The 70,213-nt window shown below is 38.2% G+C and overlaps 8 protein-coding genes and 1 pseudogene across 9 annotated transcripts in view; 4 read left to right on the top strand and 5 right to left on the bottom strand.

The window, feature by feature from the left end:
* LOC146468681 (ATP-binding cassette sub-family D member 3-like) overlaps window positions 1-8,161 on the bottom strand; it is a 23,885-nt gene extending 15,724 nt beyond the window's left edge. Inside the window, exons 1-11 of the mRNA XM_085124435.1 lie at window positions 8,013-8,161; window positions 6,832-6,871; window positions 4,944-4,993; window positions 4,610-4,661; window positions 4,113-4,201; window positions 3,939-4,008; window positions 3,669-3,695; window positions 2,591-2,661; window positions 1,688-1,757; window positions 1,149-1,202; window positions 1-37 (exon numbers count right to left, since the gene is read on the bottom strand). The exon at window positions 1-37 is cut by the window's left edge and continues 20 nt beyond it. Coding sequence (XP_084980561.1) covers window positions 1-37; window positions 1,149-1,202; window positions 1,688-1,757; window positions 2,591-2,661; window positions 3,669-3,695; window positions 3,939-4,008; window positions 4,113-4,201; window positions 4,610-4,661; window positions 4,944-4,993; window positions 6,832-6,871; window positions 8,013-8,149 — 697 coding nt within the window. The 5' untranslated portion in view covers window positions 8,150-8,161. The remainder of the gene's footprint in view (window positions 38-1,148; window positions 1,203-1,687; window positions 1,758-2,590; window positions 2,662-3,668; window positions 3,696-3,938; window positions 4,009-4,112; window positions 4,202-4,609; window positions 4,662-4,943; window positions 4,994-6,831; window positions 6,872-8,012) is intronic.
* A 1,020-nt stretch (window positions 8,162-9,181) lies between these two features.
* LOC146468680 (uncharacterized) lies at window positions 9,182-10,010 on the top strand (annotated as a pseudogene).
* Window positions 10,011-11,287: 1,277 nt separating this feature from the next.
* On the bottom strand, window positions 11,288-14,414 carry LOC146468679 (cilia- and flagella-associated protein 144-like). Its single transcript, XM_085124480.1, has 4 exons — window positions 14,190-14,414; window positions 13,834-13,893; window positions 12,903-13,006; window positions 11,288-11,695 (listed from the first exon to the last, which is right to left on the bottom strand). Exons 1-4 carry the CDS (start codon window positions 14,317-14,319, stop codon window positions 11,582-11,584), a joined length of 408 nt encoding a protein of 135 aa, XP_084980606.1. The 5' UTR covers window positions 14,320-14,414; the 3' UTR covers window positions 11,288-11,581.
* Window positions 14,415-20,327: 5,913 nt separating this feature from the next.
* Window positions 20,328-28,173, bottom strand: LOC146468678 (uncharacterized). Of its 2 annotated transcripts, none has more exons than XM_085124336.1 (2): window positions 27,965-28,173; window positions 20,328-21,028 (listed from the first exon to the last, which is right to left on the bottom strand). In XM_085124336.1, the coding sequence occupies exons 1-2, from the start codon at window positions 28,032-28,034 to the stop codon at window positions 20,547-20,549; spliced, it is 552 nt and encodes a 183-aa protein (XP_084980462.1). In that variant the 5' UTR covers window positions 28,035-28,173; the 3' UTR covers window positions 20,328-20,546. The 2 variants fall into 2 exon arrangements, with proteins under 2 accessions (XP_084980462.1, XP_084980463.1); XM_085124337.1 differs by lacking the exon at window positions 20,328-21,028 and adding an exon at window positions 24,089-24,810.
* A 1,309-nt stretch (window positions 28,174-29,482) lies between these two features.
* LOC146468677 (thialysine N-epsilon-acetyltransferase-like) lies at window positions 29,483-33,844 on the top strand. The gene is made up of 6 exons (XM_085124206.1): window positions 29,483-29,515; window positions 30,708-30,759; window positions 31,449-31,568; window positions 32,199-32,348; window positions 32,957-32,997; window positions 33,656-33,844. Exons 1-6 carry the CDS (start codon window positions 29,483-29,485, stop codon window positions 33,842-33,844), a joined length of 585 nt encoding a protein of 194 aa, XP_084980332.1.
* An 8,485-nt stretch (window positions 33,845-42,329) lies between these two features.
* Window positions 42,330-43,394, top strand: LOC146468676 (adrenocorticotropic hormone receptor-like). The gene has a single exon (XM_085124194.1). It carries the CDS (start codon window positions 42,330-42,332, stop codon window positions 43,392-43,394), a length of 1,065 nt encoding a protein of 354 aa, XP_084980320.1.
* Window positions 43,395-51,479: 8,085 nt separating this feature from the next.
* LOC146468675 (uncharacterized) lies at window positions 51,480-55,719 on the bottom strand. The gene is made up of 2 exons (XM_085124193.1): window positions 55,455-55,719; window positions 51,480-53,436 (listed from the first exon to the last, which is right to left on the bottom strand). Exons 1-2 carry the CDS (start codon window positions 55,717-55,719, stop codon window positions 52,862-52,864), a joined length of 840 nt encoding a protein of 279 aa, XP_084980319.1. The 3' UTR covers window positions 51,480-52,861.
* Window positions 55,720-57,410: 1,691 nt separating this feature from the next.
* On the top strand, window positions 57,411-64,637 carry LOC146468674 (small integral membrane protein 7-like). The gene is made up of 5 exons (XM_085124481.1): window positions 57,411-57,502; window positions 58,897-58,938; window positions 59,899-59,954; window positions 60,155-60,245; window positions 63,105-64,637. The coding sequence occupies exons 1-5, from the start codon at window positions 57,471-57,473 to the stop codon at window positions 63,118-63,120; spliced, it is 237 nt and encodes a 78-aa protein (XP_084980607.1). The 5' UTR covers window positions 57,411-57,470; the 3' UTR covers window positions 63,121-64,637.
* A 270-nt stretch (window positions 64,638-64,907) lies between these two features.
* Window positions 64,908-68,279, bottom strand: LOC146468673 (uncharacterized). The gene is made up of 2 exons (XM_085124436.1): window positions 66,297-68,279; window positions 64,908-65,470 (listed from the first exon to the last, which is right to left on the bottom strand). The coding sequence occupies exon 1, from the start codon at window positions 68,270-68,272 to the stop codon at window positions 66,323-66,325; it is 1,950 nt and encodes a 649-aa protein (XP_084980562.1). The 5' UTR covers window positions 68,273-68,279; the 3' UTR covers window positions 64,908-65,470; window positions 66,297-66,322.
* Between the last annotated feature and the right edge of the window lie 1,934 nt (window positions 68,280-70,213).

The raw sequence follows: 70,213 nt of genomic DNA, 5'->3' as shown, positions 1-70,213 counted from the left end.
TCAACTTCTGAACATAAATTGCTATGTCAAGTAGTGGCTGGAAGTCAACAAAGCAAAGAAAAAAAATGAATGCAAATGGTTAACCCTCAAAGCAGTCACTATGGCGCTTTGCATGGATGTTTGCAGAGAGCACTGGACTTCAATGTGAAATATCCATACTCCCCCCACAGAAGGTATTTTTGTTTTGCATCCCTCCTCCCCCCAAGAACTTCCAGTTTAGCTTCATACTTTGCTTCTAAACTTTTGACTTTTAAGGCCCCCTTCGTTTTAGGAATTGCCAATGACCTTCCATGGGGTAGGTATGTTTTTTTTTCTGGAACTGCACAATATGATCCACAAAATATCTGTCCTGCCACAAGCAAATGTGAATGTTTTGGGTTCAATGGTCCCGGCATCAGTTTGATCTCCAACCCTGCACAAACTTACGTCACAATGGACGGGCTTATTGGATAAAGGAAGCAAATGACAATTTGGCTTCTGCCAGATCCCAAATTTCTCCAAATGTGCTTGCATTTGGCATACAGACATGTCTTCCCACCAGAGCTGGAGTTCTGTATTTATTTTGTAACCTGAATGTTTGAATTTGATAAAAACTTGTTAATATCATGAGAAAAGGGGTTGCCTGGTAGACAGTAGGAAAGCTCGTTGCTAAGAAGAGGTTTCAAATATTACAGTCAATCCACGTCACATGTGACTGGTATTTTTGAAATTTGAACGGAATTTTGAAAGTTACATGTCAGTTTTGACCATTGCCAACGAGATTTCAGAGTTCCTGTTAGAAATTTCCCTAGTTTATTCTCATTATAAAGCTTTGTTTCTTTACATTACAGCATTAACTATTTCAAGAATAACAATATTGTTATTTCCCAAGTATTTTGAATCTTTTTTTAATGCATCTTTTTTGGAAAGATTTCAGAGAAAATATTAATGTTCAACATTCCATTCAAATGCCGGACATTACAAAGAGGAATTTGAATGTTCATTTCATTCTCGGAAATACTGGTCATGCATGACGTGGATTGACTGTAACAGCAAATTGAGTAAAGAGCTCAATCCTTCTTGATGGACAAGCAGTTCTTTGAGTAGGATTGAGTGTACGGAGTTAAGAACAACGAATGGGTTCCAATTTATAAATTAACTCAACATACCTTGCTAATGTTGGAATAGAGTTCAGCAAGACTGTTGCAGAATTTATCCACATCCTGTATTGATCAAGAAAATAGTTTCAAGTTTCTTTTAATTATTTCCACATATTAATTTAACACAAAGAACAGGAATTAGGAAGAAAGGAATGTGGAGGTGTGAAAACGAAAACCCATGGGGTTTAAAAGTGTTTATACCCCTGATCTCTTACTTAACAAAAGGATATGACCGGCCATGTGCTTGCGAGCGGATCGAGCAAATAATCGATGATAATGGTTAATTCAGTTGTAGCTGCTGCTATGTTTAGCAGTTCATATTATATTACATTTCTCATTCAGACTAGAATAGCATGACCAGTAGACGTACAACATTAAGCGAAATAGCCACCTTCCCACAAAAGGAAGTGATTTCCTAGGGTGTTAATAAATATTGGTTCTTATAAATGTACAGTAGATGTGATCACTGTGGCTATCTCATAAATACATTTTCAGTGTTTTCAACTTACGTTGTATAAACTTAAGTTAAAATGTAACAGTTCTCACACCTGCGTAAGAAGTTGATCTGCATTTGCAATCCGGTTATCCAAGTTGCTCATTTTGTAGAAAGTGAAAGAGCTGAAAGAAACAGTTGTAGCAAACAATTAAATTTTAAAATGATTCATTGGATAACTGAATTTAGCTTTAGTATCACAAAAGGGTAGGATCACAGGGTTGTACCTCAGATTTTTTGTCTGGGGAGCAAACTCCGCACACCCCTTACAGGGGTCTCCCGTATACAAACAGGGTTTCTAATTGGACGTTTTGTTGTCACACCTACACGGAAAGCTGTCTCTAAGACCTTTTAAGAAAAGAAAAACACTGATGCTTTTTGTCTAAAATGTCATGACTCAACACTATGTTAGAAAAAAAGAAGAGTTTTCCTGGTGGGGGCAGCTGCCCCCCCTCTGCCCCCCCCCCCCCCCCCACACCCCGCTATGTATGCCCCTGGATCAGACTCTCAAGGGGTGGATACTCAGGTATACACATTCTGGCCCTCCCCACCCCCCTCAACTTTGTGTATTACACATGTAATTTCTGTGTGTTACAATCTTTTAACGGAGAAACAACAATAACAGGATATTAAATGTGAATTAGGGAGAAACGAAGACTTGGAAAAAAATCCGAGTCCCAGATGGGATTTGAACCCACGACCCTCCGTGATCTAGTCAGATGCCCTAACCACTGAGCTACTGGAGACTCTACGGTGAGCAAGGGTCAAATTGTGGGTATTGACTGGAACCACATCGCGCGGCTACACAGTCACGTACTGACTCATATGAACTCACTAACAGCATCTTTTGCCATACATTTGATTTTGCAAATTATATGCTGTGAGTTGTCATGATTCTTGAAATTTGAGCTAAGAAGCTACACACACAAAATTTTATATCTGCAATGAATTCACTTACTTTAGATACTGTTCATACAGGTGAAGAGTTAATCTTGTGCGAAACCGCAACTTGAGTTCATTCAATCCAAACTAAATAGTTAAAACAGAAACACACACATAACTATTTTGGTATGATTCCACTGTAAATCATTGGACTTAGTTTTGCAACTTACTGTGACTATCTTAGATGTACTTTAAGAACTGAATAATTTCCAAGGATAGAGGGCATCTAGTTTATTAGAAATTCTGTTATGTGTTACCCTCTTCAAATAAAGTTGTCACTTACTTACTGCTTACTTACAGTTACGATGTAGTGAAGCCCAATTTAGCCATAATATGTTATAATCTCATGTACAACAGGACTAAAAACAATTCTCTGATGTTCCCCTGACGTTTCACTGTCCACAAACCAATTTTCACTGAGTACCACCAATGACAAATCCTTTGGCAATAATACCAGCAATATTAAGCCACAGAAATCAACTCCTTTGCAGATAGATTCTGGAATGACATTACCTTTGCCAACGGAGAAACTCCTTTACAAACCTAACAGCCAGCCAAAGATAAATCTGCATGACTTTTCAATGACTTTGGGTTATGATTTTAACTAAGAATTTCCCTGAATTCATAGAAAATTCCCTAACTTTTCCCTGATTATGGAAACTCAAGACAAATACAGGCTGTATGTAGCAAGAGTGATTTGTTTAATAAACAATGACCACTATAGACAAAATTAGACAAGATACTACAACAAAAATAATTTGAGGGAAAAAGAGTAACAGGTAAAAAGCAAATTGACAGTTAAAAACTAACAATAAATATTATTGTTACCGCTGTCTTTTTAATTAAATTTTTTTTTTGAGATTCATAAAAACTTCTAGTGCAACAGCATGTGTCATTATACGCCATCCTGTGCAAGATTAGTCCTGAAAGCATGCAACATGCCCTTTCCCATTAAGTCTCAAATCATGGGTGATGATAGCCAACCAAATTCAAGAATTTTGCTAAATGATTAGTCATTATCAAATAACTGATATTAAAATATGTAATGCACTAACAACAACTAAAATTATTAATATGATGTTGTTTATACTTACCTTCATTAGTTGGTTTACTACAGCTAGCTGCCAATAGAAAATAAAATGAAGCAAATTTCATTTATTTATGAAAGTAAACTCTGACAAAAATATGCACTTATATAATGGTCACTTCACACCCATCTCTAAACATATGAGCCAGGGTCTGTAAAGAGGGAAGGGATATTCAATAACATTCTACATGTACTAAGTACATGTAAACTATATAAAAATGTAGTTTTTCAACAGCTGACTGTAAGATCATTCAGTAATTTATAATCATGTACTTACGAATGGCATGGCATAAACCAATTGAAGAAGGTTGTATTTGAATCCTGAGAAATTTCCACCAATAATGGACCTAGAAAAAATGACAGAAGTGTATCATTTTGTATGTAGTAAATTTGTATGAATTTGACAAACTTCGTTCACTCTAATCTGAGTCCTAATATAGAAGACACTCACCTCTCAATTGCTGTTCCATTGTGTATCATCCAGACATCACAATAGGTGCGTGCTATGAGGGACAAAGCAACAAGCCCCAAATAACCAGTCTGTAGAAAGTAAAATATGAAGATTGTATAGGTAAACCAACTAGCATAGAAGAAGTATTGTTAATAAATTAATTACTGAATTAGGTGAGGTAATGTCCTCTTGATATCTAGCTCTGATTTCAAAATGTAACATTTACTCACAGTAAAAGAATTACTGCACGAAGGCCTGATTTCACCCCCGGATGGGATGTCAGTCAATTGCAGGGTTACCAGCAGCATCTCGTAACAAAATGTAGGTTTTCATTGATAATGTTTGGCAGTTGCTCACTTGCACACGTGAGTGACAAATGTGGGGAGTAGGGAGGGGGCAGATTCAAAGAGAACTAAAGGCATGTGAAAAGGGAGCTTCATGTACATGTACATATAATTATTGAAAAGTGGTGATATATAATCAAATGTGAACATTACCTCTGGTGTCAACCATCCAGGAATGATTATTTTTAAGATCCTTAGAAGCTTCCTGTATTTAGAAAAAAGTGAAACGGTACTTTAATTTTAAAAGTAAAGTGATCAAGATATGGATTGATATAATAAATCCTTGTTTGAAAGTGGAACACAATTTAAATATCATAAGAGTAGCCATAACCTACAGATTCCTACCCCTCATTCTGTAAAGAGAGCACAAGCCAGGCAACTGTATATACAGCACACAACCATTATTTTAGGGTGAGGGGAACATTTACAGTCTGTGTACATGTAGGAATTCATTTGCACAGATTTAAAATAAATTTCAAGTTTTTACCTAAAAAATACTCCATCTACAGCAGCCTTTTCTTTCCTTGCAGCTTTCTCCTAAAAAAAACAAGTTCAAAAAATTGTACAAGACAACAGAAGAATTCATACCATTCTGAGAATACGTATATATCCATTTTTTAAGGATTTTTTTTCTTTACCATAATCCAGCTGTCACAGATTTTCTTTTTTGAGGTTTTGTGACCACAAATAAGTTTTCCAGATAATGTTGAGTTAGTGCATCTCCTCAGGTTTCATACTCCTCCTTTCTTCCCCTCCCACCCCCACCCCCCTTCTTTTCAATTTCTTTTATTTTTTTTTACCCCAACCAACCAACCCTCAATTTTGAAACCAGATCAATGGTAAACAGATAAAAAAGGGGGGGATGGCCTTTGCCACTTTGAGCCCCCCCCCCCCCCCCCACCAACCTGCTTCCTCTTATGCTTAAAAACCATAGAGAGCCACCTTATAGAGGACAGTTAGTTCAGTGACATTCATTGATTTCTCATTCAAAAGTTACAAATTTTGTGATCAACAAAACTATCATCAAGTTGTCATTACACCGGATGCCCTGGGGCTGACCACGTCAAGGTTTTGGTCACGTTCCTTTTTTTTCTTTGTCGTCGTCATATTTTTTTCCATCAGTCACAAATTGACATTTTAATATATTCATTAAACCTGGATTTAACCCTCTTCTGCCCTAGAAGGGATATCTTAAATTGTCTTCTATTATAATTATTCCAGTTGTCTGCAGCAAACATGGCTCAATCAGAGCCATTATCTGCACATATATTCATAGGTCTTAGTGAGACCTAGAAAGGATGGATTTTGTCCAGTGAAAGACTCCATCAGTCAGTCAGAATGGCAGCCACATGAGTAGATTTTCAAGACTCTAATATGCTGTTTACAGAAAGAAAACAAACCTTTTTGAAGTGGTAAATCAAAAGAATAATTTCTAAGAAGTACTGGACAGTTTAAATGATGGAAATTGGAGAGTTCAAGGTGAAGAAATTATGCTTTGAGGGACAGATTCCTTGGACAGATTGTGAAGCAAACCCAAAAGGTCATACGCTTAAATCATTCAACGAAATGGAAGGAGAAGATATAATGGAGAAATGTCTGAGGGTGTTTTGAGCTCATGTTGTTTTTGACTGTGCGATGTCATTGGGCTGTAAATGTCATTGTGTCATGGGCCCTGGATGGTTTGACACTATAAAGGAATGATTCAATAGTGAACATGAGTTAGGTCTGTATGTGTGTGGCCCGGTCATTACATTATCATGAGGCAATTTCCGGTATGATGTCAAGTAGCGTAAGGAAAGGTTAGCGAAACATCACACTATCTTTGTGACTCAAACTATTCAATTAGCTCAACCATGACTGGAGGATACAGTGCATGTTTCTGCCTGCACTTAGTGCTAAGTATATTCCAACTCATTCCATGTAAACGCCCAGGGATCTTACTGTTTTTGAATCCTCAGCTGAAAAATGGCCAGTGCATTGAGCAGAAAAAGAGCGATCTGGTTTGATTATTTATAAGTGGTTTGATTAAAACGTTTGGGATCAAATATATTTGTAGTATCAACAGATTGATTTCATCAAGATCTTTCATTTGAAAATATGCGTTTTTTAACCCAAAGCTATCTTGGAAAGAAAACAAAATATATCTGTAGCAGTACAGTAGCAATTTAATACAGTCGGACCTCTATTAAGCGGCCACCCTGGGGACTTTGAAAACTGGCCGCTTAATAGAGGTTGGCCGTTGAATAGAGGTATCGAATACAGCACTTTACTGACAAAATAATAATTCGGGACTTTGGAAAGTGGCCGCTTAATAGAGGTCCGGGACTGTATGCCCAAGTAAGTTCTAATACCACCAATTATGCTAATAATTTTACCTCTTCAAGAGAGATGTGCAAATCGCCCGTGGGATCCTTCCTGCAATTGACAAGAAAAAAGAAACTCTTAACTGTAAAATAATCCATCCATCCATAGCATTAACGCATTGGGTTTTAAAAAAACTTAAGCTTAAATCACCAAAAATTATTCTAAGAAAATTATGACGCAACAACGCAAACCCGGTGAATTGCAAACTAATGCACTTGTCATCGGCTTCCCCGAGGGGGGGGACCCCGGGCTGATGTGGGGGAATACGGGGACTTTATGGGGACTTTGCAACAAATTTCTTCCCTTGTGGTGGGGGAAATGTGGGGACTTAGATTTTTGAATGCCCTACTCTTGGGGAAAATATGGGGACTTCGCTTATGTTCAACTGAGAGGAGATTGGGGACAATTTTTGTTCGCTCGATCGATGGCAAGATGGCAGAGGAGAACAAGAACGTATGTTTTAAAATCCATTGTTTTTTGTCTATCAAACAGACCATCCGTCAAAAATTTGTACGTATTTGTAGGCATAGGCAACTTTAAAATTCCTCTGGGTATATATTATTGTTTATAGAGGTCACTGTTAAAGGCCAACAGGTCGTCTTTTGTTAGTGATATAATAGAAGCGGTCTGTTAAATTGTTAAGGATAGAAAAAGTTGATTTTTTTTAAATATTCACAAGAATGTTAATTTCTGAAGCATCACAGCAACTGTTCAGAGTACTCAGGAAACTTAAGGACGTTGTGTTTAGAAGCAGCAATGAACCATCATGAAAGTGTGTTTTCCCTTGTTCTTCATCAGTCCGGATAGATTGAAAACAGATTCTGGGGAATTCAGGACTGAATGAAATGTTGAAATTTTCACCATACTGCGCATGTACTGTAAGAGGAGTGATTTATAGCAACTTATGGAGTATTCGAGAAAAAATAATTAAAGTTCAGTTTTCATCAGAATGCAAAGTCCGAGTGTTTGCCGACTGTTTAAAGAACCCAAATAAAGTTCTGAAGTGCATCTTCAAATCCAGTTGGGTTCGCCAAACACTGGGGACTTTGCAAGAAACAAATCCCGCACGGGTGGGGAAATACAAGAACTTTGAAATACACAATTAGCAAAGTCCCCATATCAGCCCGGGGTCCCCCCCCTCGGGGAAGCCGATGACAAGTGCATAATGTTGGCATCAAACGCAAAGCAATACCTTTTTCTGCTGAGATCGTCGAGTTTCTTCTTCCATAGCACAAGAATTCCTGCAGCTACGGATGCAACAGCGATCCCAGTTGCTTTAGAATTCAGCCATTGAGCTGGTGGAGGAATCTTGCTCCAAATGGCCACCATTTTGGAATTCCAGCTCTCAGCTTAGTGACCAAGCCTTCGTGAACTGCTTTGCAAGGTGGCGATGGTGGGGGTTAGGGTGGGGGGGAAGGGAGCAAACCGCTTGACCGGCCTACCGTGAAGAGAGGGGTCAATCCAATGCAAAATGGTTTGATTTTCTTTGACTTTTCATTTCCGTTTTTATTTTTTCTATTCATTCCTTTTCTCCCCAAGGATAAGGAAAATAGCTGGGGTTTTTTCAGAAAATCAAAATGGAGGGAAGTTTTCCAAGAGGAGGGCTGGGAACCTACGAAAGCCGAAGAGGGACTTCCGACTTCGGACTTCCGACTTCCGAATTCCGACTTCTGACTTCCGACTTCCAACTTCCGACTTCCGATTTTTTTTTTTTTTCTTTTTCTTTTTACCTTTTTTATTTATTTATGTATTTTATTTATTTATTTATTTTTTTTTAATAAACTCTAGTGAGCAGCACACAGCAACAGATCTTGTCAACTTCTATATTATCTCCTACCGGTTGCGTCTGATAGCACAGACTTCGTCAAGCCGCCGTTACACGTTGAAACTTTTAGCTGAAACTTGTGTGCAACGGCGAACGAGACCAGTTTCACGAAGTGGTGTTACACGTTGAAACTCTTGTTTTTTCACCGCTGAGACCGTTGCAAGCCGTTGCAGAAGTAGAAAGCGGTTCTACTTTTCGTGAAACTTGTCTCGCAACGGAAGTTCGAAAAAGTTTCAGGAAACCGACCATGTTACACGGCGCAACGCTTGCTGAAACTTATTTCGCAGCGCCGTTGCACACAAGTTTCAGCTAAAAGTTTCAACGTGTAACGGCGGCTTCAGGGAGTTAATCATTGTAGTACAAATCACGTTCCAACAAGGGTGTGAACAGCGAAAAATCACCCAAAAAGGATTACGTGCAGGATATGACGGAAATCCTGCGTGACGCTGAAAATGCGCAATGTTTAATTTTGGGGCTCACGGTCTTAACGTTAAATCTTTAATGGAAAAAACTACCTCCAAAGACACGGGACTGCAATGGCTGCAAAGATGGCAGTATCCTTTGCCAATATTTTCATGGTAGAGATCGAATCAGAAATAATTGGCCGTAGTGCTACAAAACCGCTTACATGGAAGAGATACATCGATGATGTCTTCTCTCAATGGAACGTAAGCAAAAATGAAATCCAAACTTTATAGAGCTAGCCAACAACTATCATGGGACCATAAAATTCACGGCTGAAATTTCAGATATTGAAATCACTTTCCTTGACACATGTGTATACAAGGGCGAAAGATTCAAAGAAGAATCAAAAGTTGACGACCGCACGCACTTCAAACCGACAGAACCGTTCCAGTACACGCATTTTTCTTCCTGCCACCCTTCAGGCGTCAGGAAAGGCTTTATCAAATTAAAGGCGAAGCCTTAAGACTTCTCAGAACAAACTCTTCAAAAACAAAATTTGAAGAAAACATCACTCTATTCAAACACAGACTACGCAACAGAGGTTACCCCGATAACCTTATAGATAAAACTCTCTCAGAAGTCAATTTCAGCGAAAGAATGTCGGCACTACAAAACAAACAAAAAACGCGCAAAAACATTTTGCCGTTTGGTACGGAATATCGCCCATCCTTGCCTAACCTAAAAACCATTCTGATGAATAAATGGCATTTGATAGAAAACCAGCCTCTGCTAAGAGATATCTTCAAAGATCCTCCCCTACTTTCGTACAGAAGAGGGAGATCTTTGAAAGACGTACTCGTAAGAGCAAAGCTTGGAGGTCATGTACTTCTTATCTCGACCAATAGGAGTCGTGTTTGGCCTGTTTCCATTATTTTACCATCATTGTACTACAATGATTAGGTATAAAATATGTTCCCTCACTCCGTGACGAAGACTGTGTTATCAGACGAAACCGGTAGGACTGTGTGCTGCTCACTAGAGTTTATTTCAAAAAAAAAAAAATAAAAAAATTAATAAATAAATAAAATTAAAAAAAATTAAAAAAAAAAGTCGAAAGTCAGAAGTCGGAAGTCAGAAGTCCAAAGTCGGAAGTCGGAACTCCCTCCTCGGCTCTCGTAGGGAACCAACTGTTATCAGACTATTTCAGAAAATGTTAAACTTCCCACCTGAGATTGGCCGGAAATTCTAGTTGTCTTTTTTTTTCTGTTTATTTATCAGATTTTCAAGCTGCCTTCATCACGCCACTTTCATCAGCTCGTTGCATGGTATTGCTTTGGGTACGCCATTGATCACCCTAATTTCTTGGCCCTTCTACATCAGAAATTCCCTTGTCACTGGAAAGTTTAAATATCATACCAGCCATAGATCCAGGAAAAATGTCTATGTGAGTACCAAAGGCCCGAGGTGCTAATAGAAGGGGGTATGGGGACATGTTTCCCTGGGATATTTTGTAAAATATTTTAACTTCTGAAAGTGCCATTTCCTAGGTTTTGAAGTCACTCTGACAAGCATTTTCCACACTTGAAGCCTTTTTATCCTATTTATTGTCAAAACATCTGACTGTTTTTTCCACACAACAGTGGAAACCAGTCTGGATCCGTGCCCGCACCACATACCTTGATTTGGCCCGGTGAATATATTTATATCATAATTTTTCTGTGCTGAAATAATCAGAAAACGGAAAAAAAAAACCCATTTTCTTCATAAGCAGACAATTTTATTAGCTAAGTCAGGTATTTACAATGTTTGTCATTTTTGCTTGTCATTTGCGCGAATTATAGATTAATTTGTACATTTCAAAACAATAACATAAGTACATTTACATGCATATGAACACGAATAACATGTGACTTTACAGGCAAATCCAAAATGTTCTGAACTCAAAATGTTAAGATTAGAAATACATAAATACATAAAAGAGGTGTAGATCATTTACAGTTTTCCTGTTATTTAGTCCTGACAAAGATAGTGCCTGTATTAGCCATTATTTATAAACTATATTATTAAATAGAAATCTTTATATACCATAGGCAGCTTATCAACAAACTCAGTAGAGTTCATGTGAAAAAAAATTGAAGCAAGTAAGAATTCAGTGGCTCAGTCTACAAATTGCCATATTACATACACTCAAGTGTTCAGAACTAATTAAACTTAAATACAGCTTATTTTTTATTTAAAAAAAAAAGATCAAGACAAAACACCTGTAGTTTACTGCAGCCTTACTTCTATGGAAATAAAAAATATACTGACAAATATCTACTGAACATATCTGTTCTAGCAGGAAAGCTTAACATTGCAGCAACTACAATAAAATCCTGTTTTACAAAGGCATATTTGCACTGAAACCATTTTTGAAGACAATTAATGGATTGCAGTAACATACTAGTCCAGAAGTGATTAAAAAGTACCCACAAGAAATTGAAGTTTAAGCCAAAATAACTAATTCATTTTAAATACAAATACAAATATATTCAACTCTGGTTAATTTCTGTTTGTTCTTTAACCATCCATTTCTTATCCATAAACTTTGTGATTTCAGCATTTACTATTGGGTGCTCCAGTCGGTCTTTCCACAGCCTGTCAATCTGAAAACAAATTAAGCCAAAAATTATACCAGACCATGTCAGAGGCAGTGGACAATTATGGCCCAGGGGGAGGGGGTGGTAATCAATACAGTTTTCTATGGGGAGGCTCCAGCTCTAGATTCATTCTCTTACCATTTCACACAGGGACACCAGCTTGTACTGAAATGGTAATAAGCCTCTTTTGAAATATTAAAATTCAGCTTGATATCGAGGTCCAGAGGGTATAAATACATGTAACAACAGAAATGAATAAACATGATAATTTATTCAATTTCTTTTATTTGTGTCCTCTTGGCCTCATTTGTCAAGCTGAATTTTAATATATGGAAAGGAGCCTATTGTCCAGCCTTTCACTTAAAATAATCTTTAGTCTTAGCCAAATTGGGATGAATCATCAAATTGCCAGGAAATAGTGTCCTGGCAATTAGTTCTAATTAGATCTAGACTACTCGAAATAGTCATGTAAGGTCACTCAAAAAAAGTCATTTATCGGTCTCCAAATAACCTTTTGGTTGCTTCAGAGCAAATCATGATACATACAGAGCATTGTATGTGGCTCTGTATAATTTGCACTTATAAATTATTTACAGTCAATCCAGGTCACCCGTGAACAGTAATTCCAAGAATGAAATGAACATTTGAATTTCTCTTTGTAATGTCCGACGTGTGAATGAAATGTTGGACATCTCTCTGGTAATCGTTCCGAAAAAGACGCATTAACTGAAAAAAAGATTCAAAATACTTGGGAAACAATTGTTATTCTTGAAATATTCAATTTTGCAATGTAAAGAAAAATTCATAGCTTTATACTGTCAATAAGCTAGGGAAATTTATACGGGAACTCTGAAATCTCGTTGGCGATTTTGAAAACTGACATGTAAATTTCAAAACTCCATTCAAATTTCAAAAATATCATTCACGCGTGACCTGGGTTGACTGTAATATCAAATGGAGAATTGTCCAACAGGGGCGTCACAATGATGTAGGAGGAAGAACTTGCTCCTGCTGCGATGACAAACTTTGACAAACAGTATCAGACTGTCTAAATATCCTTGATCCCTTGATGACCACTCAGGGTGCCCTTGGCTGATTACAGTTTTCTTAATGCAGTACAAGATTTAATGATCCTATTAGTAGTTTTCAGCCAATCAGATTCCCATGTACTAACTGTGATCGCAACCTAAAAATATTAAAGCCATCAACTCACCAGTGGATCTGTATTCCATCCTATTTCCTGTGCTGATGTTTGAGGGAACTGAAATTTCTTGACTGGTGTTTCATTAGATTTCTTGATAACTTCTAAGAAAGTGTCTACATGACAAAGAATAATAAACTGTTTGAATTTTTTCAGTGGGGCAGAAAAACATACTAGTCAAAGACTGAATAACATTAAAACTCCCTTAATGACCACCTCTTGTAACTCTTAATTCCTACTACTAACTTACAATCTCTCCACATTTAAGTCTTCAGATGTAATTTCTACTGCATGTACATGTCATAGTTTGGAAAAACAAAGTTAGTGTTTAAATATTAAGGCAGTGAATTATTTTATTCTCATAGCCTATTCCAGGCTCTCAGTGTAAGTCTGCAGGAGACATGAAGGCACGAGCAAGAGAAATGATCTTGTTCCTCTTGCCTGCTCCTTCATGTCTCCAGTGGTATACTAAGAGCCTGAAACAGGCTATATTCTCATTGCCTTTATGTTTGATCAATAACCCATGTTTTAAGGAGAAATCAGAAGCTGCTGATTATTACATGTATATACATTTGGCTTTAAGGATATGTAAGCAAATAAATTTTGTTATTTTATTATGATGATGATTGCAGTGGTGGTGGTTGTGGCGATGACAATGACGATGATCATGCTGAAAATATATCATGCATTATTAATTCATTGTAAATTAAGTCACCATGTTAAAATAACCAAGTATTCTCAAAGTAAAATATTTACCTTTCTGGATAGAAAAAGCCAAGCCCTATTTGATGTAACCTTATATTTTAGTCTTTCATTATTCAAAAGGAAATTAACAGTAAACTGTGGTGCCATCAGCAGAATATTTAAGCTCGTACAGCTTAGCCCAAAGTCCACTTTAATCAATTCGTTTGATGTTTGAAGCTTATAATTAATATATACTTACCATCTTCTTCTCCATCCGCAGAATCGTGCAAAGAATTCGGTTTGCCAGTTAGAGTATACACTGTGAAAGGAGAAAATTCATACTTTTACAACACGCACCGATCGTATCTATACAGTCGACTCCCGATAACTCGAACCTTCAAGGGAAATTGAAAAAGGTTCGAGTTATCGGGAGTTCGAGTTATCGAGGGGAAAATTATATAGAAAATGACCTGAAAGGAAAAGAAAATTGGTTCGAGTTAGCCCGAGGTTCGAGTTAGCGAGGCTTCGAGTTATCGGGAGTCGACTGTACATTCAATTTCAATAAATAAAATGCCAGGGTTTTAACTAGTTTACACGATGCTTGTTGTAGCTTACTTTTCTTGAATGGGTTTATGCTGTAATTTGTGTAGAGCTTGTGATTTCGTTGCTCTTTCTTTATCGTTTCGCACAGAATAGCATTTTGGTGGACGTAATTCACTTCAGCGTTGCCTGCCTTAGTTGCCATAGTTAGCTTAAAATTGATAAGAAGTCCTTTCAATAACCGGAATCGAACGTGAGGCAAAATGGCCAAAAATCCAAAATGGCGTTTGAAATAAATGAAATGTAGTCATGGCAACATTAACCTGTTACCAGTCTCCTCATTCCAAGTGGAACTGTGGGCTGAAAAAAGGTCCCATTGCCTGATTTCATACCGTGGGGGTCTGGGTACGAGTCTGTGTATTATGGGTTATGGGACTCAAAACCCACATAGCCGGAAAGAGCACACCGCACTTTACAACATTTCCAAGTTTGGTGTTAATCAAGCTAATATTAGGAAAGATACAGCCATTCAAAAACTCCAAATTTTACTAAGAAATGTATGGAACGCCGGACGTGTGTCCGGCGTTCCATACATTTCTTAGTAAATTTTTAAGTTTTTGAATGGCTGTATCTCGCCTAATATTAGCTTGATTGACACCAAACTTGAGAGTGTTGTAAAGTTCGATTTGCTCTTTCCGGCTATGTGGGTGTTGAGTCCCATAACCCATAATACACAGACTCGTACCCAGACCCCCACGGTATGAAATCAGGCAACGAATAATATTCGATGGAATATGGATTCTTACCTCCGTAAAGACTGCTGAATGAACGACAAGGGGCTCAAAACGTAGAAGAACCTATCATCTCCCACCAGTTGGGATTCTTAACAAATGTTGTGTTCAGTTTGTATGTTTATTACACTGATTTATAGTTTCCCCAATTAGCGCTACTGTGCTAAATACTCCGACAGGCAAGTAAAGTCTTTTTTTTTTCTCAGCCCCAAAAACAAAGCGTGTGAATTTTCTTGTCATCTCCGTATTCCTTTGTGAAACGGGTTTGATTCCCCCGTTTAGTAGCCACAAGCCACCGGAAACACAAAATAGGCGGAGAGACGGAACTTAAAGGGAAAGTATCAAGAAAATATGATGTCATTTCAACACCCAAAAATGTTTGTCTGACAACAGAAACAAAAAATAATTGTCTAGTTTTGTTATAAATTATCACCGCATTGCAATAAAACTGTCGATTAGTGCCTCTGGCCAGAGACAGAGTAGGTCTTGAAAAATATTAGGCTAATGTTTTTCAAGTTTTGGAATTTTTGTTTCCAAAATGCGCTAGAGCAGAGTACGAGTTGTTCCTTTCAAGAATTGACTTGATTTCTCTCCTCTCGTTGTTCTAGAAATATGTTGTAGCTATGTGAACGTCTTATTTCACCATTTTTAACAAAAGAGTTCAAAATCCACATAATACTTCCCCTTTAACCTGGAGTGCTTTCTGTTTAGCGAAAATTTTTGGTTCATCCAGTTGAAACCACTCCACCCGGCTGGTACGGCATTGCATTCGAACCAAATTTCCATTCCATGATTTTGTTATGTTCTTGGGCGGTCATTGCGGTATTTAGCTTTGATCTGCCAGTGATATTACAAGTTTGGAACGAATGAAAAAAGCAGTTTTTCTCTTTGAGACGAAAGTTTTGGGAATTAACAACTGAAAATTTTGGCTAAATGGAAAGCGCCCTTGATCGTCTGCAATTTTTTGCTCGCGCGCACTGCAAAACTTCAAATTAAGCGAATCCATCAGCTGCGATTTTAACACGATTTTTGTTCAATTTTAGTGCCTGCAATAAACACAGTGCATGAAAATAACACATATAACGAGTCTATACACATAGTAGACTGCAAAACAGTCGGTTTTTTTGTCTTAAACCAACCGAAAAGCGGCGAAGCACCGAAAGCGTGGATCCTCGCGAGCGAAGGGCACGCGCCTCATAAGCGTGTGAATACACTCGCGCCAAACATTTTGTTTGAAGACCACTGGTGCGCATTCGTTGACATACCAACGCAAAAATACGACTCTTTTTCAGTCATAACACATAACGGATACGGTGAGAAATACTGACATATAAGGAACGCCGATGTATATGGACTGTGTAATGAACAGTGAGCGTTTGATTCCTGATAGTAATCCTTTTGTATAGGGAGTACTGATAGAAGTGTGTAGCATCTGTATATTTTCTTGGCATATCCTGATGCATAATCCTTATACGGGACTTTATACAGCATGCCACCTCCTTTTATTTTCCCTATTAAATTATAAGTGACTTTTGTTACTGCTTGCATACGAACTGAATGAGGAACCGTACTGACCAATGTCATGCCGAGTGATGGGTGCAATTTCCATGAAACCTCTTTAGTCATTAATTTTTAACAGTGGTTTAAAAAACTGCGTAATTTCTTCTGTAGTACTGATATACACTGGATATGCATAACATATACGTATTAAAGTCCTGAAAAATCGCCTTTTAAAACGTTTTACTAACATGATCGACATTGAAAGATTACTTGGCAAACTGATTTCCACTGTTGTAAGTAATCAACACGCATGCACTATGCGGGCCGTTCACCTTATCAAGATTCATGAGTGACAAACCCGACCTTACCAGTACAAGTGTATTTTCCTTTTAAAAAACACTGAAGGACTTTTCGACGACACTGTGAAAAGTCAGTGAGCGGTAGCTTAGTAGATTATCAGTCACAATTAACGATAAAAGGACCAGTTATATTCATTTAGTTACATAAAGATACCGCAATCCCATTAATCAAAGCAAATTCGAAGTGGTAAGTAAGCTTTATTACCAAGAGAAAAATTTAAAATCTTAATTTACAACATAATATACCAATACAAACTAGGTAAATTTACTCAGTATAACCAAAAATCTAATCGAGCTGAGTAAAGATATGTAGTGTTTACAAGAATGAAGTTGGTTGGCACTAATATATAAAGGTTGTAATTCTTACTGTACATTCTATACACTATATACATATTTGTAACTAAACTGTTAAAGTCAACTGAGACATCTCTATTATATCCCAGTTTCCTTTTGTCCTTTTTCCGAATCCTCTTTCACAATTTTCTCGTCTTGTACTTCAGTATTCTCCCTCCACAACATGGGGCTCTCAGGAAATTCATTCCACTGCGGAGTGAATCCTCTCAGCGGGGTCAACAAGATTCTTGGATGATCCACACTCATCAATGACCCCTCGGAACGGTCACCCCTCTTTGCCGAAAAAGCCGCCTCTTTTGATTTGGGTAGCTTTGCCGACTTTTTGTTTGCACTGCTACACGATTTTGTACTACTCGTTCGTTCCATTTTTGTCAGTTTGTAACACGGCTGCCTCGTTGCACTTGAACACATCTCTGAGTTCTTTTGAGGATCAGCGATCTTTGTCCTTGTCTTTCTTGCTTTTTCATGATCGCCAACAGTTGTGGAATGATGAGATAGATAAAGCTTTGGCAAAGAAAAGCTTTCACCAAGCTTGCCACTTGATTGGTGTTCTAGGTCTGTCTCGCTTGAAGAAACATTGCCATATTGGGGCCTTAAAGCTGGGGCTCTTTTATCAGCATTGCTCAGTTCCTTTTCCAAGAGAGCGCGTTCTTTTAATTTCAATCTCTTTTTAAGCCTTTTTAGATGTTCCGATTCCACTTCGCTCTCCATTTTATTGCCTTGTTGCCTTGACACCTGTTCAATTGTCCGTCGGCATTCTGAACAGAGGTTACAATCTCTTTTCAGTGCCGGCAATCTATAGCTAGAAACGTTTCTATCTAGATTAGAAGACAGTTTCATATTTACCTGCACTTTACCTACAGGCGGGAGTTGATGAAGACACCACGGATTTGATGGCATTTTAGAACTGACCATCAATACACCAGAAAGACAACCATTGTTGAGATTGTCAACACGGGGCATAGTATCATCAGAATACAATATCCTTCCTGGTTTTAGTAATCTCTGATTACCATGCTGTGTTGTATCCCCATCCTGTTGGCCTGATTGCGTTTCATTTCCATGTTTCTCGAATTCATTATGCCTTCCTTCGTTGCTTTCTTGTAGCAGTGACATAAGACGTGAGATGTTTCGATCAATTCGTCTTTCTCTCTCGGCATCCTGACTGCGAATTGGTTCAGCTGTACTTTTTACCACGTCATTTTCCCACGGTTTTACATTGACAGTATTCAGCGCCACTGTTTTTTCCAATTGGTTATCACTTTTTGTTGTCTCTGTCCCCAGCGAATTTTCTGGTTTGGCGTCTGACGTTGCTTCACACGAACAACGCAATTTTGTGGTATCCAGTTTCGCCACCGCAGTTCTCGCACAGCTTTGCACTCGTTTTGCACTCTCACAGCTTTGGGATACAAACTTTCGCGACAAGTTGTTCTCTCTTTGACCCAACCCAGAGCGTTCCTGCTTACAATTCGTAAATCTGCATGCCTTCTTCGTCGGAACTGTACTAATTGAATTTCTACCTTCTGCGTTGATCGTTGAGCGTTCCAAAGCCTTATCGAAGGACTTTTTTGCAGAAAGATATAAGGACGGCCGATGAATTTTTGCATTTCTCAGCGCTAAAGCTATCCGGGAGTTACTCTGTTTCAACTTTATCCTCTCCTCCACAAACTGCTCTGCAACTGTCCATGGCGTTGACTTTGTTCCTGTAACTGCGCCGGGCATTTTAATAAATTCTATCTGCACAAAGCTCTTCCAATGCTTCTCAGTCTACAAATTCATATATTGTACTCGTTCAAATGTAGACTTCCGTTTCATCTTCCCAAGCCCCCTGACGTACATTTAATGGTTGGTCCAGGGTTTAAGCATTTTTTAAGCATTAACGTTGATGCTCATGTTGCTATAAGAAACTAAAAAATCCGCCGGTGAAATTATGCTTTACAACAGAACAACAATAGCGTCGTTTATAATTCTCAAAGAAGCTATGTTAAAACAAAAGCATACGTGACTAAAACACCGCGCATTGTTATTGATGCGGCATTTTTAATAACAAACGTGGGGCAATTATTTAAAGTAAGTGTCCCCTGGAGACAGTGCTATTGCTTTAATAAGTATTTCAGTGCCTCTAATATCACTTCAACAACAATACGTCAATCATTTTGTCGTTCATCTTTTGAAAACAGGGTCTACTTAAGATCTTTTTCCAAAATAAGATAATTCTGGATGAGCTTAAAGACACGAACATGGCAATTCTAGTGCTCTGCTTTCCTCCAAAACACTTTCATATTTGCCGGATTACAATAGCGACTAAAAGTGATGTTCAAAAACACCTGAAAACTGAAGCGTTTCCTGGACAAATTGCATTATCCTTTTATTTACACACGTCATTTGGTTCTCTGGATTTACTTTGTTGTTCCGCAATTCACGAACCCTGTATTTACAGCTTAAAGCTTGTTCAAACCGGGTTATTAAGGACGGTGCGTCCTTTTGTTATTGCGCAGAAGTTCTGCGCATCTCGGGATGGTTCGAGAAACTTGGGTTTGCTATGGCGGCGCCTACTAAGGCTGCGTTTACATGAGACCCGGGTTGAGTTTCATCAACCTCGTTCCCAGGACGTGAAGAGGAGAGACTCTGGGAAGGAGGTTGGAGTTTCATCCCGGGATGAACTCATCCCGGAATGAAATTACAAAGATGTTTTGTGTGGTTTATAGTTATGAGGGGAAAGCAGATCTTAGCAACGGTGATTAATATCCAACAAGATAATTAGAAATAACCACTCATTTTTCACAGATAATTGAGGTTCAGTAAGTAAAGGTTTCGCAATACATAAGCAAGTGAAAAATAACGATATAAACGAACGACGTTTCGGAGCCGTTATAGTATCATTATGTGAATGTTCAGCGAACTATTTCTGACACTTAGTTTATTTTAATCATTTTGAACTTGAAAATGATGTCATGATGACTCCGTTAATTTATCGTTAATTTTCACTTGCTTAGAATTAAGGTTCAATTTGCACAAAAACGCCAGTGCTTTGCCAAACTTGGTAAAGTACACTAGGGCCCAGTCTCTTAATGAACTTCGGAACGGGTAATGTCTGGGTAGAATGTAGACACAAAAAACCTTCATTGTGATTTAGAAGAACCTTTTATTTGCTCCACTCATTTATCTCCAGGGATCCATTTCTCGAAAGTCCCGGTAACTTACCGGGCCCGATAAGTATATTTTTCAATGTTTTTTCGCCGATCACACAGTGATTACAGACATGGCCCTTGGCCAATGTTTTCATAGAATTAAAAAATTTTAAAATTTAGTATTCAAAGCTAACAAAAATTGACTTCTGTTAAGAAACATTTATCACCAAAGACACTAATCGGGCCCTGTATGTTACTGGGACTTTCCAGAAACGGCCCTTGCAGGAGCTGTCTCATTCACATAAGATGAGCCCAAACATCCACGCAAACGCTTCCTATATTATCACCGTTATTGTACTGCATCAAATCCTCTCCATACCAAATCCTTATGGGCGTGTACTTCGCAAGGTAAAACGGATTGGCGTAGTCTGTGAACACGAGTTCATTGGAGTGTCTGGCGTTAGCAAAGGGAAGATAATACCACATTCCGGTATTCATGATATACTTCTCCGCGGGATAGACCACATTGTTGTCTGAATCAGTCACCAGGACGTTGAGGGGGGATTTTAAATGATCGGGGTGGTGATAGCATCCCCAACGGCTCTTGTACGCTGGGTTTGGAGCGCAACGCACGGATCCTTGAATGAAGACTAGCTTCATCGCGACAACTAGGTTTCCATTTCCCATGAAGTGGAATGTGCCTGGTTTTTGACCGCGTGCATGGAAGCAGACTGGGATTTGGTTTATCTTAGCCCAAAAAGCACCTGGCTTATCTTTACCTGTCGGGTGCGTAAATGAAATAATAAAAAAATAAATTTAGTGGCAGTGTTTCAAACGTTAACACAGACACTTGAAAGTCACTTTTCTCTGGAACAGTATAAAATGATTGTTACATTTATTTTAGCGAAAATGCATCTTTGGATTCATGTAGCATTGTGTGTATCATCAGCTTACTGCCCGGCTCAGATTTTGGATCTTACTGATCAATTAGATGGCAAAGATTCAGAATATTGTGGCTTTGAAAACCCGAAACAGGAGAACCCTAGCATTATTTTTTAATTTCAGTAACATTTTTTCTTTAACTGTTGCTCTAAGTAAGAGGACTGGGTACTCTTTAAGAAACCTCATGTCCTTTACAAAAATTTTATTACTATTATGCGCATTACAATCGGATAAAAAATACAGCTAATAAACAGTTACAAACAGTTAACTTCTCCATTAGGTGGCTTGAGGGAGATAGTTTCAGCTTTTGTCTTATAGATTCTATTTTCTTGATCAAATTAAGTATGGAACCAGACATCCAAGGTATGGGATTCCGTCCCTTATGCCAGTCAGTATTTATACCGTCAGTGGCTATGATCGAAAAGAGGTTAATTGTACTCAGACCCCTAAAGTCACCTTTTGCATAATCGTAGACAAATCTCAGGGTTTTTTGTGGGGCTTTTATGAAAGCGTTAAACTGGAAAATAATGACGCTATGGTAAAAAAAAAAACCCGTATCTTTTAGAGATAATATGTCGGTTACATTGACACGGTTCGGCACGCTCGTGATTACAAGCTCAAGTATGCTGTTGCCACGAGTGGGTCTTTTATTGAGTTGTGTCAAGAGGTGGTCGTGAAGGGTTTCAATAAAGGCTAATTCGTTAACACCCAATGCGCTGTCAATTGAGTCCCAGAGGATGTCTGGCAAATTTAAGTCACCTGAAACTACCATATTGTCGAACTGGTCACAAACTTCATGCAGATAATTATCGAATACATCCAACCAATAAAATTCTTTGACCAGTAAGCGTAGTAATTTTGGCAAAAATGATCTCAAGCTGTTGTAGCTCGGCTTCCGATTCAGGTTTAAATTATTTGACAGCTTTGAAGGATGCTGTTCCGATTGCGATAAGAACTCCACCACCAACTCGATTGCGACGAGCTCTCCTTAATATTGTAAAGCCAGAATGTAATATTTTACAGTTGCCGATAGTTTGGTTCAACCACATCTCGTTGACGCATATAAAGTCAGAGTTTTCGGCGTACACCAAGCCCTGTAAGCGAAGGATGTTACACACGAGTTGCCAGTTTGTTGTGCTGTCTTTGTGATAATTTTTTAAGCTTCTGGCATTCTTCACGAGGCAATTGATCTTACCAGCAGTAGAAGCAGAAACCGGTCCAGTGTTAAGATTCATGTCACCAGACATCAAGAGGCGAAACCTAGCATCTGAATTGTTGTAGTAACAAACGTGGCGCATTTTCATTACATGGCACAGTAATAAGTGTTGACTTAATAGCCAGAAACAGAAAAATAACAACGGCTTTCACAGAGCTCTTCCAGTGACGACCTGATTCCCTTAACAATGTCACTGACAATCCATCGAAGGAGCAATCGTTTTCGGGAAAACGGCAATAAAAATTGTAAGAATGAAATAAGGTAAAAAGAGTCCAAGACTAGCGGTACCTCCAAGACTACAGGTCGTTTGACCACAAGTCATCCTTCTGTCAAAGTCATTATATCGTTTTAGCCCGTGCGCATGCTCAAACCTCAAAACGCACCACATGGAAGACAAAATGACAACATTGTCATATATATACCCGGCTGAATCTCAGTTTAAGTCAGTAAGGTGGAACTGAGGTGCCAACGAAAGGGATCTGTCTCATATGGTCTAGGGGCCGACTTTTCTCTCCCTCACTGTCTTGGCGGGGACAAAGTATCGGAACGCATCGCGGAACCATCTCCGGCTGGCATAAGCGAACCGCGGGCCGAAATCTCGTGGTGAATCGTCATGGTACAACGCTCCGGCAAGGCGTCCAGAGGTACCGCTGTCGGCTGTTTTTTTTTTTTCTTTCTTTCTTTCTTTTTTCTTTTTCTGCCCAAGCCGCCGATTTGTTATGATATGAAGTAGCTCTGTATTACTGCGTTTATATTGACAGCTGACATACACAGCGTGATATAAAGATAGAAAGAACAAAACATGACGGAAAACAGTGGAGCCGCCGTTATTTCCTGGCGCGCTACTTGCCTTCAAATTTCATTGGTAAAGAAGGTGATAGAGAGAAAAGTCAAGATACGAATTTTTACGAGCCTGACAGGCAGGAGAAACACACGAGACATTTTTTACCCAGCTAGAACCAGTGTTTTAATAAAAAAAAATCTCAGCAATACTAGCTATTTAGAAACTTTCCAGCCAGTTAACCGTCTAATGTATTCAGTTCCCAGCCAGCTCTATTCCCGCTTGCAGAGCGGGACGGCCCCATCAGGTACTCCTGTCGTATTGTGAGTTCGTGATATACTCGTGAAGGATGAATAAATGAATGTAAATATATGAAACATATATTTTGAACTTGTGGATAAAAGATCAAATAGAAGAAAGACCCTCGCAGTAAGTACGCAGCTTAAGCAGTTGCGAAGCGAATGCCTGAGTCGAAGGTTTCTTTGGCATAAGAGAGAAAATCCAGATAACTCGCAGCACTAGTCATTTATTGGCGACAAAACAACGTTTAACGTTATGCCATGAACGTTTTGCGGCAGTTTTGTTTTAAGGTTTGCAAGAAGTAATTTTTACAAAAAAATGCAAGCGAAAGTACAGTTTTGGAAAGAAAAAGCGAAGATCAGAGCGTGATTTATATCTGTAGTCTTTTGCAAACGACCTGGCAATGTTAAGCTACAAGCTTAAGAACTTACGGAAACCTATCGTAACCTTTTTCGTATCAATCCGGCTCTTGCGTACCTTTAGACTTCAACAGTCTTGTTTTAAAGTGAAAGATACATTTTTCATTAAAACAAATTAAGTAGACACAAACTAGACTGGAAAACGTGGGCGCAATGATCGCGCGGAACGTCTTGCCATAATTTTTCAATGTTGAATACCTTCAAGGACTTAGATTTACGGCGTCAAATCATTAAGTAAGACTCAATGGTTTAAAGATTTAATGTGGTGAGCACAGAAAAGGTTAATTAAACAGTTACGACATCGTTGTTCTTGATTCCATTCTTGGAGTAAAAGCAAACTTTATTCACAAATAAAACGTTACTTTGATTACACATTGAAAGTTCAAGTCATCTTAATTCTGCATGCACTAGCTTGGTAATTTACACAATTCACCGGTCACTGAAGATGAGCAAAAACATCGACGCACACCTCTCCGCCATTACCCGAAGTTTTCCAGTCCCGAAGATCTTCACCGTACCAGATCCTTATCATTGATCCCCTTGTTACATAGAAGGGGTTGTCGTAGTTGGCAAACACAAGCTCACTCGATTTAGAATCAGTGAAAGGAAGATAGTACCACAGGCCGTCATTTCTGATGTATTTCTCCGCTGGGTAGACAATGTTATCGTTTTGATCGGTGATAATGACATTCAGTGGGTGCTTCATGAAACTCTTATGATGATAACAGCCCCAGTGGCTGTTGTATGCCGTGTTTGCCTCGCAGCGTACATAGCCTCTACGGTGAACCAGCTTCATCGCAGCCACGAGTTTTCCTTGTTCGCCCAGGTAGTGGAAAACTCCAGGCCGCTTTCCATGCGTTTTAAAGCACACGTCGCCTAAATTGATCTGTTGCCAGATCTGGCCTGGGATTTAAGAGAAAAAGAACGCCATTTTAATGCAAGCAACCAACAAGCAATGCATGATTAGGACGAGAAATAAAGTATAGATGCAGTAAAAGAGATGTACAAGAAATGCATGCATCTCTTGCAATGAGATACCACGTCGATGATCAACTAGAATGAGATGGCAATGCACCGCGATAAAAGGGAGAAAAACGGTTATGCCATAATACAGATGCTCCAGCATCTCATGCAATAAATGAGGCGTCAAATGTTAGAAAGAATATTCTAGGATAGAGTAGCAAAGATATACAATTTACAATTGCAGCTTGGCCATGCAATCCTGGTTTTGTTCCTCATCCATTGAAACATGTAGGGACAAAGCAGTTACACTTGGCATGCATTTCAAAGGGTTTTCACTTAAAACTAGGAGCACAAAATGGCATGCAATAAGATTTCTTCATGCAATAATAAATGAACAACAGATTTCTCCGTGCATTAGTAACTGAATGAACAGCAGCGAGATCTAATGCTGTACTTGGCCCACTGGTAATATACAAGCATGTATACGGCCAACGCAATCTGAGATAACGAACGCGGAAAAAATGAGCATGCCAGAGATACGTTTGTGTATGTAAAGAATCAAGCACAAAAGAAAGATGAATGCGTACGACAAAAGGGCTCATTTAAATGAGATGCAATTTCAATTGGCGGGTAGGAAATTTTCCTCCAATTTTGCGCGGATAAACGAATTTCTTAGAGCACTACTCTCATAAAGTAACATAATTCGCTCTTACTTTTAATAAAAAAATCGCTTTTACTCATTTTTGTGTGAATTCCAAGCCTTCTTCTTACTACATTAGAACTTTGTCAAAAAAATCCCACACTGCCAAGACTGAAGGCGTCGCAAATGGTACAGGTTGCGCGCGCACCCAGTAAATGCGTATAAATCCTCGCTCAAAAGAGCTGTTTTCAATAGTAAGTAATATAACCTAAACCAATCATGTGTTACCAGCACAATGAACCAATCAGAACTTGAAGCAAGTACACGTAAATGGCGTCAAGCGCGGGAAAACGCGGGCGAACAAGTCACCATTGGTTCAGATTTTTGATTGGTTGACAAGATGACGTGAGGTTTTTCAAACCAATCACAGAACGCGGACAAGCAAAACGAGAGCAAAGGCTACTAAGTTACATTTAATAGTCTGGCGGTACGCCTGCAAGTTTTCTTTGAAAGGACTACATTTTACAAGTTTTATATTCTTGTGTTTCCGACAAAATTTGACAAGTTTTTCCTTGACAAGCATTTTTGCTCAATGAACGTCGTTCCACTTTTTAAACCTTTTCACTGAAAACTTTTTCACACTTTACTCACGAAGAAGTCAAAATTGCCGAGATACTTGTCAAGGTTAACATGCTCGTGTGCAACTACTAGTTTACTTTCCACACTCAATTGAAAACCGTTCTAAGCAAAGGAAATCTTCATCATCTAAGTGATATAACGATAGGACAGAATGCGTTTGTGTGACACCAAGTACCTAAGCTTCTTTACTGTAGATTAATGTTCACGGTCTTATCAAAAATAAACTATGTAAGAAAAAATGAAAACAAAAGGGAAAACTCACTCGAAATATCGAATATGGCAACTGGTACACGTTTCCGTTCAATAATGAGGTAACACACACGATTGAACTCAGTAAATGTGTTTGTTTCGAAATTCCGCCTGCGTTTCTAGATAAAACAGCAAGTGTTACCATTCAAATGAAAGCTTTTGAACAGCCATTTGAGCTGGGTAATTTTTTTAAAACCACAGGAGTGTTAAAGAACTTCAAGGTACGATAGGTAACACAAAATGGGTATACCTAAATTTGTTTTCGCAGATGCGGCCTCGACGCGATTTCATATAGATAATTTTTCCAGAGATATATTGATTTACGCGTTAAAAAATCAAATATTTAAGATCATTGCAGCACCTGAGTCAATCCGCAGCAATTTCATAAAATCGTTGAGCAGTGTAAAGTAATACATATTACTGGCGCCGACGTGTTAATCACATATCATCCTAGAATACCGCCATCTTTGTTTTGTGAGAGGCTGATTAAACTCATCGAACGCCCATTGGCTCAGGACCGTACATTTTACAATAAAAACTAATAAACTGGAAGCATGAAGCTTTCAAAGTGCGTCATGACATAGAGCTGTATCTACACCAAGTTAAATCTGTACAAACAAAACCGCTAAATTTCATAAGCGTCCAAACCTAACAACATTTTCATATTTCTTTTGTAAAATTCTGTGACAGTTTCCCTCCGGAAAAGGGAGGCGAACGCAAATACACCTCTCATAAAGTTCATTAAGTAGGTACACAGTGGTCCGCTAGAACTAATGTAGTCAAACATTATTATGTTACACAACCATGTCAAATTTGGGTTCAAACACGTTTGCAAAATTCACATGAAAATCGGGGTTTGAATTCCAGATTCCAATTCGAAATGACAAAAATCTAGTAATAGTTTTGGTGGTTTCTGCTACACTGATTTGAAAAACAAAGAGTTAATCCGAAGCGCGAGCAAATTAACTCAATCCTCGTCTTACACTTTCAGCTGACCACTTTGTTCGAATGCTTAGTGATTTAGCAGGTTCAATAGATACTCATTCAGTCGCAAAAGTGGTCAGAAAAAAGAGAAAGGTAGCCATAAAAAATAGGTGATCAAGTGCTCTGTTTTCAACCCTAACAGCTTTTTTCCATTATGCTATAATAGAAAAGAGCTGTTAGCGTTTAAAAAGCGGTTTAGTCTATATTTTACATTCCTAACCTCAGACAAAAGCTAAAACCTAAAATGCTAAATTCAGTGAAAGTTGTTTTTTGATTTTCTTCCTTCGTTACGTATGAACATTTTACAAAAATTACCTAACATCGAGATCATTATATACATTCATTTTTAATCCTGAAACTTTCTCTCTGTACTTAGCCTATCTCCTTCGTTTGAGCATAAACTTCAGTCGACTTGAAAGTAAGTTTTGGGGAAACAGAATAGTTTCAATTTACATTAACAAGCCTGAAAGCTACAATTTTGGAATGACGTCGTTTAAAATCATCCGCTCTTTATCTTTTCCAGTTTTCTTGATGTCAAGTTGAATGAACTCTTCCTATGAAGTATTTTATGTGAAAACTTACCATTAATTTGTTCTGGGATGAAAATCAAGGCACATATAGATGCTGCTAGCGCTGTGAAGAAAATCCCCATGATTTTGCTACCAGAACTGTAGCTAAGTGTTCTGTTCCGTTAGAGCAGAGCCGTTCTGTATGTCCTATTTATTACACTGTCAAGAAAATCTGGCTTTGTTTAATATCGCACGATTTGACGTCGTTGGTTTACAAATCAGTTGCTGTGAAAAGTTCGCCCAATAAATGAACCGGTATCATAATTAGGAAGAACATATGAAACTATTGAAATTATTATATTTTGCCAAGTTTGACAGGGAAAATATGACAATCTGCTTAAAGAATACAATCGACAACATTTGTGCAGGTGTATGTACAATTCGTATAGAGAGGAAACGGAAATGTCGCTTACAGTTTTGATATTAAAAATGAGTCTTGGTGACTGTACTAAGCTGAAATTAAATTAATGGTAACGTGTCAATCACAAGAAATCTAATAGGTCATTTCCGTGTTGCTTTGAACCTCGTGCATAATTTTTGTTATGAAAATTAGTTTTCATTCATATGCAAACAAAACCAATTTTCATATGAAAAGCTTTGCACTTAGCCTCGCTTTCGTAATGAGGTTCAAAGCAACTCGGAAATGGCCTATTCGTACAAGGAACCAATCAGAAATCGAGAAAATAAAAGATAAACTAGTGTCAACCAAAGGAAGCGATCTGCGATTTTTAAATGCAATGTCTTCCTGTATTGACCTGTACTATCCGCAGTCTCCCTTCTTACGCGGTATTTTACCCAACCGGAAGTGAAATTTGATTCTTTTGTACGCCTCAAACGCCGGGAAGAAAATCTGATAAGGTTTCTTTTTTTTTTTTTTTTTTTCAATTTTCATCCAAGAACAACATTAACGTTTGATCACGAAAATAAAAAATAAAAAATAAATAAAAAATCTGTCACATACACTTTAAAATCCGACAACGTTAATTGAAATAACTGTATATTAAAACAAGGTTTCGTCTCAGTGTCGGAATTGTAGTGTTATTTAAATTGTAACTGTTATCAGTTAATTATCAGTACAATCCCACGTAAACGGTACCTGTTGTGATATTGAATGATAGTTTTAATGTAGTGTAAAATGTAACTGTTTTCAACAACAAAACAACTCAAATAACAAAAGAACACCTTGTCCTTATGTTTACGTCCCACGTGTAAACTAACCATGAACACAACGCCTTCTATAAAACATGTCAGATACGAGGAGTCGCACTGCAAAATCATTCATCTTTTTTTCTTGAAGGACCGTGAAACACTGGGCACGAGAATGGACGCACGAAGTAAACATGTGCATAACACGTGATTGTAAAATACCATTGCGTCCTAACGCCATTAGGGCGGAGGAGTATTGTCGGTATAGGAAGTGAATAAAGTCCATAGGCCTTTTGAATTGCAAAGAATGGAGAAAGGAAAGAACTGTCAGTCCGTTGCTATCTCGTTAACAAATCCTCATTTTCAAACCCGAAGAGCTACAACGATGGACGTGCCCTCTATTGCTAAGATGATTAAGGTATGATTAATTGCTATGTCTTTTTCTTAGGAAAGCAACCTGTCGTAGTTTTTTTTAATTTTTCTGCGCCGGAACATCGGAGAGAGGATTACCTATTTTATTTTCCGAAAATACCTTTGCAGAAAACTAATTTTTATTCTTCAAATTTGCTGTTCATTTTTTGTTCTTTCTACCTTTCATTCAGTCAACCATGTTACAAAAAAGAGGAAATCACTATCCTTTAACAGTTTTGTACACGTTTATAGCGACATTTGAACATGTATTAATATACTACCTTAATTATTTTAACTCACCTTCAACAATTTAACGAATAATGGCCACTTTACAGTTCTGCTTTTTAATTTCGTCCCAGTATGTTATAGGAAAGCCAGGCAGGCTTTTGCATCGAAATGATTATTTGACTACGAATTCGTCTTTCACTTTGGTAACACAGTTCTATTCAATCAGTTTTTGAAGAATGGCGGCGATGCTTCAACCTGACTGCTTTGTAGACTTCCGTTACTTTAATTATTGTTATGATATCAACAAATATTTCTAATTGCCTTTTTCTTGTATTGACGATTTACTTGAGAATATCTTTAATTACGCGTATCTAAAAAGAATGATTCCTCATTTTAGTTACGTCAAATGTTTTCACACCGAAAAATAATCTACATGACGGCAGTCAACACACTTTCCTTATATCGAACATCAACCGAATGTAATAATCAGAATAATTCTGCTTCTCTATGACTCTGAAGTTTAAACTGATTATTTCTTAATTTAAAGTTGTTAATGAAATCAAATCCAAGATAGCGAGCTTATAAATCAAGGGTGATGTCAACTAACGTTTCAACCCTCGAGTAAAATTCGTTTAGCAAGATCTTTTTGTAGCATTTTCGTTTTTTTGCTACTTTGATTAATTGTTGGCCTATTACTACTTTGAAATTATGAGGAGTAATATTATTTTTTCATCAGGTTACAGTATAAAATAGCACATTACACGCCTTTCAAATATATTGCTTTCAGTCGCCTAAGAACAATATTTCTGTAATAATCATGTTTTGCGTGGGCCTTGTTACTACACGTCCCTTTTAGTTTCAAAAAATTATGAAACGTTTGCTGAAGGTAGCCATTCTAAAAACCATCAACCAAAGAATGTACCTAGAAATGGAGAGAGTGGGCAAATAAATTTTTATCCTTTTCTTTACAGGGTCTTGCGGAGTACCTAGGAAATGCCGAAAAGTTGAAGATTGGAGAAAAGGGTGAGTACGTAAAATTGGAAAGAATTTTGTTATTAGTCTGGCCATAGGTTAACGTTTATAACAATATAAGTAAATGCGACATTGTATTCATGGCAACCCATCCTTAACGTTGTTCTAGTGTCGGTAGACTGTAACTGTACAGTGGTGTAGTGGTGAGAGCACTCGCCTCTCACCAATGTGGCTTGGGTTCGATTCGTCATATGTGGCCTGAGTTTGTTGTTGGTTCTCGTTCTTGTTCCCAGAGGTTTTTCTCCGGGTATTCTGGTTTTCTCCTCTCCTCAAAAACCAACATTTCCAAACTCCAATTCGATCTGGATTATTTTTAAACACTTTTCCTGAGCCTCTGGCTGGCTTGAGAAATTGCGCAAGCACACCCCTTGTTATTGACAGTAAATGAATATTCCTTAACAGTGAAAACATTTATACAACTCAAAGGAAAAATGGTCAAAATACTCAACGAAGCATTTGCAAAAAAGACTAACCAAGTTGTGCTGTCTCTGTCCATTTCATTGCCTATATTTCTGAAGATGGTTTCATTAAATGGCTAACTATCGGCCGATAGTCTGTGGACAGAAATACGTCCCTATTTTTTTAAATAAACAGTGTCAATTATCCAACCAGATTTGCTTTTATTATAATATTATACGGAGTCGGTCTACTAACATTAATTACTGCTATCTTTTCAACAGAGCTTCTTCGTGACGGGTTCGGTAACAATCCCCTCTTTCACTGTGTCGTGGCCGAGGAGATTAACGAAGATCACGATAGTACCGAGCATGAAAAGAACAGTTTTCCAGAAGATGTGAAAGGTTATTGAATGTTCACATAGGATTTATTAATAACTAGTTGAATTCGTTGTTTTATCAGTTACTTAAACGCAAGTAAATGACCAAAACAGAGCAGTTTTCATTCAAATGTCATAAAACCGAAACCAAATAACTCTGGCCAATCACTTAGAGACGCTAACAGCGCGATGAACCAATCAGGACTCGAAGCAAATTCATGCAATCGGCGTCAAGCGCGGGAAAACGCGTGCGACCAAGTCACTATTGGTCTTGGTTTTGCTTCTCATTGGTTGAGAACGTGGTGTGAGTTCTGCTAGCCAATCAGAGAACGCAGTACAGCAAACATGACATTATGATTCTTCTATTGGGTTATTTTAGACTTTGTTTTCATTGTAAGAAGGTTTCGGGAAGGAACTGCTGGGATAGACTATAGCATCCCGCATTCAGAGTGGAGTAGCCCCTTACTGCCTCATCGCTAGCCCAGTTGTGCGTGGACACTAAATTGTAAAGATTCAACTATACACCTTTCAAATTCTGAAGTAAAATTCAGTATCAACTGAATTAAAAGTTGATTTCATATGTAATGAAAATTGAGACAAGTCAACCCTTGAATGAAATTATATTCGTCAGTAATGGGCTCCTGATTCGTTGCAGATGGATGTTCTCGCCCGCCAAAGAGAAGGAGAATGACAGAGACCAAGATTAACGATTTGTTAGGAGTTGGCATCTACTACTTCACTTACTCCACATGGGAGGGTCCTGTACTTTATGTAGAGGATCTTTTTGTCATTCCCTGTGCCCGAGGTGAGCAAAGACGAGAACGACAACAGCAACCCGTTTGAATGCTGTTGCGAGAACTCTTGTTTCTTTATTCTGAGTATGCCTGTGTCACTGAATAATACATCATTCTCAACAATGAATATATTTGAATATATTTATATAGATATTTGCGCCTTATAAGCTTTTTTTAAATAAAATTAAAATTAAATGATGATAACTAAGTCACTAGTGACCTACAACAATATGAAAAAATAGCATTGGTCATATTTGAATTTGGTATTAAAAGTATAACAACGTATCACTGACAGCAAGACACAGCTCAACAACACTTGTTCGGATGATTAAAATTGAGGATTTCATCCACAGACGCCAAATTTAGAACCACCTTGTAAACAGTACCACAGGAAAGTACAGCTCAGCGGCTTTCATTTGAGTCGTCACACTTTAGGATTTAATCCACAGACGCAAAAGTTAGATCGACTTTGTCAAGTATGGCATAATACTAGCTGGCTTTCATTCATTGAACGATCAAACGTTTGGATTTGATCCACAGTGAAATGTTTATGCCACGTATATTTACAATAACTTCAAGAATATAATTATTTTTGTTCAATTGCTATCTCATTACTTAGGTCAAGGGATTGGAAGTTCATTAATGGTTACTATGGCAAAGGTGAGCGATAAACTTACAACAATATCAACAAATAAATAAATAGAGATAAAATATTGATAACAAATAGCAGAAGTTTTACTTGACTTACTCTTTGTGACTGCCTTTTTTCTTATCTTACACGTCCTGCTAAAATGGAGAACAGATAAGAACTTTTTGTCTTGATAGAAGGCTCAAAGAAAAAGGATTTACGATTTTGGATGATATTATGGACCCTTCTGTGAATGCTTGTAGCTGGAACCATCTTGTAATCATCTTGTAGAAAGTTAACAGGGTTTCTATTCAATGATTTTATGATAAAGTAAAGAAACAATTAAGCGGGGGAGGAGGTAATAGGAAATTTCCGAGTTGCTGTAAACCTCATTATGAAAGCGAGGCTAAGTGCAAAGCTCTTCATGTGAAAATTAGTTTTGTTTGAATATGAATGAAAACTAATTTTCATATGAAAAGTTTTGCACTTATCCTCGCTTTCATAATGAGGTTAAAAGCAACTGCAAAATGGCCTATTTCATCCGATTCATAATAAGTAATCTTCTTTCATGACTACAACAAATGTTTATCGGTTGATGAGACTTTCCTACTAGCTATTTTGTCTCATAGTTTTCTCGTGTCATTTATACAATAAAGTGATTGCAGAGAAAAATCCCATCTTCTCCCTCAGATTGCCAAGTCACGTGATTGCTGTCGCATGCAGTGGGTTTCTCCTTTCTCGAAAAGAACCATGGGATTTTACAGGAAGCTAGGCGCCTCGAGCATGACGGACTGGACGTTGTTTCGTATGGAAAGGAACGGAATTGAAGAACTGTGTTCAAAGCAATACAAAAGAGAAAATGATGAAGACCTTGAATAGCACTGATTCGCCGACACCCAACGACAACAAAACAAAATTTAAATGTTGTCTTTGTATTGTTAGTTCTTTGCATGTGCCTCTTAAAAGGCAGGTTTATGTAAGCTCGCACAGCTTAACCTGTTCCGATTATTTAAGTTACAGAAAATTTTTAGGTTATGGGAACTTATGGCCAAAGTTTTCTAGCTCGAGATGTCATTTGGCTTGAGAAAAATTTTTTTTGTTTTTTCACAATTTCAACGGAATTTTTGAAGCGTCAAAGGCCTTCCACAAAGATATTCCTCCGAAACGAACCCTAGCATGTCATTTCCTGACTAATCAAAGTTTATATCGTAACCTATCGTATAATTTATGCGCGTCTTATTTCAATCGCTTCGATCGCGATCGTAATTCAAGCCCTAGAAAACCTGGCACTGAAAATCACAGAAAACTGTATACACTTAAGTTTGAGTGGTGGGTGGGATAAAATTCTTACATGCAGAGGGCAGGTGCAACTGGAATTGCATTTATTTGAGGCGACTAATATATAAAATATTATCAGACATTTATCCATTTGTATTTAACTTTTTCATTTTCAATTTTTATCTATAACATATTTATGAGTTTTTTAATATATAATCAGCTTGTAACATAAGATATGTATGTTTATCTTGTGATTAAATAAAGATATTTGATGGATTGGTTGATTGATTGATTGATTGATTGATTGATTGATTGATTGATTGAGGAATCAATTAAACCTTTTGAGTCTGTCACGGAATGAAATGAAAGCTACTGAATGTTATTGAACGTTACTTTTAATGCAGTGCTGTTTATATGCCGTCCAAGGTGAAAATTGCGGAGTCGGTGGGCAAAATCCTAAAGTCCAAAATCCAATTAAATGAAAGCTAGTGAGTAGTACTTTCTCGTGGCAACTTTTATATGCTGCTCACGTAACTTTATAATTGCATTTGACGGAGATAGAACGCACTCCTGATACAGATTGGAGTCGAGATTGTATGGGACAACGTCGATTGAATAAATGGATCTTGGGACGTGCATCTGGCATCCCCCGCGGATTTTGCTGGGGCGGATGACATCATCACCAACTTGGCAAAGTAGAGAGAGCCTTGTGACAACGAACGCATTGCCTAATCTTTGATTTATTACTAGTTATTATTTATAATAGCTTTTATGAGGAAGCCTAATATTATAAACCCTATGGCTTCCTCGCAATTTTTCTTTTCGGTGAGTTCAGTATTAGTATAAATCTTTCTATGATATTTTTGCGGTAAACTGAAATAATCTTGACTTGACTTGAATCCTTGAATCCGCTGTTGACGAATGGCGTATTTTTCAACTGGCAGCCGAGAAAAAAATTAATTGATAGCTAAAAAATGGCTAACATTTTAAGTGATAGCTAAGAAATGGCCGAGAAGTTCACTGATGCCTGTGAGTCCCCCACCCCTATCCAGGCCGTCTTTGAGTACTGACTTCAGTTCTCAAACTCGTAAATAATTCATAAAAAGAAAACAAAGAACGTCACTACCTTGAAGGAGGTTTGGAAATGTGACCTTAATTATATATCAAAAGATTTGGTGAACTTTTGCTCCAAGAATTATCAATGGTTTGAAAAGCAATATCAAGCATCAAAAGAGCATTTCGTGCTATTTCCAAACACCTCGACTTTGAAGTTGGAAAAAAAAAAAACTCGGCTACGCCTCGGTTTTTTCAACCCATTCTTCCTCTTTTTTAATAAAATTACGTCAAACTAGCTTTATCTGCTTTCGGAGGACACCCCTGTTTCCTTGTTAATTCAAAGGTCTAAAATTATTAAATTGTTAGTTAGGAAAGAAGTGTTGAAGGGCCCTAATTAATGTTCCGATTGTCTTCTTATTTTCGGAAATTGAAGATGTTAAGAAAATTTAAAGGGTAATGCGGGTATTAAATTGACTAACTTACACTACAAACTTGCTTTCTTGGATTATTATTTTTTTGAGATTGCTGGAAAGTTAAGCATTCGTTTTATAACGAATTCTGCGTGAGTTTGTGATAGAACGAAGTTTCGTTTCGACAGGTGTTTCATAACTGTCTTGATTACATCTTCGATTTGAGAACCGCTTGTTGAAATAATAGAACTTAAATTAGTGAAATGAAAAACATAAAATAAAAATCACTTTTATTTAAGTGTCAATGTATTTAGCGCAGAACACTAATTGGGGACACTAACCATGCATATTGAATTGGAATCAAGAAATGTTGGTTTTTGAGGAGAGGGGAAAACCGTACTACCCGCAGAAAAACCTCTCGGAGCAAGGACGAGAACCAACAACAAACTCAACTCACATCTGACGCCGAGTCCGGGAATCGAACCCGTGCCAGGCACATTGGTGGGAGGCGAGTGCTCTCACCACTGCGCCATCCCTGCTCCACTGAAATCGCTGAAATCTTGAAGGGTGTGCACTGAAGATGCCGATGACAGATTAATTTGATTTTGATATTCAACTCCCGCGATTGCAATCTCGAATCGGAAAATTGTTGTGGCAAAAAATTCAAAATGAACGAAGGAAGTCCCCGAATACACATAGAAAATAGCGGATTTTTCACAATCTGGTCAATAATTCTAAATAATTTTATTTAGTTTAATATTAGATGCTAACTCTAGTTCTTTTTTATTCCAAACTGCTCAATTTAATTTTAAAGTTTCTACACGATCCGAGCTTGTAACGTAGTAAAAAACAGCTGCTTCGGCCAGTAAAACAAAGGAAATATGCGACGGAAAAATAAACAATTGTGTTCATTAAACTCCAAAGTGTTTTTGAATGTTCTTAATAGATAGCACTGTTATTATGTCTTCTCTTTCATCTTAAGTCGAATAAAGTTCCGAATACTCCTGCAATTTGGAGAAGTGTTGCCGTTTTAGATTAATGGGATGATAGCCGAAGAAATTAGATTATAGATCGCAGCTCCCTTCACGAATTTACCAACGCACGCAAAATTGCGCATTCATGTTAACTATTAAAAAGAGAAAGAAACACTAATATTCCAGATCGTTAACAGGAGACAACTCGCTAAAATTTCTTCCAAGGTGGGAAAATTCTTCAAATTAATGGTTATACAGATCAGCTATGTCCTGCCAACGTACTGTGCTTGTAGTTTCCGGACCTTGGATAATGGAACACTAATTTCACGTTTATCACCTGGCTTAAACTGTGGACTAAAACAAAATTCAGCGGAGATAAATGGTTCCTCCACAGTTAAGATCAGGCTCTTCTATCCAAAATCTTTGCCAAATTCATTAGTATTAGCAAAGGCAGTTTAATCGCTTTCGAAGGTACACTACACAAATTGCTGAACGAAATTGTAAAAACTAAACATAACATTGTTAATAATCCCAAATGGAGGGAGGTAGACCAGTTGACTTTTTACATAACATGGCCTTAGCTTTGAAAACGGGGCTTTCGTGAAAACGGGACCTTCGCTTCCATAAATACCCCAACGAAAAAACCCTTTATTAAGCTTGAAACTTATTTATTAATGTTTCAAATAAAAACTTAAAATTGTTCCACTGAGAAACATGTTCAACATTCCGGCAAAAGGCCGCCGAAGAGTTTTTAGATTCCGTTTCATAAGAGCCATCAGCCCGGTTTGAATTGGTTGAACAGAAAACGCGTTGGCCGTTTCAGTTTAAAGCAATTATTATGCGATTCCTTATCTGTAAAAAACAAAAGAAGTTAATTGTATAATTCTGTCCAAGGTAAAACTTGGAAATCATTTATTGTTTTACGCTAACAAACTGATAAAGGAAAAAGCGAGCGCAAACTCAACGGAGCCGGTCATTTCCTGGTTTCTTGGTCGAAAAGGCAGTTTATTTCATCTCCTAGGAAACAAATGCAAAAACAAAACTCTTATTGGCCCTTGAAAGTTCTTTCAAAAACGCTTTAAAGTAAAGTACGTGGTAGCTCGACGCATTTCAAAAGATGTCTGTTTGGTCGCATTCCAAGCTGACTTGTGACTCGATGGAGTTTTCCTGAAAGGAGAATTAAAGGCGTTTATACGGTGAGTTGTCAACTTTTCGATCTTTTTAAGCGATACATCAAAATATTAATTCGGTAGGTTCTCGTCGATAAAAAGATAAAGAATCTCAAAGTGTGGAAAAAGCATTTTAACCAATGTGCGCGTTTTCGAGTAGTCTTAAGCCTATCGAATATTTGGTTTATCAACAGAGTTGATATCTAAAAGCAAATTGGCCACCGTAAAGAGATTCGAGCGCTGACGATTTGAGCGTTAGACCTTCGCCAGAGCGAATTCGCATCGTATCTTTAAAAACTAACCCCCTTAAGCCTCTCTATCCTACCGGTAGAGTAACAGTTTCTTTATCGTGGTATGCTAGTCGTTCCTAACGTTAGGCTTTGCGGACGAAATTCTTAAGGGCTAACTTCAGAAATAACAGCCATTGCCGGGCCAGAGCAGTAACATTCCGTGGTGCTGTTTATTATGATGTACGCGAAATTTCTAAATTCTGATTCTGCGTAAAGAAATACTTTCAAAGAGTGACCATTGAAATCATCAAAGCTACTGAGCGGTAATTTCATGGCGTGGTCTTTTGTCGATAAAGAATAAATCGCAGTGTGACTTCGAAGCCTTAAAGGTTTATTAATATAACACCGAATTCGTTGTAAAAATTTACATTTAACTCCAGGCAGATGAAGCTTTAGTTAAAAGTCAATTTTACCTACCTTTTTTTTAGGGAGGAGGGGGGGGGGGGGGTGGATGGGTGGTTGTGATGGAGCTCAAGCGTTATTTCCTTCAAAATTCTTAAAGTAGACAGAACCTCCCAGGCCCTCCCCCCTGCCATATGCCTGCTGTCACCATAGAGAAGAATAATGTCTGATAATTACTGCCTCAGAAACGGACGGAAATCTATTAAGTGTAAATTGCTCTTTAAATGTTTGCGGGAATTTGATGAATATGGGTAAAACTTCATTAATTAAAAGACAGCTGTTTAAAGCTCGTAGATGATTTACCATGTTGAATCAATACAATTGTTTCTATATCAAAAGTAGAATTCAAATTAGTTGTTCATGCAGGCTTTGCTTTCAATGTTTCCAATGAAAGCTTTCGAGAGTCTTATAAAAATTCGATTAGGTTTAAGATTTGAGGATGCACGAGAATCGAAAAGTGTGTAAAAGAGTTGGTGGTGAGTTTACTTGAATTAAGGGAAGAATTTAAATCCACTTCCTCCCCCCACCCCGTGAACAACAACAAAAGCAACAACAAGATCTTGGCTTCAAGTGGTAGAATTGAGGGTGGATTAAAGCGTGTCTTGGTGACAGGAAATATTGTTCAGTAAATTTTTTCTTTCACACTTTGAAGACTCGAAAAATAATTCCAACAAATAAAATATATTACTTCTGATACACCAACTGGAGAACACAAATTCGAGGGTAATAAGCTAACAAAAAGCGACAAATATTCTTGTGTAGAGCATTTAACGTATGACACACTGAATGATGATATATTTTTGCGATCTCACAGATAAATTTTTTTGAGAAATTCACGATCTGCAGTTGGCTTTCGTTAGCAAGGTTGTCATGGCGAAAATTATTCGATCTAAGAAAAAAAGTTTTTTTGGAACAATACTAGGGCAAATTTAAAAGCATTAACTTAATTTCGTTACGAAATAAGACCATTGGCCTCAATCTGACACTTGCAATGCTAGTTCGCTTCAAGGACACTCCCGGAACAAATTCCTTTTTGTCTGTTAACTGAGCTGCTGGGCAAGATGGACGTAAGATAAATGATGGTATTTGTGCAACAATTACCACGGATTTTACAATTTCACCAACTAATAAACTTGCCTTGCAGACCTACTCCCAAGGGTAACCTTGCAAAAGAACCTTTTGTCAGAGGACAGAGCCAAACAACTTTTTCAGGTAGATTTTTATGTTTTGACTTGTCCGCTAACAGTCTGTTGCAAGAAATTTCGTTTGACAAGGAACTGAATTAGACATTATTCTAACAGCACGATAGGTTTTGATTTTTAAATTAGCTAAATAATTCTGTTTTTTATGTAAAAAAATCTTTTCTTAAGCGCTATTGGTCAATTCGGAAAAAGCGCTATGTAAATAAATAAATATTACATTATAGGCTCGTGGACGATTCAAGTCTTTAAGCATTCGACCTCAGTGAATCTCAGGCTTTGGACCTGAAGTTTGGTAAAAAAATCGATATTACCATGACGACGATGCTAATCAAAGGACGCGAAATATGAATCTTTGATTTTACTTTATATCATTACATATAGATCATAGTTGTTTAAGAATTCATAGCTAACGAATCAGTTTTCGTCCAAAATATGCGCTTGAGATTTACAATACTATTTACTGGGCTAAAAAGTAAAAAAAATATTAAAAACCAAACGTTTTCGACCAATTAATTCATGAGTCGAAAACGTTTGGTTTTTAATAGTGTTTAAATTTTTAGCCTTGTAAATAGTATTGTAATCAGTTTTTCTTTTTTATTTTTGTTAGCCTCAATCATTAATCAGACGTGAGGCCGTGAGAAACTAGCAGCAGAGAGATTAAAGTTGATAAGAATTTTTGGTAATCAAGACAACACAAGGAAGGTAAGTCAAACCGTGAACTATAAGAAAAGAACGAGCAATGTCGGAGAATTTGAGACGTTATAATTGTTGATTCCCCTCACGTGACAAGCTTGAAGGAGATGGCTTTTGGTTTTCGCGTAGAGTTTTCCGTAAATGGCCCTCAATAATGATATATGTGCGATTTCATAGATTAATATTTTGTGAAATTCACGATCTGCAGTTGGCTTTCGTTAGCAAGGTTGTCATGGCGAAAACTATTTCATCTCAGAAAAAAGGTTTTTTGTAATATTGATAAGTTACAATGACAGTCAGCCGAACAATGCTAGCTCAAATTAAAAGGAGATCATGTCATTTCGTTACGTGCTAGCTCGCTTCATGCAAAACTCCCGGAACAAATTCCTTGTTCTCTGTTAACTAAGCTGCTAGGCAAGATGGACGTAAGCTCGTAAGATAGATGATGGTATTTGGCAACAATTACCAAGGATTTTACAATTTCACCAACTTATAAACTTGCTTTGCAGATCTCTCCCGAAAGTGACCGTGCAGAAGAACCCTTCATCAGAGGACTAAGCCAAACAACTTTTTCAGGTAGGTTTCTACGATTTGACTTGTCGGCTCGATTCTATTGCAAAAAATGGCGTTTGACAAGGGAGCAAATTATGAGACAGTATTCTAACAGCACGATAGATTTTTATTTTTATTAAAATTATTTAAATAATTCTGACTTTTTTATGTAAAAAAAAAAACTTTCATAAAGCGCCATTGGGCAATTTGGAAAAAGCGCTATGTAAATAAATAAATATTATATTATAGGCTTTAATTTTTCGACCTCAATGAATCGCAGGCTTTGGACCTGAAGTTTGGTAAAAATCGATATTACCATGACGACGATGCCAATCAGAGGACGCAAAATATGTATCTATTTGATATGACTTACTATTACATGTAGTTCATAGTGGTTTAAGAATTTTAATTCTTAAACTCTAAATTTTAATTTTTAATTCTTTAATTCTTTAATTTTAATTAGTTATAAATACATTTAATTAGTTAATTAATTAGTTATAAATACATTTATTTTAGCCTCAGTTATTAATCAGACGTGAGGTCGTGAGAAAACTAGCAGCAAAATTTGTGGTATTCAAGACAACATCAGGAAGGTAAGGCAAACCGTGAACTATGAGGAAAGAACGAACTATGTCGGAGAATTTGAGACGTTATAATTACTGTTGATTCCCCTAAAGTGACAAGCCTGAAGGAGATTGGCTTTTGGTTCCCATTTCGTTGTTTTGTTTTTGTTTTTGTTTTTTTAATGAGTGTGCGCAAAATTCAATCGTCAGTATTAGTTTGTAAAAAAATTTACAAATTCCCGTAAACTGAAGACAAGCTGTACCAACTTATTGATGGATAAATGTAACAAACATAAACGTGAATCGAGCTTTTGTCTTTTTGTTGATGAGCGTACGGAGCGGTTTCCAGTTGAGTGTCGTAAAACCAAAACCAAATTAATTACTCTGGCCAATCGCAACAGATGTAAACAACACAACGAGCCAATCAGAATTTGAAGCAAATACATGTAACTGGCGCCAAGCGCGGGAAAACGCGTGCGGCCAAAACACGATTGGTTTTGGTTTGGATTCCCATTGGTTGAGAAAGTGGCGCGAGTTTTGTTAAACAATTACAGAGCGCAGTAATGCAAAACCAAAGCAAACGCGAAACATTTTCGACACTCAACTAAAAACCGCTCTATTTTTTAGTGTTAAGTGGTATAAACAATGAAAATGGAGAAAAACAACAACAACAAACGCCAATGACAGACAGACAGACCATCAAGTTTGAGTGTTTCGAGGACGAATTTTTTTTATACAATTTTTATTCATTATAGGCAAACGCAACAAAGTCAAAATGGGACTTGGAGCAAGTCACTGCGTAGGAGTCTGGGCTCCAACCGAGGTCTCGATAACCACAATGGTCTTAGCTATTATATTCATGATAGCTACTGTTCCTGGAAACCTAATGATCATCTTGGCCGTCTTATTCGACCCTAACAAAAATCTGCGGAACCCTTTCACTCTCCTTGTCGCAAATCTCGCTGTTACAGATCTTATCGTTGGCTCATTAGTGGAGCCTCTATCCATAAACACGCACTATCGTGAGTCGAAAGGTCTTTCCATAAGTATGTCCTGGTTTTCCCAGTCTGTGTATTTTCTTTGTTGTACGGCCTCCCTGTTGAGCTTGGCTGCGCTGACTGTAGATCGCTACCTCGCTATAACAAAGCCGCTCTGGTACAGAGCCAACACGAGTTACAAGCGAGTAGGCATAGCTGCCGGCTTGGTGTGGGTCTTATCTGGAGGTTTCACCTCCATGTTTTTCTTCGTTGGCTTTGTCACATATGCCTTTGTCTTTGCCAACATCACCATGTTCTGTACCATCTTCATTTTCATCTTTTCCTACGTGCGTATTTTCCAGTACGCTAAGAAACAGATCGCCACCATGGACGCCTTGACAGACGGCCAGTCCGAGCAAAACAGAGCCCGCCAGCGAGCCATAGAGATGGAAAACAAACTCACCAAAACCTATCTGATCATGCTGGGGATCTTTCTTTCCTGTTATATCCCTTCTTGTATCATGATCTACATCATGAATCTCTGCCACGCTTGTAGCTGTGATCTTATTCACTGGCTCAGGGATTTTCACTTTGTGTTTATCACTATCAATTCCCTCATCAACCCTTTCCTTTACGCTTACCGCCTCCCAAATTTCAGAAGCGCTGTTATGCGCATGTTCTGTTGCCCATCCCAGGTGGCCCCAGCACAACCTGCCCGTGCAGCTGTCCACGCTCCTACGGCAAACCAAGGCAGGTCAAACCAGGCCGCCAGAGTGGACGCATGCGCCGCGCAAGCGTGGGAAGACACGATGAATGCCACAACAACCAATACAACCCAAGATATCTCGTCTGTAGCTCATTAAGTTTTTTTATCCTGACAAACCATAACTTAATCCACAAATAAACCCGAGTTATTACATAAGAGGGACGTTAAGCAATTCAACCACGACAGCAACAACAATGAAAACGTCACTTGAAAATATAAGTTCACGTTACTTGTACTTCTTCTCGATTATTCCAATTCGTTCCACTTGTACAATGTGGCCGAACTATCCAGGAACAGAACAGGTGGGAACGGCGTTCAAGTTAAGACAGAGAGTAAAAAATTCACCGTCATGTGCTCAATTCAAATTCTCCATTAAGCCTTGAATGTAATCGTTTAACATTGTTGTTTGGTCGAGGATAGCGAAAAAATGTACCAAACTTTACAACGCACGTGAAGGGCCTTTGTTTTTCTCATTAAATCGTATTTATTTGTGACGTTCTCGTTGCTGCGGTCGCCGTAGTAGCTGCTTAAGCTCCCTAATTGCTCTTTGCAACCAAGACAAAAGATCTGCAATTTTCTCTTGTCGGTAGAGTCCACCCAGAAATGTTAAGCGTATAAATGTGTTTTTATTAATATCCTGTACAGTTGCGCCGCTTGGGGTGCAACGGACCAGTTTTAAAGGAAGGTAAGGCTTTTGCAGAAGCCCACTCGTGATAGGCTGGCGATCTTACCTTTCTGAGTGACTCTTTCTTTTATCTTTATTAACTGCGCAATCAAAAGATGAACGACTACAAAATATAATATTACACAGCTTATGTGCATGTAAATAGACTGCTTGTAATCTGCTTATGTCTCGAATGTCTTCATGTGGCTTGAAAAAATAACGGGACGAAAATATAAGGCGAGGAGGACTGGGACCAAACGAGGGCCGAAGGGGCGCGCGAGAAAGTGAAACTCGCACCAATCCCTTCTCGTTCAAAACCTCAGCTCGAGCTCAGCTGGTTTAATACTCAGCGAACGAGAGGAGAATAGGGGACTGCAAGCAGTTTAGCTCGTAAAAAGATACTAGCTTCGTACGGTTTTTGCGTTCCACGGAGAACCATTCAGATACAAGTTTGGAAGGCCACTAGTAATGCTCTTTTCCCAGTTTTGTATCATCAACCGTATTTTTTAAACATTTTAAGTTTTCGTAATCTTTTATAAAATCCAGTTGTGTTTTAACTCTGTTTCTCTGAGGTAAGAGTCTGAAGTTAACAGCAGTCTGTATGTGTTTAGGCCTCGTGGGATTGAAATGAAAGACATTCCTTGTGTCTTAAACTGTAGGCGTGGTGTGGCTTACTATAAATGCTCAGGGCTAAAAGAAGTACCTTATACAATGCCTATCAGAATATTCGGGGTGTTAATGTTCGTGAAAACTCGCTTGCAAAATTTCCCAGTTTAATGTTGACTGGTTGAAAATTTTCGCTTCAGTCAATGATACGTGTACAAAAGCTAAGAAAGGGACAAAACGTCCAGGAGTTTTATCGTGGTCAAAAACAAATACAATTGCTAAAGGGAAACAATTTCACTGGATTATGGTAGTGTATATTACTGGGGCGACCTGCACCGTTTGTAAAGTCTTACATGGGCGAGAGGACAAAAGAACGAACAACAGAACAATGCTCCCAGCCCTAAAAAACAATGCAGCTGCAGCTTATCAGGGTCCAGTGAAGACAGAGCTTTTGAAAGTTGCAGGTCTACTGATATTACTATCCTTGATTAGTATAAATCTACTAGTGTTCTATCACGAATGCCGTTCTCTGATTGGCTACGCTACTCGCTATCTATTCGGTGATAGATAGTGAGTAGCGGTTTTCCACAAAATGGCGGCCGCTTCCTCGCGTTTTCGAAGTGTCTGCGATGAGGATATAGATAATTTACTTGTTTAGTTTTGAACGACTAGTAGATTTATACTAAAACGATTAGATTATTCGCTCTCGAATTCTATGCGTGATAGCTGATTCGGGCTGCGCCCTCATCAGCTATCACCCGATAGAAATCTCGAGCTCATAATCTAATTGTTAACTATTACTATCGTTTACATTTCCTTGTAAAAAGGAAGCAATGGGATCCATGTGAGGATAAAACAGATAGCACACAGCTGTTAAGAACTTCTAAGTTTGTTGGACCTGTAAATCTCGCAGCTCTATTGTTTCAGGGCTGGGATCCACTGTTTCTGTTGTTTCTTCATTGCCCTGCTATTGTTTCTTCCATCAATCCCGTGAGCTATTCTAAGAACTGCGTGGTGAATAACCTGAGTATCAGGCCTTCCAAAGCGTGGGGGAGGAGGCCTTTCTTTCCCCTTCCCTCTTCTCCCAACCCCCCTCCCAGAAAAGCCTGATACTCAGGCTACGTGGTTTAATAAAAGGTATTAAGCCAGGGTTAGCACCTCAGATTCTTACTCGGACAACGAGTTTTCGAATTCAGTGGCTGCGTTTTAACACATTTATTACACCAAAGGGTTTGGTCTGAGAATTTCTGTCAGTTAAATTATAAATATAGTGTAATGATTTGAACTAACTGACTACTGTGTCCTTCTAAATGCAACAGCAATTTCATTGAATAGACACGTATCGTTAGTACAGTTACTTAAGAACTCTAAGCAGGTCTTTGTAGTGATTTAAGCTATACGTACGCTCTTTATTCTCTTCTATGGTGTAAAGAGAAGTGTCTAGAGTAAAATCAATAAAGGTGACTAAATCTGCTGTGAAAGTACGTCTGTTTTGTTTTAATATCTCTCCTCCTCGGAGGCCTCTTTCGCGCTCGAGGGGAGACAACTTAGGGACTGGAGAGAGTGAAATAATGATGAGCGCGGGGGACGATGGGAAGGGAGAAAAGCCGGGAAAGGAGGCAGGCTCCCCTTTTCCCGCTCTTCCCGTCGTCCCCTGTGCCCCTTTTTACTCCATTTCCGTTTTTCTTGCCATTTCCCACTTTTCGCTTCTTTGTTCAAACTTTGAACAATCTATGAGCCCATAATCTATGAGTCCGTCGTGTTTTCGTAAGGTCCCTAATATGTCTGTTGATGTACAGCAAATGTAAACAAAGTGAGAAAAAGATAAGTCAAAGAGTGATTGAGAAAGTGGCGCGAGTTTTGTTAACCAGTCACAGAGCGTAGTAATGCAAAGCCAAATCAAATGCAAAATTGCTTTCGACTCTGAATCGAAAACCGCCCTAAACCGCGCAAAAATATCTTTGTTTTAAAAGGCACTGCATTAAGAAAGCCGAGTTTCTCGGACCTGATACCAAGATGCGCAGAACGTATGCGCAGTATCAAAGGAGGCATTGTCCTTAACCATTGTTACCTCACCAGGCAATATAAATAATACTGAAGAGAAACCCACATACTAAAATTAGGATAAAAATAAATGTTGAGCTATTCCGAAGGGAAGATTGTATCTTATTCCAAATTTTCCAGCCATCACCCTCGTCATTTTATCTGAGAACCTTCACTCCCGGGGTTTGCTTGTGTAAGCCTGCCTGTAGCCGCACCCATCCCCCAAGAGGAAAACGTTTTCCTTTATTTGGGTGAGGGGAGGGGGGAGGATATGGCTCCACATACTATTGCTTGTGATAAGTTTAAATCTTACATGTCGTGGCATAAATCTCTTCGTTTCGTATGTAAAATCTTAGGAATATGACAATGAAGTTGAAAGATATCCCGGAAGATACCAATCTCGTACCCAGAGTCTTCAGGCTTTTTGGTCAGCGGGGCAACGCCGGGAAGACTCTGGGGACATCGAAAAAATTCAATTTTTTTGATTGGCTGTTCCGTAACGGTTTCCATTGTTTTACCGCAGAAATACTGCGGAAATAAAATTCGACAGAGTCTTCCCGGCGTTGCCCCGCTGACCAAAAAGCCTGAAGACTCTGGGTACGAGATTGGGAAGATACATTAAGGGCGATTTAGACGGTACGATTTGTCGCATGCGATATGCTCGCGACAAGCTTACGACATGTCGTAACTACCATTCACACGCGCACGACATTTCACTTACGACAACGCAAAAGTTGCATACAATGTTGTCAAAATGGCCGAGACGCGCGCTGTGTTGGCTGTGGCTGTTGCTGTTTTGTGCAAGAAAAGAAAAAAACGGCGAAAGGTACGAGAAGTCAGAGAGAAGAAATGGTTACAGCGAAGATGGGAGAAAGGGGTTTTCCGGCAGTTGATGGAGGAACTCCGATTAGAAGACGAGTTAAACTATCGTAGGTATTTGAGGATGGACACCGCGACATTTGAGGTAATTATCGCTTGTTGATTTCTCATAAACTTAATTTACAGCGCAATAAACTGATATTAGAACATTTACCTTCGGAAAACCATTTCAAGGCAAATAGCCGATCGATAGCGGTGATAAGAAGCGGTAACTTTTTTTAACGCTGAGTTGTCGCCAGCACGTAATGTGTTTAGTCGCGAGCACAAAAATGTGTTTTCATCACTTTATATCAATCCTCAAATGTGCACGCAGTTCAAGAAATCTGTCGATCATCCAAGGGCTAAAGCGGCGAAAATGAGAAGAAATTTTAACTTGTTATTTTTTTCTCGAAACTTGGCGTACATGTTTAAAAAAGAGATGTTATGAGACGCGGCTATCAAAACGTCAAAATTGGCTTCCCGTGACGGCGAGTACATAAACAAAGACAAACCCTGGAAAAGAACCGTCGTTTTGGCCGAGAAATTAAGTTTATTTTTCATCGTTTATTACGAAAATGAACCGATTAATGTACTGTTTGAATGAAATCTCCTAAAACAAGATTTTTATACTGGCATTTACGCGTATTATTCAGACTAGATCCAACTACGACGTTTATCTCAGTGGGTGAACCGCGCAAAGAGAGGAATCGTGGAATGGCGGAACTGCGGAATGGCGGAATTTGACCTAGTCTGAAATGTCAGCCGTCTCCTCTCCCTAACCCACAGGGGGCGCGGGAGAGAGAGACGTCTGAATTCCGAGCGTTATAATGTCGTCCGTTGACGTCACACAGTAATTTATGCAAATTTGCATAAATAAAAACCTTTGAAACCAAATGGCGGCCACTAGTCATGGAAGCGCATGGAAGCATTGCAGCATGCATAATGTAGGAGGTTGTGTGCGTTTTGTAAGCCGTAAAAGTTGAAGACGAAGCATCAAGAATGTATGAACGGGATCGCACTTCATTTTCCACCGAAGATGAATTGAAAAATGTTCCGATAAATGTTATTAGTAAATAAAGTGTTGACAGGCTATGGCCAGACACGACTCCTATTAACGTGGTATGGTGGTATGAAATGTGATTTCTCGTTATGGTTTTGCTTTTTTGGACTGTTTTTTTTTTTGTATGAAATAAGAGTAGGTCCTTCAGAATATTTCTCGAAGCAATGGTTGGTTTTGAATTAAAAGTCATTTGCTCCTCAAGATGTTTTTGATGTTAGGCAACGCCAGGTGGTAAGTTGTGACAAAAGAAAGAATTTTGTTTCGCACTTTATCGTTTTGTTGAAAACCCGACCTCCGTTCAGCGAAAATCAGAGCTTATTTTTTCAATGAGATTGTAAGGGTAGCCTCTAGCCCAAAAATGCGTTTTGAAGTGGATGATGTTGTAATAGAATGATTTTGCAGAGGAGGTGTTTCGAAGAAGTCTCAGGGCTTCATTTTTTATTAGTCCTTTTCTGACCCCGGTGGGAGGCAGGAAGAAAAATGTGTACTGGCAGGTCTCTGTAGGTTTTTAAAAAGTGCGTGGGAATGTCAAGGATTCCCGCATGATTGTAGAATCGCTGAGACTTCTGAGAACCAACTGCTCAGTGAAATTTTATTTTGCAATACCACCAACTTCAAAACGCGCCTTCAGGCAAGAGGCTATCAACACAATAACCTCTGAGATTAAATTCACTGAACGGAAGTCGGCTTTACAACAAAACGAAAAAGTGCGAAATAAAATTATTCCCATCTTCACAACTTACCACCCGGCTCGAGAAATATTGAAAGAGCCTCCCACTCATCTATTCCAAAAAGGAAAATCTTTAAGAGATATACTCGCGAGAGCAAAACCACATTAAAGACGTCGTTAAACGAGAAGTCACTTTTCACACCAGGAACTTACGAGTTGTGTCTGGCCTGTCAACACTTTATATTCGCCGCCGAAATGGAATATCTGTTTTCACAAGTTCGACCAATAAGAAATGGTTATCTATTTCAATTAGGGAAGAACCAATCAAAAACTACCTACCATATTCGCAAAAGTACGTGACGTCAACGGACGACATTATAACGCTCGGAATTCAGACGTCTCTCTCTCCCGCGCCCCCTGTGGGTTAGGGGGAGGAGACGGCTGACATTTCAAACTAAATTTGACCCGAAATCCTAAACACGGAACGAAATGACGGAATGGCAGAATTTCTTAATGTTTATTAACCTCCTAATAAACGATTGACGACCATTCTGGTGTAACTGCAAACCCTTGAATTTCATGCTGTTAATTCCTTTGTCTAGAGCTAAGAAACAAACCAAATTTGTCTGTAATGTGTTGTTTCAGAAAATATCCATACTCCCCCTAGGAGGATTTTTTGGCTTGTACCTCCCCCCACCAGTTTAACTTCTCTTCTTGCCCTTTAAGGCCCCCATCCCCTCGGAATCTCCAATGACCCACCTCGGGTATATGGATATTTTCTGGAACCACACAATTGACTTTCGATGGCAAAAGTGTGTGATTTACTGTTAGCCCCAGGTTTAGCCTTTAGTCGCCTTTTCGTCAGGAGAAAACAACTTTACCTGTTCCAATTCTTGATTAAGACTTGTGTATAGACAGAAAATTAAAAGAATTTGTTTCCTCGATCGCTTTGAATAATATTGTGTTTGTTTCCTCAGTGGTAAGCATATTGTTTTGCACCACGATTAAAATTACGAGTTGGTTGAAGTTTACTATCTTTCCAGCCAGTAGAATTATTAAGAGGAAACATTAAAGAGGACAGACCATTTGATTAATAGTTTAAAGAACAAATTACTGGAAATGGATATATTTTTAGTTTTACACAATCCATGCAAAGCTGCATGTACATGTTTAAATATATGATTTGTCATACATTATCATTCAAAATCAATTGTAACAAACCGCCAAATCTTTATTTTGTTCAATAAATAACTTGAAAATAAATGGTTAATAAACTAATCTCTAAAATCTAACTTGATCCTAGGAGCTCCTTCAGAAAGTGTCCCCATTGATTGAAAAGAAGACAACCTCCATGAGAGAGCCAATACCACCTGGTGAACGACTTGCCGTTACCTTGCAGTTTTTGGCAACCGGTGAATCCTTTGCCAGCTTACAATACCAGTTTAGAATCAGTTCCTCTGCTTTATCAGTCATGATACCTGAAGTTTGTGAGGCAATCTACAATGTCTTGCAAGAGGATTATCTGAAATGCCCCAAGTCAGCTGAGGAATGGCGAGTGATTTCACAGCTATTTCAAGATCGATGGCAATTGCCACATTGTGTTGGTGCTGCAGATGGTAAACATATTAAGATCTTACACCCTCACAATAGTGGCTCTCAATTCTATAATTATAAAGGCTTTTATAGCATTGTATTAATGGCAGTTGTAGATGCTGACTACAAGTTTACCTATGTTGATGTTGGATGCCAAGGGCGAATCAGTGATGGTGGTGTGCTGAGAAATACAACTTTCTGGAAATCCCTTGTTCAGGGTACATTGGGTTTACCCGAGCCGTCATTATTACCCCAGTCATTAGATCAGTCATTTCATGGGTTTAATGAACCCATCCCTTATTATTTTGCTGGGGATGATGCATTTCCTCTTGATGAACACATCATGAAGCCCTATTCTCAAAGAAATCTCACTGAAGATAAGAGGGTATATAATTATAGAGTCTCAAGGGGATGGCGGGTCAGCGAGAATGTATTTGGGATTTACCAAAGCAGATTCCGGGTATTTTCCACTACATTATGTATGAAACCTGAAAGTGTGAATCAAGTTGTTATGGCAACAATAGCCCTTCACAACTATCTAAGATCGAAGGCCGAAGGAAGATACATCCCTCCTGATTCAATTGACCGAGAAGACTGCAATGGAGTTGTAAATGAAGGGTCATGGAGGCGAGAAGTTTCTGGGGGCCAGGTGAGAAGTGTACCAAATTCACGGAAAGGACAACAATCCCAAAGGGCAGAAGAAATGAGGGACAAACTGTGCCTCTATTTCAATGGACCAGGTCAAATCCCCTGGCAGTGGAATGTAATATTGCGCTAGGTCTAGAATATTACCTGCCGACCACCCTTTTCAAACGTCAAAGGCATAATTTAAACTGCTTACATTTTTTAGTAACATCCAAAGTATTCTAAAAACTTCTGAAGATATATTCCAAAGAACTGTGAAGATAGTTTGCAGTCCCATCTACACGAAAGAGATCAATTGGAGTTTAACTCCCTTGAAACCCAGAGTATTATTATGACAAATTTGGCAGCAATTACATGATTTAGCATGTATGCACATGCATGGAATAAACTATAGCTCAAATTGTTATTCAAGTTAATAATTGCTCCAGGATATAATTTGAAAATATATGTTTATAGAACTGCAGACAACTGGGAGTTGGCAGGTTATAATCTTGACTATTCAAATGACATTTCTTGCACCAATTGTTTCAAGCAGTAAATATATTTTTAATTTAAAATTACCATGATCACAGTAATATCTGGCTGTACAGTTTATGTAAATTTTGTACAGATTTGAGTAATTTATAAATTTCTGGAACTCTGAATATTATTTATTAAGTACATATATTTTAAATAATGTACAAAAATTTAATTAATTAATTACATATGAACATTTGTTTTTGATGACTATAATTAATATTAAATATTACATGGTGACTCATTATGTCTACAAGAAGGTTGTATTAAATTTGTTGAGAAAAATGTAAATGATTAAGATATAAATTGTCAAAATTATATATTAAACTTTGCAAAATAATTTAAATGTCTCAGATCACTGATGCATGCAGTGGAGGGGAACAGGCCTAGAGAGGCTGGAACATGGGAGTAAAGACCAGAGGCTGAAAGGAATGCAGGAAGATATTTATGTGCATAAAAATTGATAGTTTGGCAGAAACCAGTTAGAGAAAAAGGAAATATTTACAATATTTTTTCATATTCTGAAATAGGAAAAGCTCAAACATAGGTGGGAGGCAACAAAAGACAAGGGGTGGGGGGGGGGGGGGGACCACGAGTACAAAAAAATTAATAAAAATCCATAATTATTACTTTCAAACCCAAACCCCTGACATCATTAATATACACGAGTATACCCCTCCCAGGAATTTATCTCTCCTGTCTCTCCCCACCCCAGGGGTGGTACTCCTCTATTTTAGCTATATAGGTATGTGCCGCCGCACAGTGTATGATTTTGAGTCGTTTTGGTCTGAAAATTGGTATAGATTTTACAGGCAAGGTCTGAAAATGGGTGTGGAGAATGACATGTTTTGGTCTGAAATAGGCCAAGTACCCCCCTGGACTGGCCCGCTCCCCACCATACATAGTTGTTTATAGCAGAGTATTCTGCAAATCATACAAAGGTTGCCTTGCAGGTGCTGCTGATGGTAACATCACCTTTACAATCGATTGCTGGATTTCCAGCTTCAACATCTCCTTCTGGTACCCATCCGGGATTTTTTTAAGTTGATTGCATATGTACTGTGAAAAGACACTATCGGCATCAGATACATCATGTTTTGGCTTTTTTAGCTCTACAAGACAGGTTGTCAGGAGCTCATCCTCCAAAGATGTGCCAGATCTCTTCTTTTTCATTTTGCCAGGAGTGTTTTCCACAGGAAAGAGGCACTTTTCTGGGGTAAGTTGAGATGAAATGTCACCAGGCTGACTGCCGACTTCTGCATCATCTTCACTGGCTTCTTGTTGGCCCTGCATGTTGCTTACAGTCTTTCTTGGCGTGATGTTGTCCCTCAAGAAATGCATACTTGTAAAGTATGGCCATGTTGGGGTGTAAACTTCACTGCTCCCTGAACCACTTGTCTTGCTGTTCCTCTCTTTTCCTATTTCTTTTCCGTAATAGGTTCGGAGGGAACTCATTTTCTTTTGAATCTCATCAGATGTTAAACCTGGGAAATGTTAATGAACATATGATTAACATTAATTATGATTATGAGAAACTTATAATCCAAACCAAGCAAAAGTGTCATGCATTTGTAACAGATGCTATAATGTTATACTGGACTTGGTTTTCTGAGGAAACGGGAACAAGAAAGGAACAATGAACCCTTAATACGAGAAACTGACCCATTTATATGAGCGCGGCAAAATAAGACGAGAACTTCTCGTAAAAAAAATGGTTCGCGTCTTATTTTCGACTAGTTATTCCATGTTTTTTAATTATTGCTTAAAACCCATTCCTATATGTTTTTTTCCTGTTGTATTGTTTAAAATATCATTAGAATTGACAACCTAAATCATTTTTAAGAGCCCTATCGCAGAATTGTATTCAAAATGACAAATTTTACATTCGCATTCTCCTTTATTACTTTTTCTAACAGCAAGTCAGAAACCCTTCAAAATCTCCTTTGTTGATTAGAAAATGTTTCCAATTTTCTTAAACTGTCAAACTTTGTCCAATCTCCTTCAACTGTATACGCTTGAATGAACTGAAAACGTCGCTCATCTGAAGCTTGCAAAAATACTCCACTGCAAGGCTGTTTGGCCGTTTTAATCGCATTTAGGTATACAAAAGTAGCAGAAATGCCCCTAAAAGGTTGAAGAGGAAATAACTAATTTGCCTAGTTAAATTTCTGGCAAATACTCATGTCGAGTTCTCGGTGGTTGGGCTACGAGTACGGTAAAGTAAAACTTCTTGCTATTCATATTTCTATTAATAAACTGCTTCAGTGTTTGGTTGAACTGTTTTTTTTTGTATGAGTCGCTGTTCTCTGTCATCGCCGCGAGCAAGACTAGAGGCCCGTTTACACGTTAAAAGAGAAGGAACGGCTCGGTTAGAAACAAGTACCGGTACCAGACGAAATCTCCCGTTTACACGTGGAAATTCTGTAATGTACCTAACAGAAAAAGGCACGGTACTTGAGAGCCCCTTGGAACGGGTACTAGACCGTTTACACGTTGTTTTCTTCGAGACCGGTAACGATAGAGCCCGCAATAATTAAACAAAACTGCTTCGATTAGTTGTTCATATGCGCTTGCACGTACAGTACACTGTGCGTATCTCCGACTATCATAGATTTACAAGCACTTTTCTGGTTTCTTCTGAAGAAGAGAACACGAAATTCACGTTTGACAGCGCGAGTGATTCTTCAGAGAAATGCCTCTGAGAAAAATGTACCGAATTAGGAGAAAAACAAGGCTTACGGTTCTCCTATTAACAGCCCTTGTATCGCACTTCACAGTCGAACGGAGCTTGTGGCAAATTCCAAGAACAAGCGCTTGGTTTGATCTTAGCACTTACCGCACTTACTCTGACGATCAATGGTATGCTAAACAACTGACGTGGAGTACTACGGGCTCAGAAAAAATGTAACAGAACGGTACCGAAAAAAGGGCGAGCGTTTACATGTTGTAAAGAAAACAAAAATGTGGGTACGGAACCGTTTTTTATCGGTTCCGTTCCGAAAGGGGTCCATAGCCGCCTATGGACCTTTTTAGGAACGGAACGGATAAGACTGGAACGGGTCAAGTACCGTTTACACGTCAAATTTTGTCGGAGCCGTTCGTCTTTTTATCCGAGCCGTTCCAATTTTTTCGTTCGTGTAAACGGCCCTTAGGTGAGTAATTTCTTTCGGAAAGTGATCAGTTTTCAGACCGAGTTGTTGTTTAGTTTTCAGTTGTTTTCCTTAACTTCCTAGCACGCATATAGTTCATACGTTGTTTGGTAAACATTTCAAACCGTTAGAACGGACACAGTATTTTTCACGTAGAAGAGTTTTTTCCAGGCCATACACTTAAGACGCGAACCCCTCTTTTCGGGGCTATTAGTCGGCGGCTCAAAACTCGCGGTTTTTAATATGCCGCGGACTAAATAATCCGCGGATTATTAAGCCATGAATGGTAAAAATCCACCGTTTACATGGGTCATTTTACGGCTTACTGTATAAATGTTTTTGTTTATTCTCACCTGGTTTATCCAAAGCCAACAATAGTCGCTGGATGGCATTCTGCCTTGGATCGGATTTAAAATAATCTTGATGTTTACAATTAAACAACACTTCTTCTTGTTGCCACAACGTTATTAGGCGTTCTGTCTCCTCATGGCTGAAAGAAACCTTCGGTTTAGCCTTGGATTTATCTTTACGAGCACTCTCTGTGACCTCGATCTGTGTGACACTCTCCGTCCGCCATTTTGACGCAATAGTCGGCAATACCACCTCTACCCTCCCCATACTCAGTAAATTTTTGTCACTAAAACGTCACGAAACGTCATCTTTTTATTGCTCTCGGCTACGATTGTCGTAGGATTTTAAAACATGTTTTAAAATCCTACGACATTTTTCGTGTTGTGTGCGTCTGTCGTAAGGATGTTGTAGGTTGATTTACACGACGCGATTCGTGTTGTAGGCATGGCGTAAGCGTGTCGCATGCGACAAATCGTAGGCAAAATCGTACCGTCTAAATCGCCCTTTAGTTTACCGTGGCGGGAAAAATCAAAGGCTCCTGTGAGCCAACTCGTGAATGCAGATGACACATAGTAATTGCAATTTAGACGGCTACGGAAACTTCCTCAAAAGCTGAAAGAAATTATATCTTTGCCCGATTATGTAACGAAAAATGACCATTCTTGTACTATTAAAATGATTGTCAAATTATTCTGTACAGATTGAATAAGCCGATTATTCTGATGCGCCGATTAAAAAATATCACGTGTTTTTTTTATTCAAAGTTTATAGGCGCACGCCATGTGCAGCTACGTCATGCAAATTCGTGTGATAGTCCGCGGCTACTGGATTTCGCGATCGGGCTAGTGGATTCTAACCATCACTTGCCCGATGGGCAAGTGAAGTTTTTTTGGGAATTAAAATTACAAAATTACTGTAGGGCAAGCCGATCTCACAAAGGGAAATATGTTCAACAAAGTATCGCATTACGATTCATGCCCGACATAAATGCGTGAAATTTTTCCTTTGGAGTTCAGTCCACGCAATCCTCAAGTAAAAATAATGAACTATGACAAGCTCTTGCTAAATAAGAATTATTTATCGACCGCGTCCTTTTGCTTTCCTATAAATTACCAGTTGTAAATTTCGAAAATGAAACATTTTTTCCCTTTGAAACCTCTATGAAAGCTGACAAGATCTTAAAAGTGTTCATTTCACCAGAAATTTGCATAATTTTGTTTACGACGTCAATGATGCGTGACATGGCACGTTCCGCTTTCGCGTGAAACTGACAAATTAAATTATTTTTAATTAAATTATTTTTAAATTAAATTATTTTTAATTCTTGAAAGAAACCGCACTTCGTAGAAAAAAACGAAAAAATCCTATAACTTTGCTCAGATTCAACGAAAAATCCCCATTCTTACACTAAAATGATTGTCAAATTATTCTGTACAGAATGAATGAGAGAATTCTGACGCGTCGTGAAACAAATTTTCACGTTTTTTTTTTTTTTTTCACTAATTGAGTTTACGACCCCGGACTTTCTGAAAAACTGAAAAAACTTGAAACTTTGCTCAGATTGAACGAAAAATCGCCATTCTTGCACTAAATGATCGTCAAATTATTCTCTACATATTGAATAAGAATTTCCTGATGCGCCATGAACAACAAATGTTCGCGTGTTTTTTTCCACTAATTGAATTTAAAACTCATTCACTGCGCACGCCCGAAAGTTAACGACAAAACCGACTGATCGACTGATCGACTGATCGACTGATCGACTGATCGACCAAGTCGAGAGTCAGCTATCGCTATAACTCGTTCATTGCGCATGCGCGCATTCACGAGTTAAAAATAATAGAGAATGCTCTTGCTACTGTAGTTCCCAATTTCTTCAAAACAATCCTCGCGCCCGGTGATAGATTACGTGGTGGATTGGTGACTAGCTGCCTGGTACTCCTCTGCTTAGTAACCAAGCCAATTATTTTGTCTGTTGTTGTGGATGGTAGAAAATACGGAAATATATTGCGTGGAATATGGCTTTTATTTCGGACATCCTCGTTGCTGCGTATGTATATCTTATCAAGGATTTTTCTCTATTGTTGTAAATAACGTAGATCGTAAAAAGCCACGTTGTAGAGACGAAATGGCTGAACTATGGTGTTACACTTAATCTAAAATCAGCTACAATTCAGGCTGATCTGATTTGCCTAAAATTTCCTCAGAATTAAATTTGACACGTAATACTTGTATTAGATAGATAGATACTTTATTTAGGCCTAGAATTCGAAAAGCTTACACCTATTTACAATGGAGCTGTGCATCTAAAGTAAGGTAAAAATCAGAAAAAGTTTCAAATTACAACTAATACTTTTCTACTAATTAGAGGGCAAAATACTGTATATGTACATGCGCGACATGCGCGCGTTACAAAAGTCTATACAGAAATCGTTGGAAATAACCTATGTTGTAATGTGTTGTTGAATCAACAAATTCAAATTTAGCTTCATGGTAAGAACAATCAAAGTAGCTATAGCTAAGGACACTGTCAATTAAATTAAAAATATCCATCACAGACTTCTTAGAATAGAACCTGATCTGGACACTTTTCTTAAAATATTTTATCACATAAACTTGCACTACTCACAGCACCTTCACATTTAAATATTTTAGTTTCACCTACATATCTGGTGTGAAACTGTAATTTTGATAAATTATAATTGTATCTTGCAGAGAACAGTGGATGCAATATTAGGGAGCTTAAGCAACGACGACGGCGATGACAATGACAACGCCACAAAACAATGCGTTTAATGAGCGAAACCACTCGCTCTGCACCTGCGTTTTATATTTTGGTACATTTCTTTGCCGTCCTCTTGCAAAACAACAATGTGAAATGACCAAATTCTAGGCTGTTTGGAGAACATGAGCACACGATGGTAAATTTTTTATTTTCTTTCTTAACTTGAACACTACTCCTACCAATTTGGTTCCTGGATAGATCGCTGTTTCTCTATAAGTTGAGCGAGTTGAAATAATCGCGAAGTAGCACAAATGAAATAAAGTTATATTTTGAGGTGACGTTTTTGTTGCCGTTGCCGTCGTTGCTGCTTAAGCTCCCTATTATCATTGTATGCACGGCTCTAGATCTCTGGAAGAGCATTTTTATATATGTTGGGATTCCATGTTGAAATAGAGATGACTCACTGATTGAGTGATTGATTGATAAGCCACTGCCCTTTGTGGATTATGTTCACTTAACACAATGTTTTTATTGGATACTGTTGTATTATATAGTGGCACCCAGTCAGGACAGCTTTTTATCCCAGCATGTGCAGTACATGAAAATGGATCCTAGAAACCTAAAAAATACCTCAATGTACTTGTGTGTCCTTGTCACTTTTTTACGAGTCGAAACCAATTTTTTTTTTTCTTTGCTTTAATAATTATTTGTTTTTTCAGCACCTTGTTGATCAATGCCTGTGCAGTATTGAACTTCAAACTGTGAGTAGTACAATACACTATATATGGTTGTGCATGCATTTATGTATCCATAATGCTGTTATGTTTTCTGCTGTCAAGGCATTTAAATTTTAATTAAATTACATGTAATAAGATTCCATCCTAGACTCTCGAAGATTTCCTAATAATCTATTCGTATTCAAAATCTTTTGAAGATTGCTGAAAATGAAGCAAGAGTTTTGAAGAAAATATATACCAGTGTCCGTATAAAGTAAGCAAGGCTTACTTTGTACAAGAGTGTGTCACTGGGACTTCTGAAAGTGTCTGTTGCCTGTATTAAGTGTGTCCATATTAAGCAGGCTTATGTGAGAGAAAAGATATGAGCTTTATGTTGAGACAAATGCAACTACAGTCAGAGCTCTCATAAGCGATCACCTCAGGATTGGAAAAAGTGGTCGTACTAGAGCTGGTCTCTTACAAAAATGCACTCTCATAAGCAACCAAAAGGTGAAACAATAGAAGCTGGTCACTCTCCAGAGCTTTTAGCATAAAGCTTTCTACCTCAATCTCAGGGTAACACTCTTGATCCAGCCGTAAATCATCTTGAATTTTAGATTCTAGATCTTTATCTACAAACATTATTAGGCAGTGCTATATTACTGTAAATGTTATCACAAAATGTATGCTGTTGTTGAAGGTTTCTGTAATACATATCAGAATATTGGAGTGGTTGCTTACAAGAGCTTAAAAACGAAGGAAAAGACCAGTTGGTAATACCCAAATGTGGTCATGGTTGCCTATGGGAGCGGTCACTTACAAGAGCTTTTAATTACAGAGTTTAAGTGACAATTCAGACAGGATTTCACAATCTGGTGATTGTAACTTAGTAGATCTGGTCGCTTACGAAAGTGGTCGAAAGAAGAGCTTCGACTGCATCTGCAATAAGTGGTCTTGTAGCATAATGTAGCCATTGCAACCTTTGGTATTTTTTTCTTTTATCAGCAAAAAGAGGAATCCTACAGATTCATTTGGAGATGAAAATGAAGAACCCTCATTAGGTAAATAATTATTGAACCACAACATATACATGTATATACTAAAACAATCAAATTCACCTTAAGCAGTGTCGTTGAGTCATGGTACATATCAATAAAGTTGTAATTACAGCTTTATCTTGCTGTTTTGCGACTTGATAAATATTGTTTGTTCTTTGAATCTCTGCTACCTGTCAATTTTGTTTGTTTCTTCATTTAACCAGCTGAAAAGTTCAAAGAATTCCTCCTTAATCTTCGATACTTCAGGATTTTCATTGGTATTTGGAACATTGTTATGATGTTATGCATGGTTATGTGAGTATTGCTCATTTTAACTCCTTTATCTACTCATTAACCCATGTTACCTTCTTTATACATGGCCATGTTACATTTTCATGTTTTTATGACCCTTCAGAGTTTTTTCCACTGACTCAAAAGTTAGAACCACCTTGTACAGTATAATAAACAGCACCACAGGAAAGTACTGCTCAGTAGCTTTCAATTTTGAAAGGTCACACTTTAGGATTTCATCCCCAGACTCAAACGTTAGAACCACCTTGTGTGTACAGCACAATAAACAGCACAACAGGAAAGTACTGTTCAGTAGCTTTCATTTGAATGGTCACTTTTTAGGATTTCATCCACGGACTCAAAAGTTGGGACCACCTTGTACAGCATAATAAACAGCACCACAGGAAAGTACTGCTCAGTAGCTTTCATTGAATTGTCACAGTTTAGGATTTAATCCACAGACTCAATAATTAGAGTCATGTTTTACAGCATAATAAACAGCAGCACCGGTAAGTACTGTACCGCTCACTAGCTTTCATTTGAATGGCTACTCCAGGGGGGGCTAGCAGCGAGGCCTGGAACCGACTATTGATGATCGCCCCAGTTAAGAAATTTGACCGAGCGAGACTAAGTACCGATTTTTTGATAAACAAACATGGCGGCGATTTTATGTGAAGGCGCGTCTGTGCGGATTCGCAAATAATTTGGCTATTCGACGTCCAAACATCACAGGAAAGTTTCGGTCTCTCTTTTACCTGAAGTTTGGTCATCAAGAGGGATCACGGATGCAAATTCTGCAGCGAAAAACGAAAATACTGTAACCAACGACTAGCTGACCCACATAGTTCACAGGGCTAGACCAGTGAGACTTCTTCCATTCCACTTTATCGTTACCTTCCCTATAGATTTTTTCATTTAAGTACACTGTAGAATCTCTCCCTTTACAGCAACTACCCACTGGGAGTCAACAAACTGTGGATGCTCTGATGATCTAATTCTCTGTTTTGCTTAAGTTAAAATGTTACTGTCATGCCCATACTCTCAACAACAGATTTTTCGTCTCTAATCTCTTCTAAATGGTGAGCAGTTGAGAGGTGATGTTAGCAGCATTTTGCTCTTCAACTTTGCCGAGTGAGCCACAAATATTGACTTTTGAATTCATTATGTATGCTTGGTAATAAATCTCATCATTTTAAAGAGATGAAGTTATCTTTCATTAATTTAGATTTTGTCTGTCATACCTCTGGGGTGAGAACTGGAACATAAAAGAGGCAGGGCGCAGCAATACTCCAGCCAGTCATTACACTGTGCAAGTGTGTGAAAACGTGCAGTAATTGCATAATTTACAATATGCTAATTACACTTGACTATGTTACACAATATGTACCAATTAAACAGTATTGCAGTATGTTACAGTTCTGATGTATATTGTCATGTTTTGATGACATAATTATACTGCAGAGTAATGTGGTCAGCTGGGTTAATCCTCGAGTTGCTAGAAACACTTCAGTTATCAAGGGGTGATAATTTACTTTTAGATTGTCTTCTTTGAAATGGCTGTTCAATACATAGAGAAACCATGGTTGATTTACCATCCCGGAATCTATTTGGTACTGTATCTCCCTTGCAGTTGGTTGTTAGGGTGTATTGCCAGTAGCCCCATTTTGGCATCCACCAATGGGGGAAAACCACCATACCGATACAAGGTGTTCATGGACATCTGTATTGTAAAGGGCGACAGGTAATACAATAATATTTACATGTACCTTCCAAGGTTTCTGCACATGCATGTGGTTTCTGCAAGATCTCAGTGTACCAGTACATTGTTCACCCGGTGCTACTGAACTCAACTTCCCAATTTTTTGCACGAGAGAATAAGGACCTGAATGTCTTTTCACGTAAGTTAATTTCCCCATACAGACAAGAGACAAACACCCTTGCAACCACTCATACAAACCTGGTAGCTCTATTCACAATAATGTTGAGCAATCTTCTTCTGAGATCTTTATCAGCTATCCTTTCCAGTTGCAAAATTTTCTTATCCAAAAATTTCATAAGGACTCAAGCCGTTTTCCTTGTGTATGCATTTAAACAATTTGTGCATTAAAATTAAACTTACAGGAATAACTGTCGTCACGCAACACTTAAACAGAGGGAGAATTCCGTAAAATAAACATGCTGTTTCATTCGTAACGACGCTTTCAACAGTTGATACGCATAAAATGTGGCACAAATACTTTTAATACGCTTACATTAAAGTTCCAAGCCGATCTTGAGAAATAAGCTTACATTCTGGGCTTTCGCGATGACAGTCGTGAAACACTGCGTGGCTTCTAGTTTCTTCAGAACTGAACAACAATCGAAATTGAACTCTACTATTTTGTCGACGTACAATATCTTCCTGAGACGACGAAAACCATAATCGTTCGCTACACTACAAATCATATTCTTCACCACATACACTCGCTGAAAACATGTCGCTCGCAATTTCATTGCTGACGACTCTACTAACCTAAAACAAAGCTGGCACCTCATTCCAGCGGTCTTGATTAATCGCAGTGTTCAAACTTCGTACTAACGCAAAATAACATGCTAACAGTAAAGTAACAATGACTTAATACGAATGCGTTTTCCTCCGTCGAGTCGCCACAGACAAAATAGCATGAATCCTTCGCATTTCGCGCATGCTCGTTACGGTTTTCGATTGATTGACAGATTTCTTTACTGGGGCGATCATCACTTTCCGAAAAGCGGCAAGATCAAAGGCAGCTGCCAGCCCCCCCTGGGCTACTCTGTATTTTATTGAAATACATGCAGTACATTGATGTACATTGCAGTGCAGCATCCTCTCATGCCTTGTTCTGTGTTGTTGTATTCTTTCAGATTATTTGGTTCGTGACAGATTCTTATTCCTCCAAGTCAAGCAGTGAAGATAAATGATTTATACCTAGGGGAGTCAAAGGGGATGTGTGTCAGGGATACATTTTGCTTCATTTGCAGTCAAAACTGTGCTACAGTTACTGCAATTAAAGTACTGTACCTTCTTTTGTGACCATGCACAAAAGGCTACTGTAAAATGGCTTCAACAAAACATAGTAAATTCCCAAAGGCAGAAGAAAGTATTAATATTTATTAGTTTTTAGCTTTTAGTTTCCAATACAAAAGGGCATAAATTCATTTTACAATATTACCCATCAGTTTATCTGCAGCAATTTAACAAAACATACACTCCACTGCACTAGTATGGACGTACATGAACCTGTTTGTAAGTAGCCTTAGATTCTTTAATTATATTGGCATTGATACAGATAGACATCTGGAATGCGGCCAGGACTAAGCAACCTGGATAATGTATGCCTTAGGAACAGACAGCAGATGTCTCACTCTGATTTGAAATAGTTTACTGTTCTACCATTGTGAGTTCTCTTTGTGGTTCAGATTGTTTTGATCACAAGTGATTCAAATAAATTTTAAGTGCAGTGCTTCCTTTTGCTACTACACATGCATTCTGCTTTTCTTGGGATGGTTTGAGAAACTATTTCTTAAGGACGGTGCCTAATAATTCAAAGGTATTTTTGCACGGTTTATGACTTGTATGCACTGGGGAAAAGCAGATCTTACATGTAGCAAGGGCTATTGAAAACTGGAAATAAAAATTAGCGGTAACCACTTATTTTTGAGACATAATTAAGTTTCAGTCTGGAAAATATGTCATACATTCAGTTGTCTTGTATTTTAAAGCTCTTCAGAATTATTGTTTTTTCTTTATGATTCCTGTAAAATGTGCAGTTACCTCCAGATTTCTTCCTGGATTTCAATAGCCCTTGCTAAGGTCTGCTTTTCCCACATAGCCATAAACGGCACCAAAAATCTCTGCAGTAGGAGGCACCACCAAGGCAGTGGACCTGTAAAGCAGTCATTTTACCGTTTAAACCCCTAACATCAAAGAACAAATTCTCCTATCTTGTCCCTCTACTTTTTTTTTAAAGTACTGGGGAGAAGTTATTAAAATATCAAGAAAATTCACCTTGGGTGATCATATCCTTAATTCTCATGACCTCAGGGGTTTAATAAGCATTGGTATTACAAGGAGAAATCTGACACTGATCACTGTTACGGCTCAAAGGGTTAAATCAGAATGGAATTTACTGGAGGGTTATTCAGATATGCCTTTGTAAAGAGATATTGGTAGTTTTCTGTCTTTGTAACTCTAAGACAAGATGGTATAATAGTGAACTTGAAATAATTTAATGTATTGCATCTGAGTGTAAAAATTAATGAGGATTTTAATGAAGCATTCCTGAAGGTCACGGCACTAGTGCTTACATGCTCGCCACCAGAATTACTAATCATTGTGATTTTCATGACTGAAATGCTTTTAATATTATAATATCAATAAAGAGACAATCAACCGTTGGCTTTCAGATGTTTTTCCTGTTCACACATTGATAAATGGGCCAATCAGAAACTCATTGGTCCCTCAATGTTGCAAAAACATTTAAGAATTTCAATATTTTATGAAAGGTGTTTCTATTTGCGCACACTGCTATTTTTGTCAATTTCGTGCGGTTAGATCTGCCTTTTAGAAGCCAAAAAATATTGTTGTTCTTCATTAAAAGCATTAACCCTTTAACCCCTAATATCAAAGAACATATTCTCATTTCTTGTCCCCATACTTTTGTCATAAAAGTCCTGGGGAGAAGTTATTAAAATATCCAGAAAATTCACAGAGGGTGATCGAATCCTTAATTCTCATAACCTCAGGGGTTGACTAAAAATTAATATTACAAGGAAAAATTTGATACTGATCACTGTTTGTAATAACAATAATAATAATAATAATAATTATAATAATAAAGACAATATTTAATGAGGGTAACACCATAAAAAGCTAACACAATGGTTAATTAGGGTGGCCCTCGATAAATATAAAATACAGAATTAAATAAGAAATTTAAGAGTGACAAACGAAGTTACAAGGTAATCGAAACAGGTTTAAAATTAAGTAAAAAAAGGGAAAAAACCTAAAAATTATCCCTGACTTAAATAGTGACGAGGTAATCGATACTTATGCGCCAGTCTTGATAGGCAAAAGTCTTCGGTAAAATTGTCACCGTACTCAAATCTAACGTTCTTTTGTGTTTTCTTGCATGGCTAAGGATATTTACACTGTTTGATTTTAAACTTTGTACGACGATAAGGAAAGCACAATTTCCTCTGGATAACAAAAGTAGTGTCACGCAAGTGATAATAATAATAATAATAATAATAATAATAATAATAATAATAATAATAATAATAATAATAATAATAATAATAATAATAATAATAACTACTTATATAGCGCTTATCCAGTTCTGTTCTAAGCGCTTTACAAAGTAAAAATCATATTTCTTTAAAATAATTCGAAAAAAGATGAGTCTTAAGTTTACGTTTAAAAACATTTAAATTGTCGCAATTACGGATGTCGATAGGTAGTTTGTCCCAGAGTTCTGGGGCCGAAACAGCGAAAGCTCTGGAGCCATACGACTTTAAATTATGGTAGACATGACATAGGCGAAATGCGTCAGACGACGATCGGAGCGTTCTTGAAGTTGTATAGCGGCGTATCAGGTCTTGTATGTAGATGGGGGACTGTTGGTGAAGAGCTTTGTGGGTGAGCAGAATTATTTTGAATTTGATTCGCTCGGAAACTGGAAGCCAGTGGAGTTCAAATAAAATAGGGGTTATGTGGTCATACTTGCGAGAGCCTGTGATCAGTCGAGCCGCGGCATTCTGTACTGACTGAAGCTTTTTAATGACATATTTCGGAACATTCAAGAGAGAGTTACAGTGATCCAACTTGGAGGTTATAAAAGCGTGGACTAGAGTCTCAGTGGTTGTAGTGGATAGCAATTTTCTTATACGAGAGATGTTTCGAAGATGATGGAAGGCAGATTTACAAACAGAATTAACATGAGGGAGCATCGACATAGTACTATCAAAAACGACACCAATGTTTCTGGAACATAGAGACGGCTGAATTGTATCAGATCCAAAACGAAGTGGAGGTAGAGACTGTTGAGGGCAAGTGATGTCAAAGTATTTTGTACAAACTCTTGTTAGTCTAATGGAATGTCATCATCCATGTCTGCCTTTTGTTGTTCTGCTGTGCTCTGTCCCAGAAAAAGACTCCAATCAATATCTCTGTGCTCCTGAACAATCCTGCGGAACATGTCTCTGGGATCCAAAGGACCTACAGGAGCAGGATCAAGTGTTCGTCCTAGCATGCTGGCGGAGGCATTCTTGACATCTGTGCCATTTTCTTGTGCAACGGGCGCGTCCGGTTGCCTGACTATAAAATACTTCACAATTTTGATTAAACCCGGGACTTCATCAAGTATACGGCCTCTCGCGTTGGGGCGAATGCTTTTCTGTACGATGTGTTCCACTAGGGACGAAAACGCGATCACAAGTTCATTAGATGTTCCATAGCCTTCTGACCCCGGGAAGTTATAAGCCCTTCCAATTTCTCTAAGGTCTTCCGCTAGGGATCTTTCTGAGGGGTCGAGACCTTCAAGCTGACTAGGATCAGTGTCACTGAAAGCAATTTTGACCAGTTCTGTTAACCTTGTGATTGAAACGCTTCTTTGATAATCAATAGCTGTTGTAGGAAGTAACTCCTCCTTGTTAGTGGATAAGCTCTTTTCTTCCATTTCTTGATCTGAGGCTGGATTTCCAGATGCTCGTTTGTGTTGCCTTGAATATTTGGAGGCTTCAGCTGGGATCAGTTTCTTTGCGAATTGCATCGGGCTTGCAATGATCTGATCAACTTTGTCTGCCAGGGATTCAAGAATCTCGGAACTTTCAATGTAATCGATACAAAACAGGTTGTATGATCTTACAAAAAAATGTGGCAACTTCTTTTGTCTGAGAGCGTCCAAAAGTTTCCCAAAGAGTTTCATCATGCACTCAGTTCTGTTGCTTTCGGTCCACATCTCGGCACCGGTTTCTTCAATTGTTTCTAGGAAAAGATTCTTCAAATGAAATGTCACCAAGCCCTTTGGGTTAGAGGCAAAAAAAGCTGCATGATACTTTTTCAGACAGATATAACACTCTCGCTGAACTTTATTCATTTCTTGGCTTAACAGGTATTCTGCATGAGAAAAGGAAATTCTGAAGTCGGAATCTGGATTACCACCATTCTTTGGAGGTTTCACCACCAAATGGAAACCTTCGTGAATAACTTTCTCAACCACGTCAAGCGAGGGCCATTCTCTCTCTCTTTCGATCCATTCTCGTGCAGCCATCGGCCATCCTCGAGACCTAAATGCAGGAACAAAATCGATTTTTGCTTGAACTTTCGCTTCAAGCTGTTCTTTCTCGGCATCTGTTACTTTGGTGTCGATTGAAGTATTTCCTTTTGTCTCCATTTGTGATCCGATATGGTGTTCTGAAGGCACATTTTCCTTAGTAAAGTCTGCGGCTTCGGTTATAAACCTGAATATTTTAGGCAAATTTTCAGGAAAACTCAGCCAACGGCCAAGATCAAGGGTTGCAGCTGGTGAAGTCACTTGGTTCGTTATGTGCCAATGAACTGGAAGAATGGATCTGATAACCTCTAACACTTTCTGTAATTCGGAACGGTCAGGAAAAATTGTTGGATGATATTTTTTTAAGGCTGCAGTGGCAACATACTCGGTGTCATCTACAAGGCAGGATTTTAACACGGGGTGATCGACTCCCTTGATTCTGACGTGCAGTGGATGTTCAGGCAAATATTCGATCAGTTCGTGGTGGATCATCAGAGTGTCTGAACTCGGAAAGATCATGATATCCACATCTCCAACCGCACCGACTTTTTTACACCACAGTCGTTCAGCCGCGCTTCCATAAACTTGGAACTGGATGCCATTTTCAATTAAAGGCGCAAAGACATGCTGGACAAACTTGTTGAAGAGATTTAGAGATTCAAACTGCTCTTTCACTTTTTGAGTGTCGTGTCCTCCCTTTCCTAGAGCCTCAAAAACGAAGTTTAGTTCCTCGGTGTTAATGTCTACGTTTTCAGCCATTTTACAAAATCTAAACGTGCACTGCTGAAGCTGAGGCGTTAAAATTACTTTTAGTTTCGGATAAACAAGTTAAATAATAACTCGTTATGATGACTGAAGACGTCAGGCTTTGACCTTCAGTTTCCAAGTTCCAACACTTAATAAGTGTCTAAAATCATTCTCTGAAAATGCAATGTAATAAGACCCAGCCGCCCAAAAAAGATTCTTTACTTGTTTGCAACCATAAAAATTTCTTTTTCGTAGAATGAGTTTGGCGAAAATGCATAAACGAAATAAAATTCACTTTCGCGTCTCCGCGAGAGAAAACAAAGGAAACAATCCCCTGTGACAATGGAAAAACGCGTCTTAAACAAGTACGTTAGGTCCCAATCCCCGGCGCTCCTTTACGTTCAAACAATTAACGCCTGTCACATCTGTACGGAAACACTGAAACTGTTAACTCCGCACCACAGCCGGAGAGTGCAGTTTAACTTCTTCAAACTGACAATCGGTGAAAGTGAAAAGCTGTGTATGAGACAACTTATTCCATTATTTTTATGATCAATAACGGAAAGACAGATTTGAAATACAAAAATACTGAAAGGAGGCTCTGCTTTTCCTCGCTTTATGAACACACACCGTGTAAAAGAAACGTTCGGCCATATTGGAGTTGTCGAGAATTTCCGACGACTAGTCGACTTGGATTCCCGTTCCTAGTGCTCTTCGGCCGTCTTGCAAGATCGAGAATAGACGTTTCAAGTTTTGCTTGATATAACTTTTTTCAAATAGAGTTTTGAATGGCTATATTCATAGTAGAGAGATTTAGAATCGCGTTTAATTTTAAAGAGATCTAGAATCACGTTGATGACAAACGACAAACGTGAGATGTTTTCTTGATAAAATGAGTACATAGACGAGAATACTGAGTGCAAACTAATTCCGGCCTTTGATGGTAACGCAAAACTACTCAATTTTACTGAGAAACTGAAAACAGCAAATGGCAAATGTAGGATTAACTGAACTGATGACGTGGGTAATTCTGCCGTTTGTCAAAAGGTCTTTAACAGTAACAGTGAAGGAAAGTGTTTTCACGTTTTCAATGTCAGTCTTCCCTTATTAAAAAGGGACATTTCATTGGTGATAGGATGCGTAATTGTTTGACCATCATTATTTATTACTGAAAGAAAAAAGCCCCGAGTCTTTCACCGTGCCTCCTTTCCTCATAGTTAATAAAAGGCAATGGTTATGAAGCCTAACAAACTTCTTTGTTCTATATTTTTGTTAGCGTTTTTGGCCTCAGTTGACGGTGTACAAACTAAAATAGATTTTGAAATGTGTAGAAAGAACTGACCAATCGAAGCGTTCCTGTTAAGATATTCAACTGTAATGTGAACGTTAAAACAAAGGATTGTGCACGGTCGCGGCCCTTCCAACATAAATTGCAGCACCATTGTTGTTATATTAAGGTTTCCCTACCAGCCTCTCAATTAACTATGCTTTCCTCATATCCAATACTTATTTCCATTGCATCTGACATCATTTTTATTGCCTGCACTCTTAAACACAACAGCTACAAGTCAGACGAGTAATTCACTGCGCGAGACTTCTGATAGTTATTGTAAAATACTTGGTCGATCTGTGTGAACTTGACAGTCATGACATTTTGAGTTTGTTTATTAATCCTGAGAGTATCATTGTTGATAAAGATAATGATATGGCAATAGGATACGTCATCCTCTAATCACACTAAAAGGGTTTTTCCCAGGGCAAAATATTACTGACATGTTGTGATGTTTCAGTTTCGTTGATTAATTATCAACCCTTGATAAGCAAAGAATTCGATAGTACCACCAAAGTGTCCTCATTAGAACTCCTTTATCGACTTTTTAACCCTTGTTACCTTTTTTATACATTGCCAAGTTACATTTTCATGTTTTTATGACCCTTCAGGATTTCATCCAC

This window comes from Pavona decussata, unplaced genomic scaffold (genome assembly GCF_977016875.1).
Source record: "Pavona decussata unplaced genomic scaffold, jaPavDecu1.1 SCAFFOLD_130, whole genome shotgun sequence".
Taxonomy (NCBI): domain Eukaryota; kingdom Metazoa; phylum Cnidaria; class Anthozoa; order Scleractinia; family Agariciidae; genus Pavona; species Pavona decussata.
This window is presented reverse-complemented; position numbering and strand designations above follow the sequence as displayed.

Excerpts from the sequence above, each read along its gene's own strand:
- LOC146468673 (XM_085124436.1), bottom strand. The coding sequence starts at position 68,272 with ATGGCTGAAAACGTAGACATTAACACCGAGGAACTAAACTTCGTTTTT.
- LOC146468675 (XM_085124193.1), bottom strand. The coding sequence starts at position 55,719 with ATGGGGAGGGTAGAGGTGGTATTGCCGACTATTGCGTCAAAATGGCGG. Across the intron at positions 53,437-55,454 it reads GTTGGCTTTGGATAAACCAG|GTTTAACATCTGATGAGATT; the intron begins GTGAGAATAAAC and ends AACATTTCCCAG.
- LOC146468678 (XM_085124336.1), bottom strand. The coding sequence starts at position 28,034 with ATGGGGATTTTCTTCACAGCGCTAGCAGCATCTATATGTGCCTTGATT. Across the intron at positions 21,029-27,964 it reads CATCCCAGAACAAATTAATG|GTAAAGATAAGCCAGGTGCT; the intron begins GTAAGTTTTCAC and ends CGCACCCGACAG.
- LOC146468679 (XM_085124480.1), bottom strand. The coding sequence starts at position 14,319 with ATGGCAACTAAGGCAGGCAACGCTGAAGTGAATTACGTCCACCAAAAT. Across the intron at positions 13,894-14,189 it reads CATAAACCCATTCAAGAAAA|TGTATACTCTAACTGGCAAA; the intron begins GTAAGCTACAAC and ends CTCCTTTCACAG. Across the intron at positions 13,007-13,833 it reads TGCGGATGGAGAAGAAGATG|ACACTTTCTTAGAAGTTATC; the intron begins GTAAGTATATAT and ends TTTGTCATGTAG.
- LOC146468676 (XM_085124194.1), top strand. The coding sequence starts at position 42,330 with ATGGGACTTGGAGCAAGTCACTGCGTAGGAGTCTGGGCTCCAACCGAG.
- LOC146468677 (XM_085124206.1), top strand. The coding sequence starts at position 29,483 with ATGGACGTGCCCTCTATTGCTAAGATGATTAAG. Across the intron at positions 29,516-30,707 it reads CTATTGCTAAGATGATTAAG|GGTCTTGCGGAGTACCTAGG; the intron begins GTATGATTAATT and ends TTTTCTTTACAG. Across the intron at positions 32,998-33,655 it reads TAATGGTTACTATGGCAAAG|ATTGCCAAGTCACGTGATTG; the intron begins GTGAGCGATAAA and ends CTTCTCCCTCAG.
- LOC146468674 (XM_085124481.1), top strand. The coding sequence starts at position 57,471 with ATGGCTTTTATTTCGGACATCCTCGTTGCTGC. Across the intron at positions 58,939-59,898 it reads GCAGTATTGAACTTCAAACT|CAAAAAGAGGAATCCTACAG; the intron begins GTGAGTAGTACA and ends TTCTTTTATCAG. Across the intron at positions 59,955-60,154 it reads AAATGAAGAACCCTCATTAG|CTGAAAAGTTCAAAGAATTC; the intron begins GTAAATAATTAT and ends TCATTTAACCAG.